Source organism: Artemia sp. Qi Xiang Cuo, chromosome 9, assembly GCF_049724085.1.
Source record: "Artemia sp. Qi Xiang Cuo chromosome 9, ASM4972408v1, whole genome shotgun sequence".
Taxonomy (NCBI): Eukaryota; Metazoa; Arthropoda; class Branchiopoda; order Anostraca; family Artemiidae; genus Artemia; species Artemia sp. Qi Xiang Cuo.
In genome coordinates, this window is record NC_142802.1 from 15,859,778 (window position 1) to 15,928,533 (window position 68,756).

The 68,756-nt window shown below is 36.0% G+C and overlaps 2 protein-coding genes across 2 annotated transcripts in view; one reads left to right on the forward strand and one right to left on the reverse strand.

The window, feature by feature from the left end:
- LOC148948356 (putative extracellular sulfatase Sulf-1 homolog) overlaps positions 1–1,808 on the reverse strand; it is a 327,273-nt gene extending 325,465 nt beyond the window's left edge. Inside the window, exon 1 of the mRNA XM_089094900.1 lies at positions 1,687–1,808. The gene's annotated coding sequence lies outside the window, so the exon portion shown is untranslated. The remainder of the gene's footprint in view (positions 1–1,686) is intronic.
- An 8,912-nt stretch (positions 1,809–10,720) lies between these two features.
- On the forward strand, positions 10,721–59,421 carry LOC148948361 (tRNA selenocysteine 1-associated protein 1-like). The gene is made up of 6 exons (XM_089093899.1): positions 10,721–10,789; positions 22,224–22,421; positions 25,412–25,565; positions 38,012–38,165; positions 50,781–51,019; positions 58,747–59,421. The coding sequence occupies exons 1-6, from the start codon at positions 10,739–10,741 to the stop codon at positions 58,875–58,877; spliced, it is 927 nt and encodes a 308-aa protein (XP_088950025.1). The 5' UTR covers positions 10,721–10,738; the 3' UTR covers positions 58,878–59,421.
- Positions 59,422–68,756: the final 9,335 nt, after the last annotated feature.

Sequence of the window (68,756 nt, forward strand, 5' to 3'; positions counted from 1 at the left end):
TTAACACATCTGGTTCTTTTTGATGAAGCAACCTTAGTATCTACAGTAAATGGCCTACCACAATCTTTTAAAGAGGAAATTGAGATAAAAAAAATACATAAACCAAAATTTAGCAATAAATAGAGACACTGGAGATATTTCAGTAAGCCCAATTTATAACAGTTTAATTTTGAAGAACTCAATCAATATTTTTGCCTGGTCTAACTTGAGAAAATCTATTTGCACATCAAATGACCAAATTTGTAGACCAGTTAAACCTATAGAAAAACAAAGGATTATTGCTCAATCATCTTGGTAAATTTCTTTTTTATTGATTCCAACCTGGTTCTTATTTAGTTTTTGGTCTGTTGTTGTCAAGCAAATTTTGAAAGGTTTCATTTTTGTTGGTTTCTTTTTTTTTTTGCTTAGTACTGAGGACAACTTGGCAAAGGTCCTTGTCAAAATATGACAAGCATTCCAAGAACAATGTACATGACAACTAGAAGTATAGAGAATGTCTTAAAAAGGCTTAAAAGACTGGATGCAAACAAAGCTGCTGGGTCAGATAACCTACAATCCAGACTAAAAGAAACAGCTAAGTCAATAGCAGTGATGTTTGGGATCTCACTAACTTCCAAAGTGTTCCCAAGTGACTGGAAGCAGGCCAACATCAAGCCCATCTTCAAGAAAGGGAGAAAGGACCAATCTAGCAATTATTGCCCTAAAAGTCTTACTTCAGTTGTATACAAGGTCCTTGAAAGCATCATAAATGATGTACTTGTCTCTCACCTTGAAATAAATCAAGTCACTTTCAAAAAGTCAGCATGGTTCCCATGAAGGTCACTCAATCAACACAAGCCTCATTGAATCATGAATCATATGACTTTGTGACCAGACTCATGGATGGTGGCCTTCTAATGGATGCCATATTGCTCAATCAAGCTAAGCCTTTGATAAAGTACAGCATCAACTTCTTCTCCTGAAGCTGAAAGCATACAAGGTGCATAATGATATAGTTGCCTGGATTGAAGCCTTTCTTACTGGAAGAACTCAGAGGGTACTGTAGTAGTTTATGATGCCACTGGTAGACCTGTTTATTCAGACAAAATTCTTGTCATTAGTGGAGTTCCACAGGGCACAATCCTGGGGCAAACATTGTTCATCATGTATTTTAATGACTGTACAACTCACCTGAAAACCCCATCAACACTATATGCTGACAATGGCAAGCTCCAAGAACAGACCCAAATATTACTGATCACTCAACAAAGCAAGAAGATTTATATGAACTATCTAGATGGTTGTCTGAGTGGGGTTTGCAGTTTAATGCATCAAAATGCAAAGTCCTGCATCTTGGACACAACAACCCTGCCATATTGGAGATGACCTACTTGAGGTTGTAAGTGAGGAGAAGGAGCTGGGGTTATTGTCAATGACAAATTCAAGTTTCATAGCCACACACAAAACAAATGTTTACCACCAGGAAGCCATGTGTGCTCAAGAAGCTGTACAAAGCTATGTACATCCACATCTGGAATGACCCTGGCATCTCCCCAGCTACTCTAGTATAACTATAAAAGGCTAACTAAAACAATTTTGTGCCTAAATTGTTAGACTAGGCCTAACTAAAATAGGCTCAGCCTTTTAGGCTAAAATTCCCTTTGACCTCAATAGAAAAAATTCTTTCTTACTAACGCAAGATATTACCTCGAAGATGTCCTACAGATTTAAGCTTTCATTTTGATTCAGTATCATTAACTATCATTCTTTGCCAAAGAGAAACTTTCTTAAAACTAACATTTCAAAATTTTTGAACATGCCAATCAGCGTTGACTATTCCAGCAAATAGTTGTATTTCCGCCGGTCCAGATTGTCAACAACAATTTGGCGTAAAAGGCAAAAAGACTCATTTAAGTACTCCTAGAACATTAAAAAATATATTTGTGATACTTTTTTCCAAAAACATATTTTTAAATAAAACTCAATTGCTTGTCTTATTTGAATATATATGGTAACATTTATAAATGAAATTATATACCTTAGCTCGCTCAATAATATCCACTAAATTAGATTCGAGCTTGCTTTGAAGGGGCAAAGAATGAAGCTTTGAAAAGACTGGGTAGTCTCAACGCCACGCAGATTTTATTGATGCCACGCCGGAGATGAGAGACACACCACCACGTATAAAAATTTCAGTAATGCCAGGCAAAGAACTTATTTAAGTACTCCTAGAGTAATTTAAAAATGTGCTTGTGATACTTTTTTCCAAGAAATATTTAAATATTACCTAATTAATTTTCTTAATTGTTTAAACATGTTAATGCCTGTAAACAAAATTAGATAGATTCTGTTCTGTCAATAATATCAACTAAATTGATTGGAACTTTTTGGAAAGGGATAAAGGATGAAGCTTTGAGTTGACTGGGTTGACCTCAACGCCACGCCAGTTTATCGGCGGCATGCCTACAATGAGAGATGCCGGTGCGGAGAAAAGTTTTGGTCCCGCGGTGGTGTGCCGACGGATATCTATATTTAGCCTTTTCTTTTTGCAGTGATTTGTTGATTTTGGTGTACTAAGTAAGGTAGTTTGGTAAGTAATTTTGTGAGAGTCTATCGATATTGATTTCTGATCAGAAAATGGGAATACAAGCTAACAAACAGAGTAGGCAGTGGCGTATTTAAAGAGGAGGGAGGGCTAGGATCCCCTTAAAATTTCCCAAAATTTTCATAAAGAGCTTATTCTCTTACTTGCAGCAGGTTTTTTAATCTATTAATTAAAAAACCTTTCCGAAAAAGAAATTTTTTAAACAAAATTAAAGGTCATATTTAACTTAAGATCAGAAGAAATAGAACATACAATAACTCAAACTCAAAACGATCAGAAATTAAATAAACAATCATAGCAAACAAACATACAATATGTACTAATATAAATATATACATAAATCTTAAAACGATTAAAGCCTAAGATGAACCTGCAAATTAAGCTTAAAAAGAACAAAAATATTTTGCTATTTCAGTATAAATGAAGCCAAAACGAACAGAAATTAAATGAACAATCATAGCAAATAAACATACAATATAAGATACTAATATAAATGGAAAAAATAAATCTTGAAACGAGTGAAACTTAAATTGAATGTGCAAATCAAGCTTGAAACGACCAAAAATCACTACTAGTAAGAGTTTGGGTTTTGTCTTCTTCTCTCACTGTAAAAGTCTAAGGCCTACTGCGTCATTGGCGCTTTACTGAAATTAATTAAAAAAAACTTTCCATTAAAGAAGTTTTTCAAAGAAAAGTAAAGGCCATCCTAAACTTAAGCTCCGCAAATACAAATACCTGTTAAAATTCAAACTCAAAACGACCAGAAATTACTATTAAAGAATAAATGAAACCCAAAACGAACAGAAATGAAATAAACAATTATTTTATTTCTCTTTCTACAATTAAAAAGTGATCTCAAACTTTCAATTTCCAATCAAATGAGCCCTCTCTGAAGTTTATACGAGCATACCTTTCATAAGAACCATATATGCCCCAGTGCATAACTTACAACGCCTTCAGCCAGACCCTCGGGGCTGTATCGACACTTGAGTTTTTATTATCTGACTTTTGAACAATTCTTAACTTAATGGCTATCTCAAAATTTTTATCGGATGCATTCGGGAAAAAGGGCCGTGTGGGGGACATACTTGCCCTCCAATCTCTTTTGAATCTCAAAAACTAAACTAAAACTTTCAATTTACAATCAAATCGGCCCTCTCTGAAGTTTTTACGAGCATCCCTTCAATAAGAACCATATATTCCCAAATAGCATAACTTACAACGCTTGCCCTCGGGTCCTGGGGGGCTGTGTCGGCCCCGGAGTTTTCGTTATATGGTCTTGAACTATTTTTTTAAGAATGACTATCTCAAAGTTCTTATCAGATTGGCTTAAGAAAAAATGGTGTGGAGGGGGGGGGGCTAGATGCCCTCTAATCTCTTTTGACTTTTAAAAAGTTAACTAGAACTTTCAATTTCCAGTCAAATGAGTCCTCTCTGAAGTTGATACGAGAATCCCTTCCAGGAGAACCATATATGCCCCCAGGGCATAACTTACAACGCCTGCCCGCGGACTCTGAGGGGTTGTGTCGACACCAGAGTTTTTGTTATATTATCTTTGAACTATTTTTTTTAACAATATAGCTATCTCAAGATTTTTATCGGATACATTTGGGAAAAAAGGGCGTGGGGAGGGGGGGGGGGGGGCTGGTTACAATCCGATATCTTTTGACGCTTAAAAAGGGAATTGGAACTTCAGTTTCCAATCAAATGAGCCCTCTCTGAAGTTTATACAAGCATCCCTTCCATAAGAACCATATATGCCCCCAGGGCATAGCTTATAACCCTTCCCTGAAAACTGTGGGGGGATTGTCCTTGTTAAAGATATAATTTCCAGAACTTTCAAGTACGTTGGACTAAATGGCTATCTCAAAATTTTGATTGGATGTGTTTGGGAAAATGGTGAGCGTGGAAGGCGTGTTAGGTGCCTTCCAATTACTTTCGACTATTAAAAAGGACGCTAGCCATTTAAATCCAATCGAATGAGCCCTTTTTGAAGTTTATACGACAATGCTTTATCTAAAAACCTTATTTGCCTCCAGGGAATAAACTACAAAATTTGCCCTGAGGGCTGGAGGGGGGGGGGTGGTTGTCATCCCCAAAGACCTAATTTCTAGAATTTTTAACTACGTTGAACAAAATGCTACCTCAAAATTTTGATTGGATGTGTTTGGGGAAAAGGTGGGCGTGAGAGGGGGATTAGTTGCCCTCCAATCACTTTCGACTATTAAAAATGGCACTAGCCCTTTGAATTTCCACTCGAATGAGCCCTTTTTGAAGTTTCTACAACAAAGCTTTCTATAAAAAGCTGATATGCCCCAAGGGAATAATTTACAACCCTCGCCCCGAGAGCTGGAAGTGAGTTTCCTCCTCAAAAATACAATTTCTATCTGGAAATCAACTATGTAGAACAAAATGGCTATCCCAAAAATTTTTGATTGGATGTGTTTGGGGAAATGGCGGCGTGGAAGGGGTGTTAGTTACCTTCCAATCACTTTTGACCCTTAAAAAGGGCACTAGGACTCTCGATTTCCAATCGAATCAGCCCCCTTTTGAGTTTATATGACCCTTTCCATATGAAGTGCATCTGGAAAAAAAAATAAATAGTAAATAAATAAATAATAGAACATTGGAGCCGTATGGCCTTTACTATAGGCAACGCTATAGCGTTGCCTCTGAAACGAATTATTTTACAAGCCATTTCTTTTGTACTTATTATAACTTTTAAAATAAATATAAAAATTATATTAAATTTCAATTTTTGAACTAATAGGCTTTCAGTAATTAACGTCATTATATATCAAACGTTCATTTTGATTTTATTAGTTCTTTCCAAGACTGTTCAAGAACGGCCTGGTTTCACTGCAATTTTCATTTTATTTTCAATGTTGTAAAAAGCACAAATAAAATATTTGTAATATAATTCGTTTTAGTAAAGCATCAAATACGCAGTAGGCCTTAAGCTTTTACCATTAGGGAAACGGGCCGTAGCCGAACTCTAATTTATAGTGAAGACTATAGGTGTCTTGAACAGTTTTGGAAAAAGCTAATAAAATTAAACTGAATTCCCATGACTGTTGAAATAGAATATCGTTAATAAGCTTTTTTGGGTGGGGGGTCGGATCATGGAGGGAGGACCAGGGGTCACCCCCCATGATTTTTAGAATGAAATATCGTTAATTAGTTTTTTTTTTTTTTTTTAGGGGGGGGGTCGGGACACGGAGGGAGGTTTTGGGGTCAGCTCCTATGATTTTAGGAGCAAAATGTTGTTTATAAGTTTTATTCTATGTGTGTGAGTGTGTGTGTGTGTGGGGAGGGGGGGGGGTTGGACCATGGAGGAAGGGCCGGGATTCAACTCCTATGATTTTTTTTAAATAAAACATCGTTAATATTTTTTGATTGAGGGGGAGACGGTGGGGTCAGGCCTTGGGGGGTGGGGTCCTGCGGTCAGCTCCCATGATTTTTGGAATAAGTTATCGCTATTAAGTATCTGTTGTTTGTTGTTTTTTTTTTGGGGGGGGTGGCTCGGATCATGGAGGGAGGGCCAGGGGTCAGCCCCCATGATTTTTTGGAATGAAATATCGTTAATTAGTGTGTTTGTTTTTTTGTTGTTTTTTACAGGGGGGGGGGGGTTCGGGACAAGGAGGGAGGTTTAGGGGTCAGCTCCCATGATTCTAGGAGCAAAATATTGTTTATAAGTGTTATTCTGTGTGTGTATGTGGGGGGGGGGAGGGGGGGGGGGTCGGACCATGGAGGCAGGGCTGGCACCAACTCCTATGATTTTTTAAATAAAACATCGTTAATATTTTTGTTTGGGGGGGGGAGAGGGAGGGGTCAAGCCATGGAGGGGGTCAAGGGGTCAGTTCCCATGATTTTTGGAATAAGATATCGCAAATAAGTTCCTGTTGTTTATTTTTTTAGGGGGGCTGGGCCATGGAGGGAGGGCCAAGGGTCACCTCCCATGATTTATTATTGTTAAGTTTTTTAGGGAGGCAGGGGATTAGGCCATGGAGGACCAGGGGTCGGATCCCATAAGTTTTGGAATAAAATATCGTTAAAAAGCTGTTTTTTTTTGGGGGGGGGGGGTCAGGCCATGCAGAGAGGACCCGGGGTCAGCTGCCTTAAGTTTTTGGAATAAAATATCGTTAATAAGTTTTTAGTAGGGGTGGGGTTATGGCTTATCTGATCTTTGAACTATTTGAAAATCCCTCGCATAAAAGCCGTATATAACCCCAGGGCATAACATACAACACCTATCCCCAGATTCTGGGGGTTGTGTTGACTTTGGATTTTTTCCCTTGTTATCTGGTCTTTGGAGTCATTTTAATAAAATGGCTATCTCAAAAACTCGATCGGATGGATTTTGGGTAAAGAGGGCAGGGGGAGCCCTCTTCACCCTCTGGCTCTTTTGACTCTTAAAAAGGGAACTGGAACTTTCAATTTCCAATACATATAGCCACCTCCTAAGTTTTTACGACCATTCCTTCTATCAAAACCTTATATGCCCCCGGGTCATAATTTAAAATAGTTGCTCCCAGGTTTCGGGGGGCTGTGTTATCCCCGGAGTTTTGTTATATGATCTTTGGTCTATTTTGAACAAAATGGCTCTATAAAAAATCAATTGGATGCATTTGGAGAAGAGGGTTGGAGGGCCCGGGGTCAGCTGCCTTAAGTTTTGAAATAAAATATTGTTAATAATTTTTTTAGTGGGGAGGGGTTGGGGTTTATCTGATCCTTGAACTATTTTAAAAACCTTCGCATTAAAGCCTTATATAGCCCCAAGGCATAACATACAACACTTATCCCCCCGGGTTCTGGGGGTTGTGTTGACTCTGGATTTTTTTTCTTGTTATCTGATCTGTGGACTTATTTTAACAAAATGGCTATTCTAAAAAATTCGATCGGATGGATTTTGGGTAAAGAGAACAGGGGGAGCTAGTTGCCCTCCGGTCTCTTTTGACTCTTAAAAAGGGAACTGGAACTTTCAATTTCCAATACATTTAGCCCCCTCTTAAGTTTATACGATCATCCCTTCTATAAAAACCTTATATGCCCCCGGGGCCATATAAGGTGTGATGCTACTTGCCATTGGATCACTTTTGACTCTTAAAAAGGGAAGTAGAACTTTTAATTTATAATCATTTGAGTCCCCTCTCAAGTTTATGCAACCACCTTTTCCCGGGATATAAGCTACAATCCTTCCCCTGGGCTCTGGAAGGATATGTTGACCCCAAAGTTTTGTTATTTGATTGTTGGACTGTTTGAAAGAAAATGGCTATCCCAAAATTTTGATCAGACACGATTTGGGAACAGAAGCTGTGTGTGTTTGTGGGGGGGGTGCCCTCCGATCACTTTTGACTCTTACAAAGTTAACTAGAATTTTCAACTTCCAGTCAAATGAGTCACCTCTGAAGTGTATACGACCACCCCTTGCATAAAAACCTTATATCCCCCCAGGGCATAATTTACAACACTTACACCCGGGTTCTGGGGGGCTGTGTTATCCCTGGAGTTTTTTTTACATGACCTTTGGTCTATTTTGAACAAAATATCTGTATAAAAAATTCGATCGGACGCATTTTGCGAAAAGAATGCTGTTTTTTTTTGGGTGGGGGGGTGCTAGTTGCCATCGGATCACTTTTGACACTTAAAAGGGAGTTATAACTTTTAATTTCTAATCATTTGAGTCCCCTCCGAAGTTTATACTTCCATCTCTTCCGTTAAAACCTTGTATGCCCCCGGGGCATAAGTTACAATCCTTCCCCGAGCAATGGAGGGGGGGTATGTTTGGCCCGAAGATTTTTTTATCTGATTGTTGTATTATTTAAAACAAACTGGCTATCTTAAATTTTTGATCTGATGCAATATTTTATTTTGGGATTAAGTATTATCAGTTTACTTTTTACAGGGGACTCAGTATGCTGCGAAGTGGCAAAATGTTTGGACTCTTTTACCGTAAAATTTTTCTACCTTTATAATATCATGTGTCAGCTAAAGATTTGAATTGCTTGGATCTATGATAGTATTGAAAAGGCCAAAACAGTTTAGTTTGTTTCAAATTTCGCATTCTATAAACTGATGGGATAATACCTTCAATCGTTATTTATGTTCCCAAATACAGATGAAAACTTTAGCTTAGGTAAATGATTTTAAGTTAAGGATATTTTAAAGTCCATGTGATTTGAAAGTATCTTTTTAAATTTTTGCAACCAAGGCCATATTTTACTTATTTTGTTTTATTGCTCACTGTTCAGCTTTGGCAAAAAAAAAAAATAAAACAGGTAAAACCAACGCAAAGTCAATAAATTCGACAACCGAATAACTTATTTTAAGTCAGAAATTTGGCCAATTTGGCCTAACTACGAAAATGCAAAGTCTATGAATTCCGCATTTGACCATATCCGTTCGAGAAAACTTACTTGGATTTTAGAAAGAAGGGAAAAATATGATTAAAATCTTGTAAGAAATTCATCCAAATCCTCATTTTTTTTTCAAATTTTCTTAACTATTTTACATTTTGATTCGGCTTTAACTATATTTAATAACTAAAAATATCACAACGTGACTTCCTTCCTTCGCAGGATTTATAAATAGTAGTGCTTAATATTGAACCTTCTCTACTGGATCTTGAAATTGGTATCAAAATCGGATTCAAGTCTTTGACTCTCTGAGATCCTGTTGTCGCCACTCCGTTTTTTCTCGGATTCAACAACATTTTGTACTTTTGGTCCAACCTTTGCCGAATATCAAATTGTTCGGGATCCACCCCTCTCCATTAACAAACCCTTGCCTGCTAGAATGGAGATAGAAAGTAGCATATACTTCCTTTTAAATACATTGCGGCTTTCATTGTTCAAATTTTGTCCTAATTAAGGCCTCAAAATTGGGTCTAATTTAATGGTGTAAGATATTTGCAAGAAGTTATTGTTTGTTGTTTTTCTTCCTGTTTTTTTTTTCAGATGAACCGAGTCTTTAGATTGTTCTGCGTTCTGCTGCAAACGAAGAACAAAAGCTGCTTCACCACTGTGACAAACACTGTTTGAAAGGGATGATATTGTGAATACTGGGTGTTATTTAGTGGAATCATAGGTATCATGAAAACATAGACACGGATGGAAGCAAACGCAACTACACATTGATGCAAGAGATTAAAATGTCTGATTAAAGACTCTTGATTCTACAGATTTTTGAATTATTGCGGCTTGTGTCGCGTTTTTTGAGTTTATGTTTGTCATTATGTAGTACGCGTACTTGAAGTTCTGAGTCTTAAACATAAAGAATCATTATTATAGAACAATACATTATCTGTTACAGTAACGGCCCTAAAGTAAAAATTCTTTTATTTAAAAAAAAATTGCAATGGCCTATGACAATTACAAAATGAGATAGGAAGTAAAAGAAGAGTTCTGGTTGAATTAACAGTTCCATAAGAACGTCTACATGCTTCAAATTGGTGGATTATTTACAATGGTTGATCTTGACCATTTAATATACTTACCTTAATTATCTTACTGTATAGAACAATAATATGAAACCACCATAATATAAGTAAGCTTTTGGGCCTTGAACTTTTTTTTAACTTCAGTTAATTCCAAGAGTTTTATCTTTGGTTGTTACAGTTGTCTTGTTCCTTTGTCCTTGAAATTTAGCCGAATAGCTCCTTTGGCTGAGTAGAGTCAGTGTATTTCGTTTATAGATATGAGGGTTTTTAACATACAAGTACCACCGAAAATTTTGGCTGACAGTTTGACAATTGCCTAAATGACAAAGAAGCAAACTTAATGACGTTCAAATTATGCCATACTATGCCAAACTATGATTGACTTCAACTATTGTCACCTACCGTAGTTCCGGGTCCGAACGCATTCAAATCTAAACAATCCGCCCAAGCTGTCTAGTAATATTTTGTTGAGCTTACTTGGACGCTCTATGAATAAATGCATCGTATAAGGGGTTTTTTCCGCCATCCAATTGTTTACTAGCATGTATTTGTTAGGACGGCGGAAACATAATTGTTAGCCAACAGAAATATTTTTGCCGCGAAAATTGTTTCACAAGATTTGTGAAACATATTCTCCAAATTCCTATATTTGACAATCTCGCAGTATCTAGTTTAGTCTGCATTTAAAAAAAGAAAACACCGACTTTGATGCAAAAATGGCTTTCAGTCTTCCTCCTGATAAAGCTGGCAGTTTGTGGATTGGCGGGGTAAAATTTATGTCATAATACTAAAAAAATTCTTTTATCGTTCTTATTCATGCAGTTCATAAAAATTTATGGCTAATTGGGCGCCAGTGCAGAGGATTTAGGCTAATGTTTAACCAGCCCTTCAGAAAATTTACTTCTAGGCTATGCTTACAATCAGCCCAGTAGCCTTATTTATATAAAGAGAACTCCGGATGTATTCTGAATATTATGGCCACAAATTAGGCCTATTGGTGACTTTGAGAAGACTTGAACTATACTAGGATAATTTAATAATGCTCTTATAGATTAGCCTTTGGTAGGCTAAATGATTAGGCTGCAGTAAAGTTTGTTAAGGTCTACATTAACCAAATATTCAGGTTGCCAAGAAACAAACATACTTTTATAATCAGAGTTTCATCATGAATCCAAAATATGACATTCATTCCCATTGCAAATTTAATTTTAAGCCATTTACAGACCCTCAAAGATGTTAAAAATGCAAAGATGCATTTTTCTCTTATTTTAGATATGGATTATATACTTATGGTCACAAACTTACCTCTACAAACAGAATTTCACCTTAAATTCAGATTTGACATTTGTTTCTGTCACAAATTTAATTTTAAAGCAACCTTTCTAACCTTACCCAAATATAGAGCCTAGGCCTATATTAGGCCTTTTTTTAACACTAAGATTTTACATCTTTCTGCAGATTATTGTTTTTTAACTCATCTTTGTTCTAAGATCTTACAGCTCACTGATGTTAGCAAAAAGTACAAAGACCACCACTGTTCTTCCATATAGAACAATGATGAGAGAACTTTGATGATCTACTCATCATTGTTCTCAGACCGCTGATCAGAACAGAATGATGAAAGACATTTAGACAAAACAACCAAAGATGTAAGATCTTTGTTCAAAGATTTCACTTTTAAGCATTTTCTGATAAAAGATATAAGATCTTAGCATGTTGATGAGTGAAAAAATTGCCCTATTATATATTTCCCCTGCATTTATTGATTCTCAATTTCTTTGCTGTCAATTCAAATTATGGGTTAACCAGTTTTGACAAGATTTATGCTAACACAGGTGTATGAGCTGTATCTAAAATAAGAGAAATTGTATCATCTTTGAAGGTCCATAAAGGACTTGAAATTAAATTTGCAATAAAAAACAAATGTCATATTTGGATTTAGGATGAAATTCTGATTTGCCTTTAGAGGTAAGTTTGTTCCTTGGTTATCTGAATATTCTATTAACATATACTTTTACTGTAAAGTTAGAGTGGCTCACCACTTCTGAAGTAAATATGCTAATTTGCCCTAAATTACCTTAAATTACAGCTTGGAGTAAATCTAAGGATTTTCATCATTGTAATGTTCCATTATGACTTCTGTAGGTTGTTTTCTACATTTGGGTTGAGGACTTATCAGCTTCCCAGTTGTGCAGGAACTCTTGCAGTAGCCATTTTTTGTCAAGACTTTGCTTGAATGCAACTGATGAATCAGCAGCCACTGTATCTTCAGAGAGTTGATTCCACAAGTTTGTTACTTGTTGTCTGAAAGAATGGCTTCTTTCTTGGACTAAGGAGCATTTCTTGAAGATTTTTTGTTTTGGAGTGTCCTCTAGTCACAAAAAATTCTGGGGGGGGGTAAGGAGACTAGAGAGAACATTTTTGGAAATAATTTTGTGGGTAATTTTCATGTCACCATGTTTCCTCCAGCATGCAAGAGTAGGAAGCTTCAAGTGATGTAGACACTCCTTGTATGGCTTTTGTTTGAGGCCTTTGACCATTTTGGTTGCTCTTTGTTGAACTGTTTCTAGAATTTCTTTGTCCTTCTTGAAATAGGGTGATGCCAGGGTCATTCCAATCTCTAGGCACAGGCAAACTAGTGCCTTGTAGAGCTTCATAAACACACTTGGGTGTCTACTAGAGGTAGTTCTTTTGATCTTTCTGAGAGATTAGAGGGCAGACAATGATACAGATTTGCATGTGTGCTGCATTTTAGTTGACAGTCAACAATGACTCCAAGATCTCATTCTTCAGAGACTGCTAAAATGGGGCTACCTTGGAGATGGTACTGCTGATGTGCATAATGATTGCCAAAGTGGATTATGTGGCATTTGTCAGCATTGAAAGAGAGGAGTCATGTTTCAGCCCCAAGTCCCAAGAATATCAAGATCCTTTTGGATAGATTGCCAGTCATATGTTGTGGCTGCTTTACCAACTAGTTTTAAATCATCAGCATAAAGAGTGAGGAGGTTTGAGAAAAGATTGGGTGCATCATTTATATATAAGTTGGAGAGACTTGACTCAAGAATGGTCCTCTGGGGATCACTGCTTAAAACAGTTGTAGACAAGGAGAAATGAGGGACACCTTGAGAGTTGTGAACTCTTGCAACTTGCATTCTTTCTGAAAGGAAACTCTGTATCCACTGGACAATAACATCATCAACAGCTGCTGCTTTTATTTTGGTCCTGAGAGGTCCAGGAAAAACATGTTGACAGGTAAAACATTACCCAGCAATGATATAACATACTCATATATGTGTATTAGAATAGTAGCAACCAATCTTAAAGATCTAAAGCCATGTTGAATGGAAGTGAGGATGCTGTTAATTTCCAAGTGCTGAATTAGAGCTCTGTTGACAAATCTCTCAAGCACCTTTACAACTGCAGAAGTGATGCTGATAGGACAGTAATTTTCTGCATGATCTTTTGGGCCTTTTTTTGTGGGTTAGTGTTTTATAGGATGTTTTCCAATCCAATGGTAGTTCTCCATTTTGTAGGGACTTCTAGAAGAGTCTACATGAGGGAGAACTGAGAATAATTCAGCATTCCTTGACAAGCCTTGAACATATTCCATCTGATCCTTTGGATTTATTTATAAAAGAAATGCAGTATATAGTCATTGCTTTTTTGATAATGCCACCTTCCTTATTGTCCACAGTAAGCTATAACCCTAAATAATATACTTATTTGTTGTATTTTTTTTATCTAATGATACATTATGTCCACCCATGTTTGAGTACCCATGTTAAAGCTACAAATGCCCTGTTGCACAGAAACTTCCAAATCCCCCAAAATGATCACTAGTTTAAAAATTGCATTATAGGACATTAATAGAGACATCTCAGCAGAATTACCCATAATCCAGACCCTATATGATATGAATGATGTTTTCTGCCTACAGGAGCACCTTCTTACTGCCTTCAATCTAAGTTTGTTGAGCATAGTTGCTTCTACTGTTGTAATAAGTCATGCCACTAGACACTCTGGGGCTGGTTGGCTGAGTAGATGTACTGCTATTTTTGCCAAAAGTGTCCTCAAGCCCAAACACTTTTGAGACTGTGACTATTTTATGGCAGTTAAAATTCAGAATTTTGTCGTGGTTTCAGTGTATTTACCCACCAACTACTATAATGCTACATCAATAAGACAATTTGATCAAGTGTGCTGCCTAGTCAGTTCCCTTTTTTCAGAGTGTGTAGTGCAAAACCTAGCAGTGATCCTTGTTGGTGACATGAACTGTAACCTTTTTGACAGCAATAGCAGTCATGCAAATATTCAAAGTAGCATGTGCCCTCAGCTTGTGGTGGTCAAGAATGTCAGAGGTTTCACATATATACATACCTCTGGTAGTACCTCTTTTTGGACTTTTTCATATTTTCCCTGAATATGAAACCAGACTCTGGTTTCTCAGTTATCCTCACTTTCCATATGCCTATCAGTAATATATTCCCTGTTCAAATTGCTTTGTTAAGTGATCCAAGTCCAGATAATGATAGTAAATGGCATGAAACCACTGACTAGGCTTGTGTTGATATATTTATGTTCTAGACTGTATGTGATTCTATTTGGGGAAAAATCAAAGTCCTGTTCCATCTACCCCCCCCCCCAAAAAAAAAAAAACACTAACCTTTGCAGAGAAGCTAACCTTGCTTGCTGAATATATACTATGCAGAGATCATACTCATTCTATGTGCTGCTGAGCATACCAGTGTTCCATTTGCAGACTACAACTTGGAACAAACAAGTATGGCTGGTCAAGTAATTTTGACCTCATTGATTCTTATGGTAAACCAAAATTTTAGTTTCATATTTGGAAGGAGTGTAGTATGCTTTGTCAAGGTCTGGTAAATGAAATTAGCCCATAAACAAAGCAGCATTTTCCAAAAATGCTTAGACAGCACCATGCTAAATCAGTAGCTGAATTAACAAGTAAAGTCATAAGTGTTCCTAATTTTGTATGGAAAGTGCTCACAAGAGATAAATTAAAAGCCTGTAATGCTGCCAAAATTACCAGTGACCAGTGTTATGCTTATTCTAAAAGTGAGTTTTCTGAGCCTCATCCACACTGTCAAATCAATATGAAAGGAAGCTTTATGATTGCTTGGGCCAATCAAATGATGAGATGGGTTTCATTATTGCTCAATCTGCAGTTACTGAGTACATTTCTAATCTACAAAAAAGAAAGACTTATCATGGTGTAGATGACCTCTGTGCAAAGCATCTAAGGTGTGGGTCTCCTCTCTTGATTGAGCATCTGACTTTGCTCTTTCAGATAATATTTTGTTGTGGTATAGTTCCTAATTTGTTCATTATTGGATTGGTAACAGTGGTATTAAAAAGAAAAAAGCCCTTAGACCAGTGTTTTTCTTTAAGGCACATTATGGTGTCACCAGTTTTATGCAAGGTTTTTTAGTTATTAATTTTAAGGGTCAAAAGTGATAGGAAGGCAACAAACACCCCTTCCAGGCCCACCATTTCCCTAAACACATCCAATCAAAATTTTGAGATAGCCATTTTGTTTTATCTGGTTGATTTCCAGATAGAAATTATGTTTTTGAGGAGGACACTCTCTCACAGCCCTCAGGGCAAGGGTAAATTGTAAGTTATGCCCAGGGGGCATATAAGCTTTTTCTAGAACCCCCCTCTCACACCCACCTTTTCCCCAAATGCATCCAATCAAAATTTTGAGATAGCCATTTTGTTCAATGTGGTTGGAAATTCTGGAAATTTGGTCTTTGAGGATAACAACCCCCCCCCCACACACACAGCCTCAAGGCAAGGGTTGTAAGTTATGCCCTCAGGGCATATAAGGTTTTTATAGAAAGTGTTGTCATAGAAACTTCAAAAAGGGCTCATTTGATTGGAAATTTATATGGCTAGTGCCCTTTTTAATAGTCAAAAGTGATTGGAAGGCAACTAACACCCCTTCCATGCCCACCATTTCCCCAAACACATTCAATCAAAATTATGAGATAGTGATTTTGTTCAATTTAGTTGAAAGTTCTGAAAATTATATCTTTGAGCCTGACACTCCCCCCCCCCCCCCAAGGTCTTTGGGCAAGGGTTATAAGTTATGCCCTGGAGGTATATATGGTTCTTATGAAAGGAATACTTGTATAAACTTCAGAGAGGGCTCATTTGAGTGGAAATCGAAAGTTCTAGTTCACTTTTTAAGCATCAAAAGAGATAGGAGGGTAACCAGCCCCCGAGCCTTTTTTTCCAAATGCATCCGATAAAAATTTTGAGATAGCCATTTTTTTAAAATTAGTTCAAAGATTATATAACGAAAACTTTGGTGTCAACTCAACCCCCAGGACCCGGGGGCAGGCGTTGTAAGTTATGCCCTGGGGGCATATATGGTTCTTATGGAAAGGATGCTTGTATAAACTTCAAAGAGGGATCATTTGATTGGAAATTGAAAGTTCTAGTTCAATTTTTAAGCGTCAAAAGATATTGAAGGGAACCAGCCTCCCCCCCCCGCACGCCTTTTTTTCCAAATGCATCCGATAAAAATTTTGAGATAGCCATTTATTAAAAAGAGTACTAAAATCATATAATGACAACTTTGGTGTCGACACAACCCCACAGGACCTGGGGGCAGGCGTTGCAAGTTATGCCCTGGGGGCATATATGGTTCTTATGGAAGGGATGCTTGTATAATCTTCAAAGAGGGCTCATTTGATTGGAAATTGAAAGTTCTAGCTCACTTTTTAAGAGTCAAAATAGATTGGAGGGCACCTAGCCCACCCTCTCCACAGCCTTTTTTCTCAAACCCATCTGATAAGAACTTTGAGATGGCCATTTTTTTAAAAATAGTTCAAAGACCATATAACAAAAACTCCAGGGTTGACACATCCCCCCAGGGTTTGAAGGCAGGTATTGTAAGTTATGCCCTGGGGGAATGTATGTCTCTTATGTAAGGGATGCTCGTAAAAACTTCAGAGAGGGCTAAATTTGATTGGAAATTGAAAGTTCTAGTTCAAGATTTTGAGAGTCAAAACAGATTAGAGGGCAACTAGCCCCCCCCCCACGCCCTTTTTTCCCGAATGCATCCAATAAAAATTTTGAGATAGCCATTACGTTAAAAATTGTTCTGAAGTCAGATAACAAAAACTCAGGTGTCCATACAACCCCCCAGGGCCAGACATTGTAAATTATGCCCTGGGGCATATGTGTTTCTTATGAAAGGGATACTCGTATAAACTTCAGAAGGCTCATTTGATTGGAAATTAAAAGTTCGAGTTCAATTTTTGAAAGTCAAAAGAGATGTGAGGGCAACTAGCCCCCCCCCCCCCCACTTCTTCTTTTTCCAAACCCATTTGATGAAAATTTTGATATAGACATTTTGTTTAAAAAAATAGTTCAAAAGTTGGATAAGAAAAACTCTGGTGTCAATGCAACCCCCAAGGCCCAGGAGAAGGCATTCTAAGTTATGCCCTAAGGGTATGTATGGTTCTTATGAAAGGGATGCTCATATAAACTTTATAGAGGGTTCATTTATTTGGAAATTGAAAGTTCTAGTTCACTTTTTAAGAGTCAAGAGATTTAAATACAACTAGCCCCCCCCCCTTATGCCCTTTTTCCCCAAACCCAGTTTTTTAAAAATTGTTCGAAAATTAGATAACAAGAACTCCGGTGTAAACACAACCCTCCAGGGCCCAGGGGTGTACGTTGTAATTGTTGTCCTGGTGCCCATGGGCGCCCATATGGGGCGCCCAAATTGAATATGCAAATCAAGCTTGAAACAAACAAAAATCACTACAAACAAGAGTTTGGGTATCACCTCCTTCTCTCACTGTAAAAGTCTAGAACCTACTGCGTCATTGGCGCTTTACTGAAAACTTTATGCGTCTTGAACAGTCTTGGAAAGTTTAAACAACATCAAATTGAATATTTGATATATAATGATATTAGTTGTTGAAAGATACATCAGTTCAATAATTTATTTCACTCTAGTTTAACTTTTATTTTCAATGCTGTAAGAACTGAAAAAGAAAATATTTGTAATAGAATTTGTTTTCTGTGAAGCACCAATGACACAGTAGGCTTTTGGTCTTTGTTTACAGTTAAGGAAGGGGGCAGTATCCAAACTCTTGTTCTTGTTTGTAGTGAAACTATATTTGTCTTGAAGAATTTAAGAGAGAAATAATAAATTAAACTGAATATTTTATGTATAATGATTAGTTGCTGAAAGCTCGTCAGTTCAAAATTTTACTATAATTTTAATGTTCATTTTAAATATTAAGTACAAAAGAAAATATTTGCAATAATACTGTTTTTCAGTAAAGCGCCAATGCCGCAGTAGCTCTTAGACTTTTACAGTGAGAGAAGGAGGCAAAACCCAAACTCTTGTTTGTAGTGATTTTTATTCGTTTCAAGCTTGATTTGCATATTTAATTTAACTTTCCTTTGTTTTAAGATTTATTTATTAATTTACATTAGTGTCCATTATACATTGATTCGCATTGATTGTTTATTTACTTTCTGTTCGTTTTAAGTTTCATTTACAATTCAAAGGGGAACCATTTTTTTTCATTTTAAGATTGATATTCATCTTCAATCTAAGCATTGCTCGCTTTAAGATCTATTTATTCATTTATATTATTACTTGTTGTATGTTTTTTCCTATGATTGTTTATTCAATTTCTTTTCGTTTTTTTTTTTGGGGGGGGGGGTCATTTATTCTTTAATAGTAATTTCTGGTCATTTTGAGTTTGAATTTTAACAGGTATTTGTATCTGCTGAGCTTAAGTTTAAAATGGTCTTTACTTTTCTTTGAAAACTTATTTTTCGGATTTTTTTTTTTAAATTAATATGTATAAAAAGCTAAATTGCAAAGTTAAGGTCACTATTTCACGTTGTACAGTGCAAATTACTGCTTCTATTCCAGTAAAAAAAGGTATTAGACAGGGTGCTGTTACTTCTCCACCTCTGTTTAATAATGCTGTCACTGTGCTGCAAGAGATAGTTCTAACAATATCTGTTTTTAAAGGTGTCGATGTGTCCCTAGCTAACTAAGCAGACAATATCCTTATATCAGTAGAACAGCATTTGTAATTGAGAAAATTTTCAAATCCTTGATAGAGAGTATAAATGTATTGGTCTTTGATTTAATGGGAGTAAGACTGAGTTTTTGGTGTTTAATCACCACTTACATTGCCTGATAAATGTTCAGCTGGCTGAATTTATTAAAGCACAAGACACACTGATGCACCTAGGTGTGCTCATTGGGTGAAATCTTTGTGCACATGTCAGCTTGTGAAAGATTTTTTAGCCAGGAATTCTAGGAAAGCATATGGTTTACTAGTTGCATTGAAGTTCAAATTTAACTACCATATCCTAGCTAGTATGTATAATGCATTTGTTGTATCACATTTGATTGCCCTTGCACCATTTTTGTTTCTTCTTACTGCTTCAGATATTAAGGATATACAAAAGTGTGTGAAATATTTGTTACAATTACCTCTTTGGACTAACAACAGCTCCCTATCCTTGTGGTAGAGACTTGCTAGTCCAGCGTCCACAGTGCAGAAAAGAAATGAGAGATATTGAAAGCATGTTATTGGTGGAAGTACCCAAGGCCGTACCCGGAATTTTTTTTTCGGAGGGGGTTTTACTAAAAAAAAAATCGGGGGGAGTTTTACACAAAAAAAACTTAAAAAACGCATACAAAATTTGTTTATATCCATATTTGTTACGTTTTTACCAAACGAACATTTCGGGGGGGGGGGGCGCAAACCCCCCAACCCCCCCACCCCCCTCTCTGGGTACGGCCTTGGAAGTACCCTTGAAATTGTCCTTTGATGATCATGTGTTTATCCCAGCATAAGATTGCCCTTATTTGTATTTTCCTTGTCAGTTTTCCTTTGTTTTGGTTTTATTTGTATTTATTACAAGCAGGGGCAAAACTAGGGGTTTGAGTTTGGAGGGGGGGGGGGTATAAAGAATGTGCCAAAAAATGCAGACACATAAGCTAAATTAAGATGCCCAAAGTTCCAAGGCATCAGTGCTGCATGCTGTATGAAGAGCTTGTGCTTGTTGATATAACTTTATGTTAGTGGCATACCGCTACACTTGCTTCACAAGGCCAGACACGGTAGCTAAAGGGCTTGCAAGCCTCATGCCGTGTGGTGTCAGACCCAGCCCAACTGTGTATTTAGTGGCCCTTCTGTGTACTCCTTCAATTAGCTATATATAACTTTTTTTTAGAAAAGACCAGCAAGAAGTCTAGAATTGAACACCTTATAGGGGCAGGAGTCCCAAGTAGGAAGGGAGGGCATTTTCTTTACCTTGTAGGTTTTGAAAAATTATTTTTGATGCCTAAATTGTCACTTTTTTTTACACAATTGCATTGTGGGTGTGAGTAGAATATTTTAATGCAAAAGCTAAAATAGCTTCCATGCTGGTATTTTTAATAAGACATCCTTTCATTTTGGTATAATTAAGTTTCAGTTTTAGAGTAAAGATACTCAAATTTAGGAGTGATCAAAGTCGTCATGTCCCCCCCCCCCCCCGCAATGTTTTCAGCCAGTTGGTAAAAAATTTAAACTGGTAAAATAGAGCAGCAAATCACCACTATTTGACCAGCCCAGATCTTTTTGGTTAAAAAAAAAGTAATTTTAATAGCAATATTGCCCAAGACAGTCAGTAAAAATGACCAGACAGTCAATAATCCTATAAATCCCCTCCTCCTTCCCCTCCCCCAACATTTAGGCTAGTGACCACCTCTGGGGTAAATAGTCACTTTTCAGGCATTATTTTCTTCGATATTTTCCGGAAAGCAGGGCTGCCACCAAGTCAGATTTTCAACAAAAAATCAGAAATTTGGCTAAGTCAGAAATTTGCAGAAAAGTCAGATTTTTCTCTATTAAATGAAGCAAACTACTTCAAATACATCAAAATTCTATGTATTTTTTTTGTCCTGATAGGTGTGCAAGATTACTTTTCTGTTTTTCCTTCACACCATTCTTTGCCAGAATTAATTACCTTTATATGTTTCTTCTTTTTGTCATTCTGACTGATGCTGTTTTGTTAATGTTTTTGCAGTTTCTGAAGAAATTAAAGAAGAAGTAGGGATGTTCACAAACCTTACTAGCAATCTTTTTTTGTAATATTGGTTGAAGTTGGTTCTTTTTTGTCTGTGTTATTTTTAAATTTGCAAGTTTTTAATTTCGCAAAAAAAATTGTGATCGTCACTAAGCTGATGATGAAAGTAGCTGAAGTAAGCAAACGTTTTTGGGAGTTTGACTGAACGTCCCTCTGAAGCTAAGCAAGAAACTATTGAGTCTTCTGAAGCACTCAACTTAGTTTTTTCTTTGATAGAAAGCATCTTATCAACTCCGTTTTTTTTCTACATAGTCAGTTTTGTCAGATTTTCCAACCATGAAAGTCAGAAAAAGTCAGATTATTTTCTAAATTGCTTTTTTTGCAGCCCTGAGAAAGTAGTTAACATATAGCCAATGATCAAAACTTAGCAATGGTAATCCCTGAAAGCTTACTTCACCTAGCTCAACAATTTTCTTTGTAATATTGAGAAAGATGTAATCCCCTCTCCTCTTCAGACAAAAAAATAATCAGGAAATTTCCAACAAAAGAAAGATTTGGTAGCTATAAAAATCCATATAGTTTCTGATGATCAAAAATGGTTCACTACAAAACGCTTGGTTAATAATGTTGAAAGTTTGAAATGTACTGGCAACAACAACATCAGTATGTTGTTGGAATTTAAATTTAGGCATAAATTTGGCTGATCTTCCGTTTTTTCATTTGACTTCTTGCTAAAAATTGGCATTAATAATTGGGTTTCAGTATTGAGTCTTCTTGACAAGGCTGTATCCCCAGGGGGGAGGGTATTGGATTTGACTCCTACCTTCCAATTATTTTTGTCCGACTCGTAAAAACATAACAAAAATACACATAAACAAATTTCTGATGCGTTTTCTAAAGTTTTTTTATACCCCCCCCCCCACTGAAAAAATACCCTCCCCCCTCCCGAACGAAAATCCTGGCTAAGCCTTTGCATCTTGGGAATATTGGTATGGTATCTGTCTAGTAATGACGCATGTCAGATGAAAAGCTATGTTGACCTTGCTAGCCAGCTTAGTAAATATTGTCCTTTATTAAAATATACTAAAATATTAATGTGATGTTATTTATTTCCAGCTTGAATCTCATATGAATGAAGAGTTTATAGTAAGAGCATTTGAAATGATGGGAGAACGTTGTACTCATGTAAAACTGATTAAAAACAAGTTTACTGGAGAACCAGCAGGCTATGGTTTTGTTCATTTTCCTGATGACAAAATGGCCCTTGAAGTAATGCATAAATTAAATGGAAAGATAATGCCATACACACAACCTGTAAGTATCTTCAGTACTCCAAGTTGTTCTTTTCCTTTTATGTTTACTTGCTCCTTTGTTACATTATAATATAATTTTGTATGCTTTGACATTGTTATTACAGATTGCACTTCTATTTTCTAACTCTCTTTTTACTTGATCTTTTTTTTGTCATATTTTGTCTGTAAGTTAATGTACCTGTTACTGACAGCCTTTTTTTTATCGATTTGCTGTCTACCACCAACAGGCCAAGTTTTCTTGGACAAGGCAAATTTCGCATGTGGTTTAAAATTTAATGGGACTCAGTGAGAATGGTGCTTCACAGTGCCAATCTGTCTGGGGCTGAAACAGTGACAAACACTCCCCTCCATCCCAGTATGTTTTGAGCGCTGTATATAAATAATAGACAGATAAAAACTCGGACCGAGATGCAAGTGCTCGGGAGAACATTTAAACAACTCTAAACATAAGCGACATTCGGTTTTTTTCACAGGTAGACAAGTCAGATTTCTCTTGAACGCGAAACTTGGCTTCAACATTGTAACACTAAATTTTAAAGAATCTAATTTTAAATTAATTTAAATATTTAAAAAATTGTGCCGTAAAAGGTCTAAGATTATACAGACTCAGCAGTAAGAAATGTATTTTTATTTATTTTCTAGTAAACAAACTGGAAGAATATTCTATAACAGGAGCTTTTCTAGCGTAAAGTACCGTAAAATTTTGGATCTGCCACCAAAATGTGTGATGTCCTTCAATTTTCTGAAAACTCACTAGGAATTTTACAAAAAACACTTCTTAACAGACGTTTGGTATTTTCTTGGATAGGGCTATTGTGGCAATTACCACAGCAACCAAGAATTAGAATCCAAGTCCTAAAATTGGTCTCAATCAGGAACCCTTATCGCGATCTAAATTCATAGAGGGCAAAGATTTTCAAACAGAGGTGTTTATTCTTTAAAGTTCAGGAAAGGTCTGAGAATTTCATATAAAAACATTTATACACAACGAAACTAGCTCTTATCTCGGCTCTCCGCCAAAACAGGTTATTAGTCTTCTACAAGTCATAAATAAACTACAATCTCGGAAAATGAATATCACCATGTGAAAATAACAAAAAGAAAAGAAAAATCACAAACCATCACAGCTGTTTCACCAGTTATTAGAAGAAAAACAATGATTGTATATCAAATTTCGAATGATATTTATATGGCAAAAAAAAAGAGCATGAACAATTAAAAATTAAATGAAAATTAAACGAAATTAAAATTAAAAGGAAAATAAAATGGAAATTAAAGGGAACATTTTTCCTTACCAATAAAAAAAAAACAATAAGAAAAAGTTCTTGTACTCTCTAGTACAAACTAACTATATGAAAACGCAGACAATTGTGAAACCTAATAGATCATTTGTACTAAGACTGATAGGTTGTCCTTTTGTGGTAAAACATTTTGCGGCAAATTTCAAATACTCCCGCCACTTCGTTGATCCCTCTCCATTATGAAATTCCGGCTATTTTCCCTGTTGCAGTATTTATTAGAAGTTAGCGCTAGAAACTTCCTTATTTTCACAAATTTAATCCGCTCCCGGCCCCCCTTTTTAGAAATCCTACATAAGCCCATCAGTTAAGTCATACCTGTGAGATGGGACAGTTGCAAACCACTTCGGCGGCTCACCAAGTTTCTTTCTGTTTTCGCAATTACGAATAATACAAATTTGCACCATTTTTCAGTAACTGACAAATATATACTGACCTGCTAATGTCAGAGTAATTTGGAGGAGCTGTTTGTACGGGCCGAGAATGAAGTGCCAAAAAATCATCAGCCTTGATCTTACTGTTATATTATCTATATACAGTGGTTTTGAGCCTCTGGTTCAGCTGCCCCCTGAGAAACCTCTAAACGTTTTGAATTGTTTTGGAATGTCAATTATGTTGTTTATCACGCAGCTTTATCCCTAAAATTATTCTTAAACAATTTTTTAAAACTTATAACATATTTTCCTAGATATTTTGCAGTCTTGTAGCATGTATACAACTTTTGGGTATTAACAACCCTTGCCTGTAGCTATGAACATTCCGGAAAAAAGGGAGCATTCATCCTTCCCTATAAGACTGGTCCCTTTCCCTCCCGAAAGAAAAGAAGAAAAAAACAGTGACCAAAAGAAGCACTTTTTGTGTTTTTATTCTTCCCTGGGAAGTTTTTGGATGCCCACCCCCCTCTTAGGGTTAGACCTGTGTATACCCTAAGCTATAGATATATAATTTGAATATTTAATTCACAAACCTAGATTTAGAATTAATGGCTAGCTTGTCTTGTTTCTTCTGTTTGTCAGCCAGTTTTTTTGTTGTTTTTTTTACATATAGAAAAAGAGAATTATCTGGATCAACACAAAGACCCAGAGCCATGCCAACACATTTCTTCGGGCGCAGCCACCATAGCTCCTCCCCTCCCAATCCCAAAAAACACCCTCCCACTCCCAATAAAAGATACTCTACCCTAAAATTTATTTGAGTCATGAAAGGATATTTGTAGTGTCTATCCACTACAGATTTTGAAATAGAGTTTGATTTGAAAAAAAAACTTTTCATGAGTGGTGATTCAAATAGACATAGCAAGCATAAAAAAAATTATATGATTTTCAATTACGAGGGTTTTAGATATCGATTTAAATTCAAGATCAAATATAAAAAAAAATATATTTGCTTATGTTAAAAATTCTTTTTTCTATTCATAGAGGAAGTGGAGATAACTTGCTATGCTACGCTGTTCGCTCTTACATATTTTTTCTTACTGATGATTCGGTCCCCGATTTGTGATGATACCTTTGTTTATTAATCATAAATGACATATAAACGCTGTTTACAGAAACAATTGGATTAAACTGAAAAGAGGATTTTAAAAATATGAGGTTCAAAAGTTGATATTGACATCTTAGGGAGGGGGGGGGGGTCATGCGCCTTATCTAAGTCCATGATCCCGTGCATCATTAATTAGTTGTCGCTATTGCAGCCCCTTCGTTTCAAGTTGAATCACAGCATGGCTCAGAAACCTACAAGTAATAATGATTTTTCCCTGTGGGTGGGCGATCTATCGCCAGAAGTCGATGATTATTTGCTTTACAAGACGTTTGCTACGAGGTATCAACACATATACTCAGCTAAAGGTGAGTTCATTGATGTAGGTTAGTTTGTTAGAGGTTGGTTGTCAATTTGTTCAAAATGTGCTTTTCAATATTAAGGAGGGACCAATTTGTCATTTCTTTTTCCAATGAAAATACCAAAAAAGGCATTTTTAGTGAAAATATCCTGAAAAATTTACTTTTCAAAATCTGGGGGGGCTGCCTCGTTCTCCAAGATTGACCCGCCCCCCCCCGGGAGGTCATTGTCCATTACTTTTATTCCATATTAAGTCAGTCAGGGTCTACTCCGGTGTTTTTCCAGGATCTTAGAATTTCAGTCGTGAGATTCGGATTTTGGCAAATATAGTAAGTTAAGCATTTATGTTATTATTTTTGCTATTCAATAATTTGGGATTGTTCCCAAGTTATTCTTGGTATATTGTTAAATTTTCAGTTATAGCCCTGGTACTACCAACATTTACAGGTGAACACCTTGTATGTCAGATTCAGAAAACTCATTATTCGTATGAAAAAAACAGAGATGTATAAATGTTGTATTTAAAATTGTGCTTTGAGTTCTAAATATTGGAGCTATTCAGTTAAGTTTAACTTTATAATCTCAAATTTAAATTACAATTTTTGAGTTAAAATTTTTTAAATATAGTTTCATTTCATCAGTCAAGTAGCCCCAGTGTTTTTCTTATGCAGATTTCGTTTTTTTTGTCTTTCCAGTTTGAAAGATTTAACTCCATCTACTTCGTAGATTAATAGATGCTACTGGTGGAAAATATTCTAGAAAGTTACGAAAACAAATAAATATTACTCTGCTGGCAAGGGTGTAGGGAGGGGGGCGGCAGGGGTGCAGCTGCCCCTCTAGACCTTCAAATTTACATTAGATATGGCTGAAAAAGCAGATGGTTTGGAAAACGCAGTTGATAAAACTCCATCACACTACCGACTGCCCCCCCCCCCTAGACAATATGCTGCCTAATGCTGCCTACGCCCATGTCTGCTGGTGCCAGTGTATTGCCTAATTATGATTTCAAAATTAGCTAATTACAAATAACAGGACAATGCAACTAATTACCAAATTGTCTTGTTGAAAGGTTAGGGAGACCAGCTCACCTTCACCACGGCCCAGGTTCGTCATTTCAAAATTACTCGAACACGTAGCGTTCAAAACCCAGGAAACTTTGCCAATGGAAGAGCCATCTACTAGCGATACTTTATTAGTGCAGAGAATTTGCCTTCAATTGTAAGTACATTTTTTTAACAATTGGTATATTTTTTTCCTGCAGAATGCTATATTTTATGTCTTAGAAAAAAAGCTATTCAAGAGCTATTTTAAAAGATTTGGTAATTGTCTGTTACCTAATATATCTCTCAGTTTATGCTACCACTCTCCTAAAAAGCATTTGGCACCATCTATCAAGAATTACAGTTTAGATAAAAATTTCGTGTACATGACCCTTTGCCTACGTTCGCCATAAATTTCCTGCTCAAGTTCGCCAGGCTAAGGTATGGCGAACCATGGCTGGTGAACCTGGGCTGGTGAGCTTTCATTTTGTTTTCATTGTAGTATTTTGTTATGTGTTGTTGTACTATTCTGTATTTTACTAGTTATGTATTTTTCAGAAATATTGTGTATTTTACTAGTAATATTCTGTATTTTACTAGCCCATCTAAATGAAGAGTTGTTACTGGCAATAATAATAGGATAAAAACAATTGGATTGAGTCGATTTGCATACCCAAAAGTTGCGACATTGATTCGAAATTTAAGAGTTTGGTATGTTGATGTAACATTCGACAAAGAATATTTAGACGAAACGTATTACCTTGAGGTTATTACGTAAAAAAGAGCTCTTGAAATTTTATTTGATCTTTCAAGTTCAGAACTCATCATATTTCTGATAAAAACAAAGTAGGCAATCCAACTAGCATATTCTAAAAGTTTGAAGTAGTCAATGTTGTTTCATTGCCAAAAATAAGTAAGTTATACATCATGGCAAAAAACAAGGCTGAAAACTTCGAAAAATTTAACACTGGATAAGTAAACTTCTTCTGCAAACGTCTTCAATATTATATCAAGTATATTGATGCACTATTATGTATTTTACTAATAGTTTATTTTCTTTTGTTTTCAGACATCATGTGAACGCCAAAGCCTGCTACAGAAAGACAAAAAGGTATGACTGAACCTGAACTGCTTCGTAAAGCTGTGCTAGAAGCCATTGAGAAGCAAGTTCCAAAGGCAACAGCTTCGAGAAAATGCCAGATTCCTCGTGCAGCCTTACGAGATTATGTTACAAGAATCAGCAAGAATGGCCTGGAGGTTAGAAGTTTGTCTCTCTCTTTTTTTTCACCACGATACGCCACTCGTAGAATTTTTACCGACGAACAAGAACGGGCTCTTGTCAAATACCTTCAAATAATATGCCATATGCATTATGGACTATCACCACTTGAGCTACGTCAACTTTGTTACAAATACGCCACGTCGAAACAGCTTAAAATTACAGATTCATGGACTTGTGGTGAGAAAAATCAAGCTGCGGGAGAGGATGAGTATCGGGGATTTATGTAGCGACACCTCGAGCTTACAGTCCGACAGGCAGAACCTACCAGTCTGGAAAGGGCTACTGCCTTCAACCGCTTTACAGTTCAGCAGTTCTTTGACAATCTTCGGACTCTATACGATCGTCACTGCTTTAGCCCAGAAAATATTTGGAACGTCAATGAGACAGGATTATCGACTGTTCACAAGCCATGCACTGTCATTGCTGAAAAGAGCCAAAGGCAAGTCGGAAAGGTAACGTCTGGTGAAAGAGGGCATAATATCACGCTTTGTATCTGTGTTAGCGCTATTGGAAATACAGTTCCTCCAATGATGATTTTTCCCAGAAAAACATGCCCTGATATCCTACTAAAGGGAGCTCCACTTGGGACCAATGGGTTCGGAAATGAAAAAGCTTCAGTATGGAGGACGACTGAGCTATTTGTCATTTGGCTGAACCACTTTATTAGTCATGTAAAACCAACAAAATCAAAACCTGTTCTTCTTATTTTGGACAATCGTATTACCAAATATTCTAGCCATCTGCTTGAGCTGGCTAAGGAGAATGGTGTTAATCTTTTAACCATGCCCCCACATACGACTCATAAACTGCAGCCTCTGGATCGTTCCGTTATGTTTCCGATTAAGGCATACTACAATCGAGAAGCCGCAACTTTTATGAGCAGAAACAAATGCAAAACCATAGCCATTGCTAATATTGCAGAAATTCTTGGCTAATCTTACTTCAAGGCTGTTACTCAAGAAAGCATAATCAGCGGGTTCCGCTGCACAGGAATTCATCGATTCAACCCAGAAATTTTTCAAGACCAGGAACACCTAAGTTCATCCGTTTCCGATAGACCGGAAGTACCGCCACTGGCCCCTTTCAGCTCAGAAGCTAACTCTGCCCGATATTCAGAAGCACCATGTGGAAGCGAACCACCCCTGAGAGACCCGAGTCCAGAAAAGTTGCCTGTTACAATATCTGGTTCTGTTAACAATAGCTATTCAGAAATTATAGATTTTTTCCCATTGCCGAAAGGATCTCCCAGGAAGCAGAAAAGAAGAACTGCAAATAAAAATAAAACAGAAATCCTAACAGATACTCCAGTAAAGGAAAGAATTCAGCAAGAGGTGGAAAAGAAAAACAAGAACCAAAAAGTGGTAGAAATAAAGAAACTAAGCAAAGCAGTTGCGAAGCAATATAAATTTCCAAAAAGGAAGCTGTTTCGCGAAGCAGTTGAGTAGGAAAGCAGCTCTGAAGATTTTGTAGTTGATTCTGATTGTTGCAGTGACGAGAGTCTGAATGTTGGCGATGTCGAGGCTGAAACTGAAATATCTGCAGAGATTACAGTCGGTGATTTCATTCTCACCGGAATCGATTGGAAAAGAAGTAAGAAAACATACTATGTTGCGTCGGTGCTCTTGATGTCAAATTTCTCAAAAAGGTTGAACCAAACAAGTTTGTTTATACAGATGAACAGGCTTTTGTAGAGAGACAATCAGTGGAAATTAAACTTGATCAACCTGTCTCATACGGAGGGACTAAAAGGCAATCAGAAAAGCTGACATTCGGTTTCTATCTTTCCACATACAATATAAATTGATCAGACAAACTTAATATGAGTTACCTGAATTAAATTTTCTTATACCAATAGCTGATGAGTATTAAATATATTCTTAAATCAGAATGGCTCTTCTGATCTTTTTAAAAGTGGTTTTCAATGCTTGGCGAACCAGAACCCGGGGATGGCGAAGCTGTACCGGGGTCGTACAGGTTCGCCATATCTGACCAAGGTCATTGTTGTTTGAATTATGGCTATAACTGATAGGCTAAAAAAATATCAAAATTTTGCTTGATGTCCTGAATGTGTAGGTAAATTTTGCTGGGAAAAAGTTAACTGTAGGTTGACAAGCATAGCAGCAAAAAATTATTTTCTAAAAAAGTGATGAACGTGGGCGGGTCTCCCCATGTTGCAGCAGTTACTTTTCCTAAATTTTGAATTTTTGCTATTTCGCTCTGTAGCAATGGCAAATTGCGCATGTGGCAATGATATATATGTCATTTTCCAGTTTGACATGGATATCAAATCTGTCTCGTGTAAGGTATATATAACGGATAAAGATCGTATCTGCACTTTCCAACTTCTGAGATAATTTCCAAAAACTGTTTGCTAAGCCGTTTTCAAAGGGATGATTAGCAGGGCAATGTATGGTCAATTCCATTTCGTTCCTCCTGGTGTATATTAACCTGCTGATTTTCCCTTTGAGAACAGCTTAGCAAACGGTTTTTGGCAATTTTCTCAGAAGTGTGAAAGTTAAAAATTCTGACTCCTTCATATAATGTTTGTTCATAAACTGCTATTTCACAACAAATTCGTGATAATACCCTACCTTGTAAGTAGTTGGTGTTCTGAAAAGCTTAATACAAAATGACTTCCCAGGTTTGAGCAGCTGTTCAATGTTTGATGCTTTTATTTAGTTGCCCTTTCGCCGTTGCTTAGATTGGGTCTATTTTAATTTAGTGTTTTGTTTCTGAGGTTCGTTTCGCTGTTGTTTTGTCTTCAGAACTTTTGTCCGTGTATTTTTCTCTCTTTATATGCTTTTGGGCACGGTGGGCGTTCAATTGGAGATCTCAACTGCAATATCTTCATATTTATCCTTTCTTTTCTCACTATCTGGAAATATCCTCGTTTTTCTTTTTCACAATTTTTCTCATTTTGTGGGCGAGAAAAGGCAGAGTTGACCTTTACCCGTAATTTGTACAATGTGTATCATCAACCGTAAATTCACTGCGAAAGGGTAATTTGCAAGACTATACGGTTCATTCTTCTTTATTGCAAGATTATTCATTGGCACAAGAAACTAAAAAAAAAATATGTCAAACCAAAAATATTGAGAAGCAAAAAAATTTTTTTTGCACTTGCACCAATTATAGCAAATTCTAAATAAATTATAATTGTGTCTGATTGAAACTCAACTCATTGTATATTAAATCAGTAAAAGATTCTTTAGTGCAGTAATAAATATTGTGAAGGTTTGTACATTTTCAAACGTGATGATTGAACATTTTTTTTGTGCATAACTTTTTTGTATTACCCTTATTTACAATACTGCTTTGATAATTTCATATTTAATACGACTACACCAATTACTACTAACAACTAGTACACCACAAAACCACCTAAGGCCAACACAACTGTGCAAGTTGCTCCTCTGTCCCAATCTATTCAGAGTTTCACTCTTTAACCCCTCCTACGAAGTTGCAGTTTCCTTTAAATTCTTCCTTATGACTGCTTCCCACCCCATTCGGAGACAACCTACTTCTTGTTAGGCCCGGCCCCAGATGCACGGCAAAAGCAACAATCGTTGGCAATCTGTCATCCCTCATTCATAAAATATGTCCTTGCCATCTCGATCTTTCTTTCATCGTACTCCTAGAAAGTGGAATAGGACCATTTTTTCGGTATAGCCTCTTGTTTGATATACTAACCAGTTACACTGTTACCTAAAACTGTCTGTAGATAATTTAATATTGCTGTGATACTTCCGTGAGCACGAGTTATATTTACCATCCTAGGGGTTTTGTAGATTGAGGGTGGGTTTCTCGTCTTTTGTCGAACAAATAAAAGAAACCAATAGTTGAAAGAATAATATTATATATATTATTTACTACCATGTTCGTTTTTCTAGCTTATATATTTTAGGTGCAAGGCCCATTAAAAAGAAGTTAGGACATTTTAGTTGATTAAAAACTGAAAAGGGTTTCCTATCCTCCTAAAGATGATTGATTGTCCCCCGTGGGTACGAGTAAGGGAGGGGGCACAGAGGTATATTTTTCTGGTGCTTATTATTGGCACTCAATGGCCTTGTGAGGGGATATCGCTCCACGAAAACATGTAAACCGTGTAAAGAATATAAGGAATTTTGGGAAACTGGAAGGATCTTTATATTCCGTAGGAAAGGTGGCTGGCCTGAGGGATGCCACCTCCTCCCTGCTTGAACGCCTTTCTAGTACATATTAAACTGTGTATTAACTGGTACTACTACTAATAACTCACTGCAGTATCAAGCCGCCTGAGGCTAACACAGCTACACACACTCCTCTTCCATTCCAATCTATTCAAAACCTCCCTCTTTACACCCTCCCAAGCCCCAAGAAGTTTCAACTTCCATAAAATCCTTCACTACGATCTCCTCCCACACCATTTGGGGACGAAATTATTTTTGTTTGGCCCTATATGGTTGGTGCTGCTGATATCCTAGTGAAAATGTTTAATTTATATCTAAAAATGAAAAGAGCAACTCGTTTTCGTTTTCACTTGTTGAACAAAAAAAGGGGACTATCTCTCGGGTAAGATTTTCTTTTGAATAAGATGGCGCACCTTCCTTCCATAATGTCACGCGTTCTTTCGGGATTTATGACCTTTGTGGCTGCGTACTTCAACTACCGCTTCCTCTATCAAATATGGGAAATATGACATTGTTTTTCAGGCGAATAGTAAATTGATTAATGTTTATGTTTTTTGTCCCATTAATTGGTGTGTTTTATTTTACTGCAGTTCTATAGATTTAACGTTTCAATGGAAGATTACAACTCTGATATCATTCGACAGCTGAGATTCAACTGATCCATCTACCGAATTATAATTTTGAAATTTAGCTTTCTAATTTTTAAATTGAAAAATACGTTGAAAACTCGATTTAAATATATGAAAATAGGAGATCGCATGTTTCACAGGGACCATAAACTTTGATAATGAAAGATTTAAAGGCGAACTAACCGAGTGTGACAACACTCAGACGAAAATTGCCAAAAGATGCGACTCTAGGATCGTTAAATTCACGAGAGAATATACTGCGAGAATTTTGCCTGTATAAACAATAGACCGTCAAAAGCGGAAGCAAGCGATCAGAGGCAACGCTATAGCGTTTCCTGTAGTAAAGGCCATAAGGCTTTATTGTTTTTTTGTTTTTTTTTTTTTTTTTTTTTCCAGAGGCACTTCATATGGAAGATGTGGTCGTGTAAACGTCAGAGAGGGCTTATTTGATTGGAAATTAGAACTTCTAGTGCCCTTTTTAAAAGTCGAAAGTAACCGGAAGGCCAACTAGCCCCCCCCCCCCCCCGCCCTCACGTCCTTTTTTCCCCAAAGGCAGCCGATAAAAATCTGGAGATAGCCGTTTTGTTAAAAATAGTTCAAAGATCAGATAACAAAACTCTGGGGTCGACACAACCCCCCAAAGTCTGGGGGTAGGTTTTGTAAGTTCGCTCCGGTATATTTAAGGATCTTATGGAAAGGGTGGCTGCATAAACTTCAGAGGTGGCTCATTTGATTGTAAATTGAAAGTTCTAGTTTTTAAGAGTCAAAAGTGATCGGAGGACATCTAGACCCCCCCTCCCCACGCCCTCTTTCCCTTAAATGCATCCCATCAAGATCTTGAGAATGCCACTGTTCAAAATATTCCAAAGATGAGATAACACAGACTTCGGGGTCAACACAACCCCCCAGAGCCCCAGGGGAAGGGTTGTACATCGTGCCCCGGAGGCATATAAGGTATTTATAGAAGAGCTGGTCGTACAAACTTCGGAGGGGGCTCAAATGATTAGAAATTGAAAGTTCTAGTTCAATTTTTAAGAGTAAAAAGTGATCGGACGGCAACTACCCATCCCCCCTCCCACGCCCTCTTTTTCCCAAATTCATCTGATCGAATTTTTGAGATTGTCCTTTGTTCAAAATCATTTAACCAAAGATCATTTAACAAAAACTCCGGGGCTTACACAAGCCCCCAGAACGGGAGGGGGGTAAGTAATGTAGGTCATGCCCGGGGGCATGTAAAGTTTTCATTGAAGGAGTGGTCGTATAAACTTCGGAGGGGGGATCATTCGACTAGAAATGGAAAGTTCTAGGTACTCTTTTAAGAATCAAAAGGAACCGATGGGCAACTAGCGCCCCCCCCCCACCGACGCCCTCTTTTTCCCAAATGCATCCGATTTCATTTTTGAAAAGCCATTTTTTTCAAGATAGACCAAAGATCATATAAAAAAATCCCCCGGGTTGACATGACCCCCCATAGCCCGGATGCAAGTGTTGTAAGTTATGTCCCCGGGGCATATAAGGTTATTAGAAATTGAAAGTTCTAGTTCCATCTTAAGAGTCAAAAGTGATCGGAGGGCAATTACCTCCCCCCCCCTCCCACGCCCTTTTTCCCCAAATGAATTCGTCGAAATTTTGAGACAGCTATTTTGTTCAAATTAGTCCATGTGTCATATAACACTGCCTCTGGGGTTGACACAGCCTCGCAAGCCTGGGATCAAGGGCTGTGAGCTACTCACCGGGATTTTATGGAAGGGAATGGCTTATTTGATTGGAAACTATTTTAAGAGCCAAAAGTGATCAGAGGGCAACAGAACCTTCCCCACGTCCTCTTTTCCCCAAATGCATTCGATCGAAAATTTGACATATCCATTTTGTTCAAAATAGTCCAAAGATTATATAACAATGTCTTCGGGGTCAATGCGACCCCCAGAACCCTTGGGCAACGGTTGTAAATTATGCTCCGGGGTATATTAGGTTTTTATGGAAGTGGTGGTCGTGCAAAACTTTCGAGGAAGTTGATTTGATTGAAAATTTAAGTTCTAGTTCCTTTTTAAGAGGCAGAAGTGATCTGAGGGTATCTAGCCCCCCCGCACTCCTCTCACGCCCTCTTTCCCCCAAATGCGACGGATCGAAATTTTGAGATAGCTATTTTGTTCAAAGTAGTCCAAATGTCAAGTAACTATGGCTCCGGGTTTGAACTCCTTCCCCTTCAGCCCTCGGGGAAAGGGCTATAAATTATGCTATTTACTCATCTTTAGCATATAATCTTTTTATGGAAACTGGGGTCATATAAACTTTCGAGGAGGCTCATTCGATTGGAAATCAAAATTTCCAATCGGAAAGTCATTGAAACTTTCCAATCAAAATTGGAAAGTCATTAAATGGTAACCAGGCCCCCTTCCCTCGCGCGCTTTTTTCCCCAAATGTATCTGATTAAAATTTTGAAATAGCAATTTTATTCAAATAGGCAAAAATTCAACTAACTATAACTTAGGGGTTAAAAAATCCCCCATAGCCCCCAGGGCAAGGTTTGTAACGTATGTAAGTTGTCCATTGTTAACATATAAGATTTTTGTGGAAGAAATGGTCTTATTAACTTCGTAGGGGGCTCATTCGATTGGAAGTTGAAATTTATGGGTTTTTTTAAAGTCAAAAGTGATCAAAGGGTAACCAGCCTCTCCCCACCCCCACCCCCTTTTACCCAAAGGAATACAGTCAAAAATTTTATTTAACAAATTTGTTCAAAAAAGTCCAAAGGCTAAATCCAAAGGCTTCCGGGGTTTTACCCCCTCCCAGACCCGGGAAAAGGGGCTGTAAGTTATACAACTTGCTTATTGTTACTTTGTTTACTTGGGTTTACTGATTTACGGGGCAACTTTGATTAACAGGGCTAGGGCTGTAAGTTATGCAAGTTGCTTATTGTTACTTTGATACTTTGTTTACTTTGATACTTTCTTTACTTTTATACTTTGTTGCTTCGATGTTGTTACTTTGACACTAGTTTTGATACTTTGATGAAACTTCGATGGTGAAACAAAAACTGATTTTGAAATAGAAAGTTTTGAAAAACTTGAAACTTTAGCAATCAAAACCAGTTTAAGATTTTATTTCACTATAATTTTCATTTTATTTTCAATGTTGTAGTAATTACAAAAGAAAATATTTATAATATAATTCGTTTTCAATAAAGCACCAATAACACAGCAGGCTCTACACTTTTACAATTAGGGAAGGGGGTAGTAGCCAAACTCTTGTTTGTAGGGATTTTTGTTCGTTTTAAGCTTAATTTGCATATTCAATCTATGTTTTACTTGTTTTAAGATTTATTTATTCATTTATATTAGTACCTATTGTATGTTTGGATGCTAGGATTTGTTTATATAATTTCTGTTCGTTTTGGGTTTCATTTATTCTTTAATAGTAATTTCTGGTCGTTTGGAGTTTGAATTTCTATAGATTTTTATTTCTTCTGATCTTAAGTTTATTATGACCTTTACTTTTCTTTGAAAAACTTCTTTTTCGGAAAGATTTTTTTTAATTAAGAAAAAGAAAAAACAGTAAAAACTATTTACAATGCAGATGTTATAATAAAATGAAAGAATCTGCTTGCAATGCAAAAGAAAAAGAAAATCAAAAGTTAAGATACGATAGAAAATTCAAAAAGCTAGGAGAAAATAGAAATTACAGCAGAAGGAAGATAAAAAAGAAAAAAAAAATCCAAATATACCATTCAAATATGCAATTGAGACACTTCTGTCTCATTGAGAACGTAGCCCGTAGTTTAGATCTGAATTGGACTTGGGTAACTTACTGCAAAGAAGCGCATCTCTAGGGCTGTTGAATTCAAAGGAGAATATATTACGAAGATTTTGTCTTTAACAACAGGATGTCGTCAGCGCAAGAAAACGATAAAAACCGAAAAAATTTAAATGCAATGCACATGGGAAAAGAAAAAAACATCATATAACATAAAAAAAATATATAAAATAACAAAGTAATTTCTTAGACCACATTGCCTTTCTATTTACAAATTAAAATAAAAAGAAGACATAGAAAAATGGGTATAATATTTCTGAAAAATGGGTAAAATGGGTAGAATGTATAATAGTGGAGATACAAAATGACACCTTTTAATAACAATAAAGGTCCGAAAATTCCGGCTTCACGCCCGAAAACCTTTGTCAAGGAAAAAAAAAACTAAACGAAATTAAGCTGAACATATAAAGAAAAGGAGAAAATATAACAAAAAACAAAAATTATTAAAATTTGATTTCTTTTTTTGTTTACTTTCTTTCTTTATATGTCCATTTTAATTTAGTTTAGTTTTTTTTTTCACCGATGAAGGCTTTCACGCATAAAGTCGAAATATTCGGACCTTTATTATTATTAAAAAGAATTTTTACTGTCATATTCGAAATATACCGTTTCTATATTTTCTTTTGTTTTATTTGCAAACAACAAAGAGAAAATAAAAATTAAAAGAAGAAAGAAAAAAATTCCAAATATGCTGTTCAGATATACAATTGAGCTAACCTTGCCTAATTTAAAACGTAAATTGAGAATGTAGCTCGTAGCTAGGGTCTGGATTAAGCAGGAATAAATTAATTGCAAAGAAATATGTCTCTAGGGCTTGGGAATTCAAAGATATATTACGAATATTTCGTCTATAAGAACAGGACGTCGTCGGCGTAAGAGAACAGTATGTTGAATACAATGTAGATAGTAAAAGGAGAGAGGAAAAAAACACCCGCATACAACGCAGATGTTAAAAGAAAAAAAGTCTTAAACTCAAAAACCGAAAAAAAAGAAGAACTAAAAGAAATTAGAAATTAAAAGCAGAAGGAAGAGATTAAAAAGCAGGACGTAGTCAGTGCAAGAAAATAAATATGAACCAGATGCTAAAAGAAGGAAAAATAATCAACAGAAAAAAAAATCAATAAGTTAAAAACCGAAAAAGAATATAAAAGAACTAAGAGAAAACAGAAATTAAAACCAGAAGAAATATAAAAAAAAAAACAGTTATACTATTCAAGTATAAAAATGAGTAATTCAGGTCTAATTGAGAACGTTGCCCGCAGTTAAGGTCTGGATTGGACAGAGCTAAATCAATTCCGTATTTGGATACGTTATTTTGTTTCTGCTCTTACTGCTCAGTAAGTATTTTCTCATTTTCTTACTGCTCATGTTTTTTTTTTCGGTTTTAACTTCTGGATTTTTTTTTCTTTTAAAGTGTGCATTATCTTTGTCTTTTTCGCGTTGAGGAAGTCATGTTGTTTGTCCAAGCGAAATTTTGTTCATATTTTCTGGGGCTCGGAATTTATTATTTGCTTATTTCAGTTGTTCTGGACCAGCAAGGAATTAGCAAAGGCTATGGTTTTGTTCGAATACATAGTGAAGAGGAATACCGCGATGCTTTAATCCATATGAGCGGATATTCCGGTCTAGGTTCACGCCCCCTGAAAGTTTCACATGCTATCCCTAAAGGATATACGTAAGTAAATTATCATTAGTTATTATAGTTAAATGCCATTTATTAGAACTACAGTCCAAAATCAAAGGTACTGTATATTTTTATGGGTTGAACTAGAAGTGCCGTCATAGCCAAATTTTATTTCAGGGGTCATATTTGCAAACAGTATGAACCTTGGAGGGGGAGTGGGGTTCTGAGGACGTTTGTGGGGGGAGGATCAAAACATAATATTCAGACCATTCGAAACTCCCACAGGAATGGTAACTATTTTCCAAGTTACACCTAATAGTACAAAGTAATTACGAAGAGACTGTCGAGAATTTTGGAGAAAAGATCTTCTCAAATTGTAGAAAAATGATCAAAAAAAAAATTAGCAAGAAAACAGACCAAAACAAAGACTTTGAATAAAACAAAAACAGAAAACGCAAAATGAAAATGAAGAACTGACTAAAAAATTGAGATTGACACCAAAGCGTTCAAAAGAAGACTTGAATAAAGTAAAAAAAAAAAAAACAACCAAGTTTCGGCGAAATTCAATATTTACGACACCTGGGCATTGGGGGATAATAGAAATTCTTCTCCCCTCCCTCTTCATGATTGATGTGAAGTACCCGCAGAACAATTGAAAAATAGTGGCTTAAAAATATTTTTTTTGCATTTGACCTCAGACCCTAGGAAAAATCTTTTGACCCTTACTCTCCCCCCCTCCCTCGGAGGAGACCTGTGTATATCTCTGACATATACCATAGTGACTTCATTTTGTTAAATGGTTAATGTCGGAATTCTTGAGCCTTTTTTTTTTTTTTTTTTTTCGACTTTATTACTCCAACTTAGTATTTTAGTTCATTTCTTGAGTCTTTACTTTATTTCTTTTTTTTATTTATATTTTTCTTCAGTTTCTTGACCTTTCCTCTTCTTATAAGTATTTGATTGCTGAAAATGCCTTATCTTATTTCTCTATCCTTGTGCGATTGCAACAATGTCACCTGGAGCAGCTTCCTAAGGAAGTCGGCAGATTCTGTGATTTTTCTGGAAAAAAAAAGATAGTCTGCAATTGAATATTTTTTTAACGGCAATAGTTTTATAGTAATATACTAAAAGTAACTGAAATCATATAAAAACCATGTTTCAGTATTAGTAGTATAATAATTTACTATAAATAAAAATAAGTACAAAAATAACGAGCAGCGAACATTAAGTCAAGTCTGCGAGAACCTGGTGTCTCGCAGTAACTTCAAATATGTTTCATAACTTCAAATATATTATATATATTCCCTATTATAAATAAATATAAATATATTTGAAGTTATTTATTTGAATATAAAGGATAGCATATATTAAATACGTAACCTATACTAACCAAACCTAGGTACCTTTTTTTTGCCCCTTCAACCCCCCCAAAAAATAAAGTTTAAGTCTTTGTCGCGGAGTGAGCAATACCTCACTAGGCAGCGAAAACTTGTTTTAGATATAGCACTGAAAACATATGTGATAGAGGTGTGACAGTAATGTGACAGATGTGCTAATAATTGACCAAATTGGCAAATTTATTCTAGAAAAAAGTAAAACAAGAAAAGAGGGTGCCAGAAGAAATCTTGGGGGGTGTTAGAATCCGGAAATTCTTAGAAAAGGGATTGGCATCATGTTTCAGTATTTCAGTATAAAAATCATGTTTCAGTATTAGCAGTATAATGCGCATCGAACATTAGGTCAAGTCTGCGAGAACCTGGTGCGAAAGCAATGACAGAAAAACAGGAAAATTATCATAAATAAATAGAATATATATAATAAAATATCTTTTTTGAGTATTTTTGGAATTAAAAATTGATGGACTAAACCGTATACAGAATTAAGCACAAACAACCAAACATACAGACTGTGTGACATAGTATGGTATGGAGATGTTGTGGAATTGGTTTGCTCCAGGTGAAAGAGAGAGTTTTTAAACCCTCGGGACGGCCTCTTTAGATTTTCAATTAAGGCCTATTCACAATGAGATTGTGAATGGGCCGTTAGTGATATCTCTCTTTGGCCCTAGAGGTGTTCGTCCGCATTAATTTTCGTAAAATCTAACAGAAAAGCTCAAAAGAAATTATAAAACAAAAAAAGCAAAACCACGAAAAGACATTTTTTTTATTATTATTATTTTTGGAATTACGAATTAGGAGGTGAAACCATGTACAGAATTAAGCAAAACAGCCAAGCATTTTGATTTTATCAACCAAATATACATATTTGGCTGGTTTGGTATAAAAACATATTTTGGTTGCATATTTTTTTTGTCACAGAAGCGTCGGTAATATATTAGATAAGGTAAGGTTTTATTGTAAAAGCCTGTGGGCCATACCAACACAAAAAAGACTGAGAAACTAAACAAAGCTTCAAATAATATAAACCAAAAAACAAAAACACACAACAAGATAAATATTTTTAACCAATAGTAACAACCATGGTAAATTTCAACGCCTTCACACCTTAACAAACTATCCCCTCAAACATAATTCCCTATGTTTAGCCCCTATATGAACGAATTTACACAACTGTTTAGTAGCACAAGCAATCCTCTTAGACATCCGATCAATTAACGAACACTAGCTCCCAGGCACTCTTCCAAAACATTCATTCCGCAACTCAGACAGCTCTTCAAACTCGCATACAAAATAAAAGAGATTCTCATTCACACATCGGGCAAAAGTACGGGCCTGCCGTCAACCTAAATTTCCTCAAATTTTTTCTCTCTCCTAAACCCCGACAACCGCCCCTCACCAACAACAAGTTCTTCAAATATTCTTTATTCACCCCAAATTTGCAATAGACCTTATCCCCTCAACAGTCTTGAACTCGGGAGTGAAACCTCAAAGACACAGGTTGGTCCTTTTGTGCTTGCCATTCTTGGATTTCTTAGTCGTTTAGGGTTTGCTGTACTTCCTTCTATATTGACACACTCTCATCCATCGGGCCTTTCCCTTCATTCCACACCTTCGACAGTCCACAACGGTCCAGTATTTCCTTGACCTGATTTGCCCACGCATCACGTCTACTATCCTTCAAAATCGTCAAATAAGCAGATTCTAGATAACCTAATTATTTTCTCTCAAAATTTCACCGTTCAAACCAATCTAGCACTCCGTAAAGAAAAAACCCCGATTCCCCTTTCAATAGCACTGAGCTAGATGAATTCTTTAGGCCTAAAATTATCTTGAAATATATCAGCTGAACTGCATTTGAGCAATGATTCTTGCTGTAGGAACTTCGATCAATTTTTTGGTAGTTTTTCAGAGATGGTAAATTTGCCTAAATATCAAGTTACAACTCTTATCAACGACAAACATACCCTCAGGATTACCCTGATATACTCAGGGTATACCCTGAGGATTGTCTGGCTCCATTACAACCTGGTATTAATGAAATAAATGTATTCCAATTTGAAAATATAATATATAATGTGCCCTTTCTTGATCACTTAATGGCAAAAAGAAATAGATTGAACAATATAACTTAAAAGTTACCCCCCTCCCCCATCCGAACTGATCTGATATATACTATTAATTGATTAGTTGTCGTCGGAATAGTCCTGGATAAAATAGTTGTAGTAGGAGTAATAGTGGTGCGAGTAGTGGTAGTCTTAGTATAAGGGGTCGGAATAGGAGTAATAGTAGGGCTAGATGATTTCTTCGAAGCTAAAATTTCATCATTTTAGGTTGGATATTTTCTGTAAAATTAAACATCCTCAAGTGAAACATATAGTTAAATTGTAAACTATATAAATTAAGGTTATTCATTTGATTTATGCTGTTATATTTATTTTATTTTTTTTTCATTTGTTCATTCAAGATCATTCCAGATTTAATCCATGAATGACCATGAATTGGCGGTGCAGTTTTATTTATATGCGTAAAAATTTGGGTTGGGAGGATGCCCGAGGCACAGTTTGGGCCCTGCTATAAGACTATAAGGTACCTTAAAGTATCACTCTACCCCGTCCAATATAAGTTTTCTTGTTTTCTTGGCCGAACTATTTACAATTGATTGGGCGATCTTGCCATAACTTTTAGGGTATGGATAAGAGATCCAATTAAATGACAGAAAACTAAAAGCCGACCTACTTTCTCGGAAATCTTACAAATCCTTTTAACTTCTCACGTTTTGTGTCGGGGTAGAGATATTCCCTTTTAATGAAACATATCGTTAGAAAGTGTGAATATTCTTTTTCATTTAAATGGAGCAGAATTTTTTTTTAAGTTGAGGAAAGGGCTGTCACTAAAATGTTCTAGCATACCTGCTAGGAAAATGCTAAAAATCAAAGCAAAGATCATTTGAACAATTTGGCGCCTATGGGAATTCCATGTGGTGTCGCCCGCTTTGATTGACAAGCATGCCGACGAAGGGACTTAAAATTTCACTATCTTTTCACTCATATTTCAGTCATACCACACATTCTTGACGTCTCTCGATGACAGGTAGTTCCCTGGGAGAATTCTTTAATGGGCCCTTTGGCTTTGTAATGGGCAGCCGACAATGAGGCTCGCAGAATGATTTTAAGGTACCGTGTCGACTTAAAAGTATTTGGATAATTATCATTTCAACAAAGTATAACATGACCAGCTCTTTCCTAAATGTATAAACGAAACCTCTGTTTTAAAGTAAGCTAATTGCATAATGTTCGTCCCTGCATTTAGAAATAGACTTATCACGTTCCCCCAAAGAATTTTTTTAAATTTCTATAATTTTTATAAAAAATTCCTTCTGGGAAAATTGATCTAATGCCACGTGAGATCACAAGGGCGTGTAGAGGCAGAAAGGGCATTTGCATGCCCCCTGATCTGTTTTGTCCATTATAAAGGGCACCAGCTCTTAGGGTTTGAGACCAAATGAGCCCACTTATAACTTTCTATAAGCCTCTGTTATGTATGATAATGCCTTGGAAAAACCAGTACATGAGAGAAACGTCGCTCTTTACCAATTCTAAGTTAGCAAATAGACTATGCTAAGGAACTTCAAAAAACCATAAATACAAAACACCATTTTTTTATATATGCTCACTCTGTCTTGCTTTTGGGCTTCCATGTTTCGATAATAGCCTCATATTCATAATACTTCGACACAAGTCATGGAATAAATTGAAAGCCATATGAGCCTTGACAAAATGAACGAAAAACACTTGATATGAAACCCGTAAATACATTGATCCTAAACCTACAGAAAAGAGCTCTAGGGTTCAGTCCTAGTCTCAAGAATTTTCCCAGTGTTCCTACATATTGGTCAAAATTAAGGACCGTTTTGCCGCCTGTTTTGATCCACGCATTCCCTTCTTCCTGAACGGGTAACCCAAATCATCCCCCCAACACTTCTGCCTTAAAATAAATATCTTTCCCCCATGTTTTTCAACCTGTGCATACAACTGTACTCACCAGGTCTTTGCCACCCCCTCATGCTGAAATTGAGGCTCCAGATTTCATAACCTCTCCATCTCTTTTTCCTTTATCGCACCGACATCCACGTCCACACCCGCACCTTCGTTGCATAGCTCATTCAGACAACGTTCATGCAGAATTTTCGTCATTGCGCTAGGCCATAAATCATTTTTATTCTCATACAGAGCATCTAAGTACACTCCTCACAAGACGAAACTTTAACATTTTCTAGAGAAGACCTAATCATAGTTACCAGTCTTCTACTTCTCAATGACCTAATCAGATCTAAGTTCACCATGAATTGGCAAGTTGCTGACAAAGCTAATGACCCAATGGATCTCTACCTGAACATATTTCAACATAGAAGCATGTCCTCAAATTTATTCCATGTCTATGTTTCGTTTCATGTCCATTCAGGTTATATATACAGCCTCATGAGGAAATATATCATGTCCTCAGCATTTCACACTCTAAAAGCATGCCCTTACTCTAAAAACAATACTGTGTTTATTTTGAGATTTTAAAATCTATATTTCACCCTGACATTTCTAAATAGTGGCTTCAACAAACCTAAAATACTAACCTCGGTAAACACCAGTCGTGAAATTAAAGCTTATCGTTTTTTTTTATTTTGAACTTTTTTGCCTCAGATTTGTAACCGACAAGCTAGAAAGTCCTTGGATACAAACTGTGGTGTGAGATTGAAGTCAAATGTCTCAAATGTAGGCTACATATAGTGTTTTGTTTTAGGACCTTTATAATGCAGTTTTAGCCTCAGATTTGTAACCAGCGACTTCAAAAATCCTCAAGTACTAACTTTGGTTGCAAGGTTGGTTTTGAGGATTTTATATTAGTAAAATTTTGGTTATATATATATATATATATATATATATATATATATATATATATATATATATATATAATTTTTGCCGCATCGAGTAAAATAAACGATCATATGCAATTGGAGGAGAGCTTATTTAATTGCTATTTCGTAGATCCACTACCCTTTTCTGAGAAAAAAAATCTAAGAGGACCTAATCCCATTTTCAACGTCCTATTTGCCCCTGAGCTCCCGCGTTGAATAGGATCAAAATTTAAAGCAATCAAAGCTTTCGAAGAGTCTAAAAAAAAGTGGTGGTGTTTTTCAATATATCAATATATATATATATATATATATATATATATATATATATATATATATATATATATATATATATATATATATATATATATATATATATAAAGAATTCCAAATTTAGTGCTTTACTGAAAACACAACCCCCTCCCCCCCCCCAAAAAAAAAACAACAAAAAACAACATAATGTTTCCTTGAAAGCAGAAAATTCCAAAAAGAACCTGCGGAAAATTGGAGATTAATTTGCAAGGCTCTCAGTTGCCTTATACAGTCTATAATGTCTATGCCTTTTAGTATACAGTCATAATTCAATAAAAGCCCCAAGCAAGCTTGAACGCATATATATATATATATATATATATATATATATATATATATATATATATATATATATATATATATATATATATATATATATATATATATATATATATATATATATATATATATATGAAGTAAAATCTGAGCAGAACGATGGATTATTGAAGAATATCTTAGCAGCGGAAAATGGTCCTTTTATTTGTTGACAACTACAAATTGACCTTGCTTTCAAATGCTAGAAATGTGAGGGTCTGTTTATAAAAATCGATACTTTCCTTGTTCCTAGTCATTTGTCAGTGTAATGAAGTTTCTCAATTCCCCCTAGGTTTTCGCTAGATACCACTCTACCTGATTCTTTGTTATGTTTCCTTTTTATGCTGAATGCTATGGTTTCAGGAAATCCTACTCTGAAATATCTTAAGGGATCTTAATTATTTTTCTACGGAATGATGTTAAGATTAAGATGAATTTTGTTCATAGAAAATAAATGGAATGAAATAACCATTTTTAAACTCCCTATGAGGCTAATAAGCCTAAATGAGGTCAGAGAGACTGTGACAGAGAAAATGTTGATATCTAGCTTAATTGTTCGATTAGTTCGGAATGTATTTTTTTTGGGTGGGGGGGCAGGGGAGTGACTCCATCATTTTTATTGGGTAGGGGGGGAATAGGGGTACATTCCCGGATAGTCAAGGAGTACGGACTATATAATAATGTTTTTCTCCCAATTATTGGGGGGCAACCCCTCCCCCTGTCCCCCCATGAAACAACGCCCCTGGGGAGGAGTTTACAAAAAAAAAATTAAAACGCATCAAAAGATTGTTTATATTTATTTTTGTTACGTCTTTACGAGCTGGAAAAACATTTCGGGTGGAGGGGGTTTAAACCCCCTAACCCCCGTGGATACGGCCTTGGTTACGGGAAATTTGTAATATTTTGAACCGTTGTTAGAGAATATTGCTGATGAATTTTGAACCTGCATAAAAAATGTAATTGCCAATTTCTTCATTGAAGAAATAAGTGCGGACGTGGCATGCACATAGGACTTTTTTTCGGGGGGAGAGTTGTAATAAACAATAATGTTGCTTGATAATTTTCATAATTAGGGGCCAGAAATCTGGAAGAATTAAGATTTTGCCCCTCTCCCCCCTCTACGTACGTCCAGGCTATGAATGACTGACTACAACATTGTGCAGATTATATTTAAATGCTAATATTTGTTTTGAAGTTTGAATGCTGCTTGTAGTTTGAAGTTTTGAATGTTTCGAAGTTTGAATGAGTTGATTTTTTTTTACATATGAAGGTCCAATTTATAATCCTCCTTCTAATTCATTTGTTTCTGGGAATGGTTAGTAAGAAATATTTTGTATTGAATATTTGCGCTTCTTCGAGCTAATAGAAAGTTGCTAGTAACGACACCGTCTCGGTGGAACACCGTCTTTCGGTGGTTCCACCTCCTGGTCCTGGTGGAGCTGCAGAATATATCAAACTATTATGACACCTTGAATTGTAGTTTTTTGTTTAGTCATATAATAATCAGGTAGCTACTTGAGGGGTATTACAAATTTGAGGGGAGGGAGGGCGATGATACAGAAAATAAGAAATTTATACACTTCTAGAAAAGGTTTCCCTTTTTGGCACTAGGTTTTGGAAAATATTAGGCTTTTTAAGGCCTAAATTTTGTTAGAGGGGGTTAAATATTTGCATAGAGTATTACAGAAAATTAAATTACTGGGTTGTCTTTATTCCAAATTGCTCATATTTCCAGCATGGTTTTTGTAGCTTGTCACAGGGCTATGAGAAGCCGCAATCTGTCGTAATGCTTGTGAAATAAAATGTCAGATATATCTTGTTTTGACACATCAGCAAAAACGGTAAAATATGTGAGAAATATTGAATATTATAGAGATAATCGATGTTTTCAATCTCAGCACAAATTTATCAATTTGTTTGACACGTTTACTTAGTTTTGTTTTAAGACCAACCACTCCACTACCCCAACGTGATCTGGAACCCTTCCAAATTCAAACTCTATCCAAATTAAAGAATTCTAATGCAAAAATTTGCATTTTGCAAATGTTTATTAACAAGGTTATATTCTTCTTATTTATTATCTTCTTCTTCTAAAATGTTTATTAACAAGGTTATATTCTTCTTATTTATTATCTTCTTCTTCTAAAATGTTTCTTTATCAAGGTTATATTCTTCTTATTTATTATCTTCTTCTTCTAAAATGTTTATTAACAAGGTTATATTCTTCTTATTTATTATCTTCTTCTTCTAAAATGTTTATTAACAAGGTTATATTCTTCTTATTTATTATCTTCTTCTTCTAAAATGTTTATTATCAAGGTTATATTCTTCTTATTTATTATCTTCTTCTTCTAAAATGTTTATTATCAAGGTTATATTCTTCTTATTTATTATCTTCTTCTTCTAAAATGTTTATTATCATGGTTATATTCTTCTTATTTATTATCTTCTTCTTCTAAAATGTTTATTATCAAGGTTATATTCTTCTTATTTATTATCTTCTTCTTCTAAAATGTTTATTATCAAGGTTATATTCTTCTTATTTATTATCTTCTTCTTCTAAAATATTTATTATCAAGGTTATATTCTTCTTATTTATTATCTTCTTCTTCTAAAATGTTTATTATCAAGGTTATATTCTTCTTATTTATTATCTTCTTCTTCTAAAATATTTATTATCAAGGTTATATTCTTCTTATTTATTATCTTCTTCTTCTAAAATGTTTATTATCAAGGTTATATTCTTCTTATTTATTATCTTCTTCTTCTAAAATGTTTATTATCAAGGTTATATTCTTCTTATTTATTATCTTCTTCTTCTAAAATGTTTATTATCAAGGTTATATTCTTCTTCTTTTGCCAGTGTAATATCGTTTTAGTACGAAGGTTTGGTTTAAGTTTGATTTCCCGTTGGGATGCTCAAAAGGGCCTATAAGTAGGTTTCTTTCTTATAGATTTAAAAAGCTTTATCCTGGAACAATATTTGATATTCATTAAAAAAATATTTACGAAGTCATATAATATGAGATGCGAACAATAAATGAGACTAACATTAAGATTGAACTCAATATGGTTCTGATGTGTAATATTGACATTTAAAATTATAACAAGGATGAATATTTATGCTTATAATAGTATATATTTATAATACAATGCATGATTTTATGAACTTAAAAATAGAATTTATTTATAAATGGGATATAAACCAACAGCACTAATATCGATGCTCAAAACGGTGTCAATAATGAATAGATTTGTTTCGTGTTCCCTGTGTAATTTTCGACATGATTTTTTTTTCTGCTCTCATGTGATTTTAATAAATGAGGTGAAAATCCACAATTTTTATAATTATTCCGTAGATGAGATTCAGCTCTATCCATCTACTGAATTACATTTTGAGATATGGTAAATATGTTTTTTAGATTCAAAATAATTTAAATATCGGTTAAAAATCTTTGAAAAAGGATGGTTCTCCCATTTTTTAAGCACGTTTAGATCCTTCTCTTAGAAAAACTCCATGTAATATCATAATTCTGGCTCGGTAATTGGGTAGATCTGAGACTCATGAGTCCAATGACATTACATCTTGATCTTTTGATGCAAGTATCTGCTGCAGGATTCTCGCAAGTTTGCTTGTTTTAGAGGGAATATATACCTTAATATGCGAGGAAAGTTTAGCGGCAGAGGCAAATGAAGACGCGGTTTAATAGCTGATGTCTTGCTTGTTTCATTTTAGCGCCTATCCGGGTCTTACATCTTGGAAATGTGGGAGGGAAGCCTAAATTTTTGTAATCAGGAGTTCCACCGGAACAGGTAGTTCGATTTAAGCAAAAGCTCGCGGAAGGCGAAAACTAATTTTCTTGCTGTGCCTTTTTGGAATCTGAGCGATTGAGGAATGCCTCACTGTTGTCATCAGGACAATAGCTTATCCAGGATTTTTCTGTGGGGATGGAGCTGTGGCAAAAAACTTTAGAAAACGGATCAAAACTTTGTTTATGTGCATTTTGTTACGTTTTTACGAGTCGGACAAAAATTTCGGGGGAAGGGATTCAAACCCGGTACCCTTCCCCTGGATAGAGCTTTGCATCAGGACATTTTTTAGAAGGGATTGTCCGCTCTTAACCAAACTTATCGGGAAGGAAAGGTTCGGTCCTAACGTCGCCGTTTGGGAATTCATGTATGATCCAACTTCTGTGGTGGGAGGGGATCCCGGTTTATAGTTGCTGCAAGACTCCGCGGGGCCTTCGCGCTGATGGACTAGCTTCTCTATCCAACGCAAATTCAGTGCAAAATCTCAATTTTGACTATTTATCCGGTTAAAATGAGGCATCGTTTGAATTCGCTGTATGAAGCAAAAGTTCTGCTAAAAAGGAGAAGAATTTATCAACTGCTATTACTAACTAAAAATTGTAAATCTTGTAACTATTTTTTAAATATTTGTATTCATATAGATTCTATTATTTTGTGTTTTTTTTTCGTTTTTTTTTTTTTTTTTTTTTTTGTTATCCGCACTTGTACTTTTAGTGTTGATATGCCTCTCAATGAACCTCCTCTAATATTTTCTTTTTAATTTTTCACAAATTCAGTTTTTCTACGATGCTTAAGCATATATTTGCCTTGGTAGAGTAGGAGGCAAATTTAATTTCGTATTTCCATATCGGTACACTGGTATGCATAGGTATGCCGTTATTGATGTTAAAAGTAAAGGTCATTATCTAGTAGTTTCTAAAGTTAATTTAAAGCTGAAATTTAGGAAGGGCAACTAATTTCCGGGTTGTTATGAAGTAATAGGCTTGAGCATGCGCATTTGCGAGAAAATTTCCAAGAGCAGTTGAGCATGAAATTGGAAAGTTTAAAATTTGACAATGTAGAATCTGGATGGGATGATTTTGGGAAAATAGTTTGCGAAGTGGGAGAAGATGTTCTAGGTAGGAAAGTTAGAAACGCAGCTAGGAATATTAGCAAAAAAAACGAGAATATGAGTAAAGTTAGAGAACTAGAGAAGGTATTAAAGTGTTAATTAAGGAGATGTGAAATGAAGGTCATGGGTAAAATTGCCTAGGATTTGAAAGAAATAGCAGCCAGGCGGCATAATAGAAAGTTGTTTTGTTGGTATATTAAGAAGATGAGAGGAAGTATTCAGTCTGGTCGCTTAGACTTGGAATAAATGAGAGTGAAGAGGTAACGAGAAAATCGATCAAGCAGATACCATCACTTACCTGGGTAGCATAATTAGTATAGTTGGTGGATGCAGTCAAGATGTAAAAAGTGGAATAGCCAACGATTATGGTGGGTTTTTTTTCTATTGGAAAAGTTGTGAAGAATGAGAAGATAAGTGTTTTCCCGGGAAACTCTGGAATGATAGTTTTAGGTACTTGTTCGAATGACCAAACTAAACATAACCATATCAAACTATACCTCAAATATCAAACTAATTATGTACGAAAAAAGTAGTTTGACCCAAATTTTTGATTTGGTTGATTTGGTTTCATGTAGAAGGTCAAGATGGCTAGCCCATGTATTAGAAGCATTTTAGTATAGGGTGACTTTTTGGGCAAAAATTGTACATTTAAAAACTTCGGCTTGGCGCAGCCTTGACGGTATCTGATACGTGGCTAATCATCTTCACAATAGCTGCTTAATTAAGGCTACAAGTTGGCTACCCCTTTGTTGTGTAATCATAAAAATATATAAATATTGGCTTTTTTAGACTTACAATTTTCGATTTTTTAGTGCTGCCTCTACAGGTTTTTCTTTGACAACATTGACGGCTGTGGGTAGTGACGCAGAAAAAGCCGCTGCCGCAGCAAATTACTGGACTTATCAACACTACCAGTCATATCCGGCAGCCGGTCAAGGGGTACCTCAAGTTACCCCTGTTTTACCGCAGGCACCACCTACAGAACAAGCACCAAATGCTTCTTCTAGTTATGTTACGCCTAACTTGGAGGATGACGACTATCAAATTGTCGGTAAGTAGCTTCTCTCTCTCTCTCTCTCTCTCTCTCTCTTTCTTTCTTTCTTTCTTTATTCTCCTTGCGTAATTTATATATATATATATATATATATATATATATATATATATATATATATATATATATATATATATATATATATATATATATATATATATATATATATATATATATATATAAGTTTATATAAGTTTATTAATCCACATTCATAAACAAATAAATAAATTAAACAACACTTTCACACTGGAGAAAACCTACGAAGGTTTGTGATCGCGCGAAACTCCACGTAACTACTTAGCTATTTACTTAACTATCTACATAAACCTCAACTATTTGATTAAAACTATTATAAATAAACCAAAAATAGATAAACTATATCCTATATATATATATATGAAAATAATAATAATAGTAATAATAATAAAAAAAAAAAAAAAAAAAAAAAAAACTGAATTAAAAATGATAATACCATAAATAAAATATAAAAGAAAAATAATAATAAACAATCCAGTCTCCATCACTCACTATACTCAACTCCCTCTCCCCTCCCCCACCCTGCCAACCTTACCTTAGCTCCTATCCACCCTTACGTTCCCAGCCAACCCTTACCTCTTCAGCTCTTCTTCCTCCTCGACCCAACCAACCAACAATAATAAAATTTAACAAATTCCCCCCCAAAAATAATGTTTTAAATTCTTTTTCAATTGAGGTAGCCTACATGTTCTGCGGCTCTAATGATCAATGGTAGCTCATTCCATACTGATGGACCCAGGTGTTTCATTCAAAATGAAGACCTGGTACCACGACGCAAATCAACAACTATATTATCACTTTGCCTAATACCATAATTATGCAGGTCACTATTAATTTGGTAAAAATTCTTAAAAACATCAGGCGTTAAATCATTCTTACACTGACACACAAATACTTCAGCCAGGTAATCTCCTATCTGACCGATATTTAGGAGCTTCAGGGACCAAAAACAAGCACATGTGTCATATACGTTCTGGACAAACCTTCTGATTGTTCTAATAGCTTTATTTTGTAGAACTTGTACTCTTCTATAGTTCCATAAGAAGTTACTACTCCATAGGAGGCAACCATAGGGGATGTATGAATTAATCAACGAATAATATATAGTTAGAAGTATTCTTTGAGGGAAAAAGTGCTGCAGACGTCAAAGTATTCCTACCCCGTGGGCAATTTTTGATTAAATTGCGTCACTGTGACACGTCCATACAAGATGGCAATCAAGATAAAAACCAAGGTAGCAGAGATGATCAACTTGCTGAACCAGATTACCACACAAAGTTACCTGGCCAGACACATCCGTTGGTGTACTAACCCTACAGAATGTCATTAAAAATGCTCGCTAACATTTACACACAATAGACTTAATGAAGTGAAAATCTCCAGCCTTTCCCATGCGAGATTTGCTTTTTTCACCAGGTCCTTCACAGATGAGGCAAACACAGTTAAAGCGGTATCATCAGCAAACGAATTAAGACACACATCTTTCAAAAAAGAACGCATGAGATCAACATAGATGAGGTAAAGCAATGGACTTAACACTGATTCTTGTGGTCCGCCACACATCATTGGAAATTCTGCTAAATCCAAATCATTCAATTCTACTTTTAGGGGTCCCCCTCTTAGTTAACTTTCAAACCACTTCAAGCACTTTCCACGGACACCTAACGACTCCATCCGACCTAGCAGAGTTTGAAAATCAACTGTATCGAATGAGAGCTTATTTAATTGCAATTTCTTAGATCCAGTACTCTTTTCTGAGAAAAAAAAATCTAAGAGGACCTAATCCCATTTTCAACGTCCTATTTGCCCTTGAGCTCCCGCGTTGAATAGGATCAAAATTTAAAGCAATCAAAGCTTTCGAAGAGTCTAACAAAAAGTGGTGGTGTTTTTCAATATATTCAATATATATATATATATATATATATATATATATATATATATATATATATATATATATATATATATATATATATATATATATATATATATATATATATATATATATATATATATATATATATATATATATATTAACAACAAATACGCAAAGGCCTTCAATCAAAATTACCACACAAATTAACACATCATTCAATAGATATTAAATTAACACTTCACAAATTAACACTTCATTCAAAAATTTAAATCAAATAAAATAAATTAAGCTTCCTGCGCAGCTCTATATAAATTATGAGAAAAAACATTTAATTTGGATAAAAAATTCTTTTGCTTTTTCTCCAAAACATCAACAGGGTTTTTTATTTTATATGCATTCATTAAAAAAGTATTTGATTCAGATTTAGAAAATCGGCAAAGGAACTTAGCAAAATTAAAAAATATGGTTTTTACATGCGTAATATAGCTATTTCTAAAAAACAGTAGAAGCTATGACAAAACTAAAATCTGAGGCAAAGCGACTGTATTATATACCCAAGCTAGTGATTTCCGAGAAAGAAGATCGCGAAGACAAATTACTGCCCGAAAACTAGACGCTATTCTACTTTTAACTGCTTTAGAAATAAAAGCACGGCATAGAACTAAAGTTGGTCCATAAGACACACCAAGATATAAGAAAGATTCCAAAAGTTTTAAAATACTGTCATAAATACAAACAGAAATTTCTGAATTAACGAGATCATTAGCTTTAGGACCAAGAATTAAAGACTGACACTTTTCAGGGTGAAAACGAAGTTCGTGCTCACTAAAAACCTTTGATAAGAAATCTACATTTTTTTGAAGAGGCTAAAGCGATCGACTCAAAAGTATTAAATCATCTGCGTAATCAATCCACGACAGAACATAACCTTTACCATAAATAAAAGTCAACTGAATTTGATCAAATAGCCCCGAAACAGTAATATTGAAAATCAAAGGAGAAATAATGCTTCCTTGTCTTAGCCCCCTACATAACTTAACATTATAATCACTAAACTGATTCTTCCACTTAATACGAATACGAGAGGAGCCATAACACTTTTTTAAAACCAAAACTACTGGTAGTGGGATATTATTCTTCAGAAGTGCAGTCATAGCCCAAGAATGGATAATTGAATCATACGCCGCCGCAAAATCTAACGCAAGTGTATAAACTCTATCCCATTGCTTACAAAAGGATATTATTCTTGAAAGGAGGGTATGAGCAACATCCATGCTTAGACCCTTACGGAACCCAATTTGATTCAGGCCTTGGTTACAAGACTCCAAATACTTTAATAAAACTAACTCAAAAACTTTGCTAATCTGGCACGAAACAGTAATCGGCCTGTAATCAGAACATCGATTCGTATTCCCTCCTTTTTTCGAAAGGGGTGAAGTGGTAGCACGAGAAAAGCTAGTTGGAAGAACTCCAGAAGAAAGAATAGTAGTAAAAATAGTAGCGAGGAGAAGGATTGTTTTGGGGGATGTCCATTTTATATGGTTTGAATGTATACCATCATGATCAAAAGAATGCTTACTTTTTAGAGCTTTAATTGCTACCGTTACATCTTCAAAAGAAACAGATATTTTACTAATTGGGCGGGGCTTTAAAATTTCTTCCGATAATAAAGAGTCAAGCCGTGATTCCACTGCCGCATCACCGGATGAAAAAACATGATTATAATGAGTTATCCAATCACCTAGTTTCAGAGAACTATTAGAATCTGGTGAACAATTATTATTACGACTTCTAGAATTAACCAAACTCCAAAGCTCATTCTTATCACTAGTAATCCTTGAACCAATTTCATCTTTTATAGTTTCATTATGCAAATGCAACTCAGCCCTAAAAACGCGTTTAGTTAATTTCATGCCATCCGAAAATGATCCTGATCGTTGTTTTCCTACGGAATTCCAAGGGTAACAAACTTCGGATGTATTTTTTTTGCTTTGCTTTAAAATCGGGTTACGGTTCCAAACTGAAACACGAGATCCACGACGGAAAGAGTCAGTTCTAAATGCTTTATTAGCCCCGACTTTTAAACTATGAACAGTTTCAAGGTAAAATAGATCAATATAAATTTGTTCAACATCCTTAGAATAATTTACAATTATTTTAGCTAAAAGTGTATCTGATTCTTCATGATATTTGCACATTTTTTCCCGATCCCAGATCATTTTATTTACAATTTGACCAGAACGATGGATAATTTTAAAAGATGGAATTTGAATATTTAAATGAAAAGAAAGGTAAAAATGGTCACTAATAGGCATATCCAACCCAATATGAACAGGCTGTGGTAATAACGCTGCATTTGAAACCAGCACATGGTCTAGATAAGAGCAAGGACCAGAATTATGGACATACGTAAAATTCGCATCTTTTGAAACTATAGTAAAAACCGAAAACAAAGATAAAAGAGCGGAGGAGCGGACATGAGAGATAGCAATGTTGCAGGTAAAATCCCCGCAAATAAGCCACTGGAAATCTGATGGAACTTTTCCCACAAATCGCGATAATTCTAAACATGCAAAATTGAAATCAAAATCCGACTCAATAGTATGATAATTTGTTGGTAAATAGCACGAAAAAACAATAATCCCTGGGATTCGAACAGCAACAAAATATCGATTAACGGCAAACACGGAAACTAGAAAATTCTCTCGAATAAAAATGCAAACGCCTCCTGATGGGCGTCCACCTGTAGGTGTTGCTGGAGATATAAAACACTTAAACTGCTGCGACTGGCTCGAAAGAAGACTAGTAGAGTGGTCCAGAAGGTGATGCTCTTGCAGACACAAAATATCTAGATGGCGCAGCATAGAATGCAATACAAGTCGTTTATCACCAAAATCATTCAGATTCAGGGATATAATCTTTGCACTAATAATTTTTTATTCTTTGCAACTTTTTCGGTTAACCGCTTGCAGCGAAAGCTAAATCCAGTATGCTCATGAGATCCACAATGGAAGCAACAAGGTTCATTCTGGCAAGGGTTGCTCCTAGAATGAGAGTGTCCACTACCAAGGCACTTGAGACAACGTTCCACGCTAGAGCAGGCCGACGATATATGCTCTAGCGACCCGCATTTGTTGCACATTCGCGGTAAAAACTTATAATCAGTAAGCCGGAAATGTTCGTAGCCAATGTGAATCCCATGACGCAAATAATGAAACTTGGCCGTCACCGAACGGAAGTATACACGATATGATTTCGAAACACCGATGCGCTGTATCTCTTCGATACCATGGTTAGAAGCACACACACTCTCTGGGTTGATCGGGAAGTCCACTCGTGATAATAAACCGACAGTTCTCGATTTGCGAACCTCAGTTTTACCGACCTTTTCATTCAAACAGGCTTTCAAGTTTTCGGCGTTTTCTCTTTTCGTATGAATGACCCATTTCTGTTGCTGGGATCCTGATTCCTTAGAAAGTGAAATCCGCACTATGCCATCAGCTCCATCCAACGATTTCAGAAAAGCTTCATGCTTTAAGGGATCATCACAATCTTGTGGTGGTGAATCTACTACAAGACCCACTGTTTCTGACTCGTTATTCAGCGGAGGCCCGGATTTATCATTGAGTTTTTCTTTATTTATACAGCTCAAAACTTCGCTCTGTACTCCGTCACAACACTCTTTCACCAAAGCAGGAGTCTCTGCTACCTTACTTGTGACGTAATCAAGTTTGTCAATTATGCTAAAAAGATGCCGGTCCCAGGTTTGAATGGCATGGCTAAAGTGAGCATTTTGATCCGTATCTATCGCAGGTATCGCATCACTTGCAGTCATAACGAATATCAGATTTGGCAAGCGAGGGGTTGCATCTTCAGAAATAAGGATGTCTAAAATATCCTGTGACAGGATTTGCTTAGCAGAGGGGCCGCGACGTGCAAGGAGTTTATGCGTGGGGTTTACTAGAGATGTTAGGAGGCTTCTAGCTTGATCAAGATGATCATAAGAATAGAAGTTTGCACCTGCAGATATACAGGAGGCGGACATATTCCTGAATGTAGATAGTACCGGAAAAAAGTTTAAAGCTGGTGAATAAAAAAGAGTCTCTGAAAGAGGCGGGAGCTGCGGAGAAGCAGGTCTATCAGAAAATTTCTTCCAGCAGTCCGATCTCTGACATATTATAATACTGTCTTTCTCAATACTCTGAAGAATTTCACAGTGGTTATGGCAGAGGCGACCACAATCCCCAGCAGATGTGTTGCAAATAACTGTTCCTCTGGTTGCAAGGCTGAGGCTCTCTTTGCAAACCTTGCACCCTGTCTTGCACAACTTTTCAGAAGTCACGGCAGCCATTTATCAATTAGTAATAATAACATATAAATATTGACTTGGTACTATGCGCTAAGGAAATGCAGGGGGGGCTACCCCAAACCACTACCCCGCCTTCGCCTGAGTAAAATTATTACCAGATAAAATCTCTGCTTACAGAAGGTGTTCTCCTCGGTGATCTGATATTCAATATATATATATATATATATATATATATATATATAATTTTGCCGCATCGAGTAAAATAAACGATCATATGCAATTGGAGGAGAGCTGATTTAATTGCTATTTCGTAGATCCACTACCCTTTTCTGAGAAAAAAAAATCTAAGAGGACCTAATCCCATTTTCAACGTCCTGTTTGCCCTTGAGCTCCCGCGTTGAATAGGATCAAAATTTAAAGCAATCAAAGCTTTCGAAGAGTCTAAAAAAAAGTGCCCCTGGAGGCAAAATATTGTGTGCAGTCCTAGGGTAAGGGAACAAATCTCTAATTCAGAACATCACCAATTCAAACATTCACTAACATATCCTAGTAGAAATATGGACGTCATACATCTTGCTGAAATTAGAATTATTAAGGATTGGGGATGAATGGGCCTAAAGAGGGCTCACACATATTTCACAAAGATGATTGATGTCCATTACGGTTGACACCTTGGTGTTTTTGGAGTCACTGTTACACATATTTGAGGCCGAAATTACAACACGAATGTTAGCAGGAAAACAAAGTATGGAGCCTACATTTTTCATAAATGACGTCTAATTTTCCCCTTGAATCTCAAATTTTTCATTACAATATTGGTACTACAATATATAAAGTTCAAAACCAAAACACGTTAAGAAAGTATTTCGCAAATACTGTCGGATATTCGATAAATTTTGTGTTTAAGAGCTCTTGATGTCACTAATTACAAATTCAAGGTTGAATTTCAATTTGAGCATCTTAAAACAAAACACAGTAGTCAGCGCACCCATTTCACAAATGGTTTCAAATTTCAACCAAATTCTATATCAAGAGATTTCTGAGGACGTTGATTACAAATCAGAAGCTAATATTACTCTATATAAGTTCAAAATAAAACACAGTAAGTACATATTTCACGACCGTTGTTTCAGCATTTGTAAATATTTCACAAATAAAGCAATGCTAGAAAAAAAAACTGTGAAGTGCTATATCTTCCATAATCTGGCAATAATTTATTTCTTTCAAAAATAACTCAATCGACTGAAATAATTAATCGAATCCCATATTTGGAAAATATCTATGTTTATATTGAGATCTATAGTAATGCTGAGGGCTTTGGGCAGGGTTGATCTGAAATCTGGACTCTAGCCAATAAATTGAGTGATTCCCTTTAAGTCTTTATATATAAATAAAGTCTACTAGCTATATAAATTTGAAGTGTATCTATATAAATAAAGTGATTTCTGGTAAATCTTAGTTCCATAGCTTTAATCAAGTTTATTGCGTCGTAAATTGCTTTCTTTTTAGAATGGGACGTCCCTGTTGATGTTGAAAAGCTAAATCGCGAATTCATGGACAGAAATCAAGAGCTCTGGGAGGCTTTGGAGGATTCACGATGGTCACCTATAAAAGACCTTGAAACTATGGGAGTTTATTGAGCATGATACATGCCATTTCATGAGTGTAGCCTGGGTCGGGGAAGCCAGTGTGCAACCTAAAGCTCAAAAATTTGTAAAATGTGTTTAAAGTTGAATAAGTTCCTAGAAATGGCTTTTAATAGGGACGTTTCTCCAGGCTTGGACTGTCATACCCAAACAAAATATCAGTCAGGGAATGCCAGATGAGGCACATTTGCACCATTTGGTGGATTTTTTTCATGTGCTTTTGCCTTAAGCTTTTTAATTAAGCGCATTTTTCAAAGTGAATTTTTGATTGAAAAATTATTCTTTCGGTACTTAAATTTTGGTGCTTTTGGCGTATTTTTTATGTCCCTGTCATCTTACACCGGGTATCTGGTAACACTGAGTTCGTTCGCTTGGTCCCCACTCTGGCTGCACCCGTGTATCAGTTAAAATAAATGTACAAGCAGAACCAAGATATCAACGAAGATTTAGTGAAACTACTCAGATTATGTTGAAAGTATGGTCAGATTTCATAAAAAAGTGTTTGTTTTAATTGTGTTTATATTAATAAACGATAATGCAAAAACATGGTCTTATGCTCGAAGAAACACGGTCTTATGCGGTCTTATGCCTAAAAAGGTTTTAAAAGCTGCTAAAATATATTGAATGTTCGATAAATTTATAGGAAGATTATTTGGATGAAAGTATCAGGGACTAGGGTTCGCCTCCTCCTTCCTCCATAGGGCTCAAAGTTTCAGCAAAAAATTCACCCAAGAGGGATAATTGGATTAAAATAGGGTTTCCTTCGATTATGCACTCTACCCCTCCAGCAAAAGTAAAGGCTCTTGCCTCCCCCCTCCCTCACCAAAGAGAAATTGAATTTAAATCCCTGTATATCAACCAAAAAATTCATGTAATTTAAAATATAATTTGTCAACTTCCCTTCAATTAAACGGATACAACAACCCTCCTCCCATCTCTCCCTCACGGAATGATAGTAAATTTGAGAACACTGATTTTGTGGGTTTCTGTTTCTTTTTACAATTTCTCCCTTGAGAAATTTCCTCCCTTGAGAAGAAACTTGGAAAGAAATAAATTTCTTAGTATGTATTTGCAAGGTTGTATAAGACACTTTGTTCATTTGATCCTGCCTCCCTGCAATGAATTGGACACCTTCCGAAATGGGATCCTTAGAATGATATTTTGACTGTTATCATGGAACCGTTGTATATACAGGAAAGTTTTGTATGCATCCAAGATACGGTAAAACAATTTTTACATTAGAAGCTCAAATTCCCTATTTATTTCTGTGAATGCATTTTTAGAAAAGAGATCCCTTTAAATATCTTGAGGAACCAGGGAAAATTGTTTGAAGAAATCAAATTCAAAACATAAGTAAAACTTATGTTTTTGATGTAAACATAAGTTTTACAAAATGGCATTATTCCTTGAATATTACGTTCCTCGAAATTATTATATGACATTATTCCTTTCGAGCGACCGCGGTTTGTCCGTTTATATGTTTGCCATTTATCATAGGCAGCGCAATAGCGCTGCCTAAGTAAAGAACGATGTTGGCACAATGTATTTTTTTTTTTTGGTTTAGACCAGGGAACTTCGTATCGAAGGAGTTGTCTTGGAAACTTCGAAGAGCTCATTAGATTGGAAATTGGAAGGGCTTGTACCCTTTTTAATAGTCGAAAGTGATTGGAAGGCAACTAACACCCCTTTAACACCCACCATTTCCCCCAAACATATCCTATCAAATTTTTAGATAGCCATTTTGTTCAACGTAGTTGAAAGATTTGGAAATTATGTCTTAGAAAGTGTTGTCGTAAAAACTTCAAAAAGGGCTCATTCGATTGGAAATTCAAATGGTTGGTGCCTTTTTTAATAGTCGAAAGTGATTGGAGGTCAACTAACCCCCCTCTCACGGCCACCATTTGCCAAAACACATCCAATCAAAATTTGTTCAACGTAGTTGAAAATTCTGGAAATTATGTCTTTAAGGATGACAACCCCCCACAGCCCTCAGGGCAAGGGTTGTGAGTTATGCCCTGGAGACATATAAGGTTTCTATAGAAAGCTTTGTCGTAAAAACTTCAAATAGGGCTCATCCGATTGGAAATTGAAAGGGCTAGTGCCGTTTTTAACAGTTGAAAGTGATTAAAGGGCAACTAACTCCCCTCTAACGCCCACCAATTCCCCAAACCCAAGCAATCAAAATTTTGAGATATCCATTTTGTTTAACGTAGTTGAAAGTTATGGAAATTAGGTCTTTGAAGATGATAACCCCCTCAGAGCCCTCAGGACAAGGGATATAAGTTATGCCCTGGGGGCATGTAAGGTTTTTACAGGAAGCGTTGTCGCAGAAACTTCAAAAAGGGCTCATTTGATTGAAAATTGAAAGGGCTATGCCCTTTTTAATAGTCGAAATTGACTGAAGGGTAACTAATCTCCCTCTCACGCCCACCATTTCAAACACATCCAATCAAAATTTTGAGATGGCCATTCTTTTCAACGTAGTCTAAGTCTCTGGAAATTAGGTCGTTGAGGATGAACCACACACACACAACCCTCGGGGCAAGGGTTTTAAGTTATGACACTACATTACGGTCGCTCGAAAGGAAGACATTATTCCTTTCGAGCGACCGCAGTTTGTCTGTTTGTATGTTTGTCATTTATCATAGGCAGCGCAGTAGCGCTGCCTAAGTAAAGAACGATGTTGACACAATGTATTATTTATTTGTTTGTTTAGACCAGGGCACTTTGTATCGAAAGAGTTGTCGTAGAAACTTGGAAAGGGGCTCATTCGATTGGAAATTGAAAGGGCTAATGCCCTTTTTAATAGTTGAAAGTGATTGGAAGGCAACTAACACCCCCTTACAGGCCAACCATTTCCCCAAACACATCCAATAAAAATTTTGAGATTGTCATTTTGTTCAACATAGTTGAAAGTTCTGTAAATTATGTCTTTGAGGAGGACACTCCCTCCACAGCCCTCATGGCAATGGTTCTAAGTTATGCCCTGTGGGAATTCAAGGTTTTTGTAGAAAGTGTTGTCGTAGAAACTTCAAAAAGGACTCATTCGATTGGAAATTGAAAGAGCTACTGCCCTTTTTTAAAGTCAAAAGTGATTGGAGGTCAACAAACCCCCCTCTCACGCCCACAATTTGCCCAAACACATCCAATCAAAAATTTAGGATAGACGTTTTGTTCAACGTAGTTGAAAATTCTGGAAATTACGTCTTTGAGGATGACAACCCCCCACAGCTCTCAGGGCAAGGGTTGTGAGCTATGACCTGGGGGCATATAAGGTTTTTATAGAAAGGGTTGTCGTAAAAACTTCAAATAGGGCTCATTTGATTGAAAATTGAAAGGGATGGTGCCCTTTTTAATAGTTGAAAGTGTTTGGAGGGCAATTAACACCCCTCTCACGCCCACCATTTCCCCAAACCCAAGCAATCAAAATTTTGAGATATCCATTTTGTTCAACGTAGTTGAAAGTTATGGAAATTAGGTCTTTGAAGATGATAACCCCCTCAGAGCCCTCAGGGCAAGGGTTATAAGTTATGCCCTGGGGGCATGTAAGGTTTTTACAGGAAGCGTTGTCGTAGAAACTTCAAAAAGGGCTCATTCGATTGTAAATTGAAGGGCTAGTGCCGTTTTTAATAGTCGACAGTGGTAGGACAGCAACTAACCCCCCTCTCACGCCTACCATTTCCCCAAACATATTCAATCAAAATTTTGAGATGGCCATTTTATTCAACGTAGTTGAAGGTTATGGAAATTAGGTCTTTGAAGATGATAACCCGCTCAGAGCCATCAGGGCAAGGGTTGTAAATTATGCTCAGGGGGTATGTAAGGTTTTTATAGAAAGTGCTGTCGTAGAAACTTTAAGAAGGGCTCATTCGATTAGAAATCAAAACGGCTAGTGCCCTTCTTAATAGAAGAAAGTTATTGGAGGGCAACTAACCCCCTTCTCACGCCCACTATTTCCTCAAACACATCCAATCAAAATTTGCAGATAGCCATTTTATTCAACGTAGTTGAAAGTTCTGGAAATTATCTCTTTGAGGATGACAACCCCCCTCAGAGCAAGGGTTGTAAGTTAAGCCCTGGGGGCATATAAGGTTTTTTTTTTATAGAAAGTGTTGTCATAAAAACTTCAAAAAGGGCTCATTAGATTGGAAATTGAAAGGGCTAGTACCCTTTCAATTTGTTTTGGAAATTATGCCTTTTAGAAATTATGTTTTTGGAGAAGACAAACCCTCCACACCCCTCAGGACAAGGGTTGTAAGTTATACCCTGGGGGCATATAAACTTTTTATAGAAAGGGTTGTTGTAGAAACTTCAAAAAGGGCTCATTCAATTGGAAATTGAAAGGGATAGTGCCCTTTTTCATTGTAAAAAGTGATTGGAGGACAACTAGCCCCTTTCTCACGCCCACCATTTCTCGAAATACAACCAATCAAATTTTGAGATAGCCATTTTGTTCAACGTAGTTGAAAGATTTGTAAATTATGTCTTTGAGGAGGACACTCCCTCCACAGCCCTCATGGCAAGGGTTCTAAGTTATGCCCTGGGGGAATTCAAGGTTTTTGTAGAAAGTGTTGTCGTAGAAACTTCAAAAAGGACTCATTCGATAGGAAATTCAAAGGGCTAGTGCCTTTTTTAATAGTCGAAAGTGATTGGAGGTCAACTATCCCCCCTCACGGCCACCATTTGCCAAAACACATCCAATAAAATTTTGAGATATCCATTTTGTTCAAAGTAGTTTAAATTTCTGGAAATTAGGTCGTTGGGGATGAAAAACCCCCCACAACCCTCGGGGCGAGGGTTGTAAGTTATGCCCTTGGGGCATATAAGGTTCTTATAGAAATTGTTTTCGTAGAAACTTCAAAAAGGGCTCTTTCGATTGGAAATTAAAAGGGCTAGTGCCCTTTTTAATAGTCGAAAGTGATTGGAGGGCAATAACCCCCTCTAACGCCCACCAATTTCCCGAACACATTCAATCAAAATTTTGAGATAGCCATTTTGTTCAACGTAGTTTAAAGGTGCGAAAATTATGTCTTTGAAGATGACAAACGCCCCACATTCCCCTGGGCAAAGGTTGTAAGTTAGGCCCTAGGGGCATATAAGGTTCTCATAGAAAGCTTTATCGTAGAAAATTCAAAAAGAGCTCATTCAATTGGGAATTGATAGGGCTAGTGCCCTTATTAATAGTCAAAAGCTATCGGAGGGCGAATGCCCCCCTCTCCACGCCCATCATTTCCCCAAACACTTCCAATCAACATTTTGATATACCCATTTTGTTGAGCGTAGTTGAAGGGTCTGGAAATTATGTCTTTGAGTATGACACTCCCCACAGTCCTCAGGACAAGGGTCGTAATTTTTGCCCTCGGGGCATATAAGGTTTTTATAGAAAGTTTTGTCGGTCGTAGAAGCTTCAAAAAGGGTTCATTCAATTGGAAATTCAGAAGACTATTGCCTTTAATATTAGTCAGTGATCAGAGGGCAAATGCCCCCCCCCCCCCCACGCCCATCATGTCTTCAAACACTTCCTATAAATATTTTGATATAGACATTTTGATCAAGGTATCTGAAAGGTCCGGAACTTATGTCTTTGAGGATAAAAAGTCTCCCCAGCCCTCAGTGCCAGGGTGGTAAGTTATGCCCTGGGGGCATATTAGGTTTTTTTAGAAAGCATGATCATACAAACCTCGAAGGGGGCTCATTGGATCGGTAATCAGATGGTCTTTTGGTCATTTTATTAGTAAAAATGATTGTAGGGCAGCTACCCCCCCCCTCTCCACACTCACGTATTGTCCCAAAATGCATCTAATAGAAACTTTGAGATAGCCATTCTATTCAATATAGTCTAAATATCGTATAACAAGGCTTTTGGGGTTTAAAAAAACCCGAGAGATTAGGGGCAAAGGTTGTAAGCTATGCCCAGGAGGTATTTAAGGTTTTTATAGAAGCGATGGTTGTTTAACTTTAGAAGAGGCTCAGTCTTTTGCCCTGCAAAAGACTATGTCAATATAAAATGGACAGAAATTAATTTAAAAAACTTCTTTCACAAAATAAGTTTTTCAAAAAAAAAAATAAATAAAGAATTCCATTAAATCAAAAATGAACAAAAATAGAATCAAATAATCAACCAAGCATACAACTTCCACAAATCAGTATCAATAAATAAATGAACTTTGTGGTAGTTGTATGCTTGGTAGATTATTTGATTCTATTTTTGTTCATTTTTGGTTTAATCGAGTTCTTTACTTTTTTTTGGAACAACTGGTTTTGTGGAAAAAGTTTATTAATTAATATTTTATAAATAGACTGTTTTTTTGTTTTTGTTTGTTTTTTTATTCTTAAGTTGCCCCAATGTTATACTAGCTGTCAGGCATGTGGTATTGTTTTCCTTGATATTTATACTGCTCCCTGGTGATAATATCTCTATTTTCGGCACAAAAGGGGAGAAGCTAAATGGTTCTTTTAAGATTTCCGGGAAAGTTGGTGTCGGCATTTAGTTTTTTGTCATTTATTTGGAATCCTCGTCCGAGCTCTACAAGTTATGACAAGACCACCAAAAAGTATATAATGGACGAGATCCTCTTTAAGCGGAATCAATATAGATTGAGGAATCCACACGTTGACGGGTCATCAACATATAGATCTATAAGTTAATATCATCAGTATTATTTTTATTGATGATATGTTAATCATATAAGTATTGTTAATGATTATATTTCAGCACTAATTAGTATCTACTAACTTACTTTATATAATTTGTAAGTGTCCGTAAACGAACACATACAAAATGAGTCAGTTGCAGAGTGTTACTTACAGAGTGTTAATTACTGAATGCAGTGCCGGATCCGGGGGGAAGGGGGCACGCGCCTCCCCCTAACATAGTCTAAGATAGTGTAATTTACTTCATTAACGCAAGTTTGCCTTAATTTAACTTGCTCCTAACGCAAGTTTATCGGATCAACTTATTTTGCACCCCCCCCCCTAAAGAAATCCTGGATCAGCCACTGACTGAACGTCGGTCAATCACTAATCTGAAAACAATCGCTTGATGTTATACGGTTACCTGAAACGAGCATTCCTCCACTATACAATCGGAAACAGTAAGTCTAGGATTCTCCCAAGAGAGTAAGTATATGTTTTTTTATGCCTGAAGGCAAGCGAGTATTTCTTATTAAAGAGGTTGCATTAAGTCAGTAGGTTTTATTAAGTATCACCTTTTGTGTCATGGCTGGGGGTAGAGTTGAAACTATCAAGAAAAGCTTTCCTTTTTTGGAGGAAGTAAGGAGACTTAGGATTTTGTGTTTGGGGAACTATATGCTACGTATTTTTATTTTATTGTGTCTGTTGCTCAGCAGGTTCTTTGGCTAGTTATTTATAAGAATAATGAATTAATACTAGTATAATTAATGCATTAATGATACTGTTTAATTAATGGACGAACAACACAGGTATTATTATTTAGTGTAACCAAACTATAAACTCCAACCTGCAACTGCTTGAACTTGTTTTTGGAGAGCATTGCTTTTTGATCGATCTATAGCTCCCTTTTTTCTCTCAAGAGAATAAAAGATGTATTTTGTTTATTCAAAGAAATTCAGTAGTAGGAGGAATGCAATTAAGCAAGCTGGTAAGGAAGTTCTTAATTAAGCGCCACGGGACAGGAATCAACTTTATTGTATTAATTAAAATTTTATTGTATTAATTAAAGATTGTTTTGTAATCAAGAAAAGGTTACCAAATTTGGCATGTTTTATGTCGTTTTGCTGTTAACAGGATTTTATTTCTTTTAAATAAAAAAAACCATTTGTTTGTAATGAAAGTAAAGAGTGACATCAACACTGAAAACAAACATAAATTATTCTGTATATGATAATATACAGAATGGGGGTAATATACATGTTATTCTCTGATAATATACAGAACACAGGATCAGTATGATATATTCATCTAACCACTGTTTTTTAGAATTTCGGTTTCTATTTGCACGATTTGCTTCTTACTTACAGTTCAGATCGCGGACTGTTTGATCAAAATGACTGGACTGGAGAGAAGGTATCGTACTTTATAAAACAAATGAGCATTTTGGGAGCCAATAGTAGTATCTTATTATTGGAGCACAAGCTAATTAGGTCACTGCCCCACTTTTTTTAATGTCATTTTTGGAATTCCCTTGTATAAAAAAACATTTTTTCCGTCTCTTCTGATAATGATTTCTTAATGAAGGGATAATGGTATGTATGATCACCCTTCTCCCTCCCTCCTTAGCCCCCGCAAACATTTTCTTTACAGCATACTGTGAATTACTGTTTTTTTTTTTTTGTTTTTTATTTTAATAAAACAATAAATTACTGTTTGAAAAGCTTTAGAAGCATGTAACTAAAACGCTTTTTGATGCTTAGGCATCCCTTCCCCCTAAGAAAACTTATTGGAACACATCCTAATAGATAATTTGCAACTATGCAATACTCTCTGTCCGCTAGTTTTATTGGATAAGAGGTCTGTAACAACGGTTCATTATTATGACTGAATTTTTATTCACAGATGAAGGGTATCTGAACCCCAGTATGGTCTCTGAGACTGGGAAGATGTTTGACCACCATTTCAATTGTTCTTAGAACTTTTGCTCGATAACATGTTGGCCGTTTTACCAAAATTCTAGACTGTGGCATTAATAATGTACGACCACAGACTATGGATGTTCACATGCATGACCTTTCTTCTCTGGAAAAACCTGACATTTGTCGATAATGACTTTAGGGTTCACATACATGTAGAACATAAATGTATGTTCCAAAGTTTCCATCAAGAACGCACCCTTAGTTTTTATTTCTAAAACTGTGTATGTTTTCGTGTGCTAATGGATTTTGATGAGCAAGTTTGGAACTAATAAACTTAAAATATTTAGAATTAATATAAATAATAAATTTTGTTGTTGCATGTATTTTAATTAAAACTTTTTTTTTAATTTTCGGCTTCTCTTGACAAGGACCGCTTTTCACTTACATTTTGTTGCTAGGGTGTGTATGATCCAAGGCTTCTTTAAATGTGAGGGAGGCTACAACTCCTTCCATCAACCTCTGTTTTTTACTTTTAAGTTTAATATTCGTATAACAATGCTTCCAGAATGATACTTCCAAACATTTATTAGGAGGGAAACCTGAAATATAAAAAAGGAATTATAGAGTCATCATTTCCACGGTTTTAAAAGTGAATTCTTCGAACATTTTGTTTTTATATATAGAATGTATCCGATAGAGTAATGACCCCTGGCAGTCAAGAAGACATAAAAAAACGTGTAAATGAGATAATGGTAAATATTTTCGTCTAAATTCTTATAAAAACAAAGCTTCTGATTGCACTTGGCCCTCCCCCATTGAATTACATGGTGGCACTCAAAATGCACCCCCTCTTCATTTTTGTTGCCGGTAATCATGTAAATCTGATAATGTTGTGTTATACGTTCTTTTTCTGCGATAAGAGGGGAACTGTCACACCGCAACACTCATATTTAAAGGCTTAGTACCAACATATTTCATGGGAATGAGGGGAGATTAAGGTTAACTCTACCCCCCCCCCCTTCTCACTAACTGCTTTCTTAATTTACCTGACAGCCCAGGGATATTAAGAAAATTTGAGCATAAAATCAAGGCCGTACCCAGCATTTTTTTTCGGAGGGGGTTTTACAAAAAAAAAGAATTCGGAGGGGGAGGGGTGGGTTACACAAAAAAAAAACTCAAAAACGCATATAAAATTTGTTTATATCCATTTGTCTTACGTTTTACGAGTTAGACAAACATTTCGAGGGGGGGGTCAAACCTCCTAACCCCCCCCCCCCTGGATACGGCCTTGATGAAAATGCACTTGTTGTGGCTCAAGGCA

Excerpts from the sequence above, each read along its gene's own strand:
- LOC148948361 (XM_089093899.1), top strand. The coding sequence starts at position 10,739 with ATGGCTTTCAGTCTTCCTCCTGATAAAGCTGGCAGTTTGTGGATTGGC. Across the intron at positions 10,790-22,223 it reads GCAGTTTGTGGATTGGCGGG|CTTGAATCTCATATGAATGA; the intron begins GTAAAATTTATG and ends ATTTATTTCCAG. Across the intron at positions 51,020-58,746 it reads TGACGACTATCAAATTGTCG|AATGGGACGTCCCTGTTGAT; the intron begins GTAAGTAGCTTC and ends CTTTCTTTTTAG.